Below are 70797 nucleotides of genomic sequence, written 5' to 3'. Positions count from 1 at the left end.
GCACTACATATTACAATTACAGAATCAGTAAATTACCCAAGAGTATCAAATCTCTTAAATTAATTAAGAGGTTTCCAAATTTGAAAATTGATACAAATTAATTCAAACTACTAAAAAAATGTAACTACATATAAAATAGTAATTTTGCCTAATGCTTGAAACATAGGTTTTTTTTTTTGAATGGATGGGATTTCTTTTTCTGTATCGGTATTATTTGTCCGCTAGAGTACTTCCTAACTCTTAAAGCAATATTACTTTCACACGAAGCAAATCCCAGCATAGTTTTGCAGAAGACTGTACCTTCATTTAAAGTGCAGGTGAAATTCTGAGAATCCCAGTGGTACAGTTCATCACAATTGCATCTTTTCTGCCCATCTTCTGTTGCATTGCAGGATGAATGTGCCCAATCGGTGCAGTTACCAGATGTATCACAGACTGGTGGTAATGGTGGTGGATTCCATTGTATTTTAACTTCACTTGGCCTACCATCAGGAAACCAAATGTCCAAAGTAAGCTTGCTTTGCTCACTACTGCATCCACTGCTCACTTGGTACACCGATGACTGGTTGAGCTGCAGCAGAATTCCCATTTCATCTGTATTTGTGCAGTTTATAATGTGGATTGAAAATATTCTTTCTTCAGTATTGATATTTGTGACTCGGAAATTTCTACCATGTGCCCCGAAGTTAACCTGGCCGGTTCTTCTGTCACAGGTGAAATTAGCGTACATGGGATCCCCACAATCAGGTCTAGTACTTAGTGGATAGGGGATTCTGTTGGTACCACAAGTGCCACAGTCCCTTTTCATTGGTTCTGCAATATCAAAAGCTCATTGTAAAGATAAGCAAACTCATCTCTAGTCCTACAAAACGATGACCATTTTTAGTCTATCTGATGAGATTGTTCTATGGTTGGGAAATGCATTAAAGGTCCATAAGCATACTCATGAAATGTCAAATAAACAGCCTGCAAGGTTTAATCTAACCAACCCAGTATGCATTTCACAGTCATGCCTGGCCAGTTGCAAATTATTGATTAATAAGCATTTAGCTAGCTCTACTTTGAACAACCAAGTTCTTTTGCAATTTGACCATGACCATTTTTAGTCTTCCACTTGTTTCATATGAAAACATACCTAAATTTATTCATGAAACTTTCAGATAATTCAATATGAGCAGTTTTACAAAGACAGAACAATATGGATGTTACCTATATCAGACAGTGCCACACGAACATTGATGCTATGGCCATCACTGCTAAACTCCTGAAGATTGTCTAGTCCATCTGACCAAATCAAGCATCTGGGTGCATACGAATAAGCGTTGCAATGACAATCGTTTAGGCACTTGGCTCTACAATCCTCCCCTTGTTCTAAATTAACATCTACACCACGTTTTCCCACCTTCATCATCGTCAGATTCAGAAAGGTGTCGTTATAACGGCAGAGCTCCGAGTTACTTTCACACCCAGCTGAAAAATCTCCAGAATTCCAACTTTCTGGAGACTTTGGTTTGAACCCAGGTAAACATTTGCAAAAAACAGCATTCTTACTATTGCAGCTGCTAAATTCGCCACAAGCTTTAAACACGCGGCAGGGGTCACTTGGTTCCGATTGTACCAGAACTAGCCCTTGGAAGAATTGTATCTGTCCATTGAAGTTCATCACCAACGTTGTATTGATGTAATCAGATGCTTTGGAGTATCTTATGTAATCAGATGCTTTGGAGTATGTTATCGACGAATCGAAGGGCTTAGAACTAGTGGCGTTAGTTCCATTAGTTCCCCTCGTGGTGTGCCTTTTGGAATTATCTGTTTGATGGTAAAATGGCCTGGTGAAATTTGACAGCATATAGGATGCTACAGGAGAAATATCATCAAAGCTAGAAAGACTCTGTGAGGACTGGCTTTTCCAATATTGCACGTACGATCCTTTCTCTATGATGTACTGGTTATCTCTGTCACGATCTAGCAGAAAGGTGAAGTTCCCTTCTGCTGGGTCATCTTTACTTTTCCAGGAAGTCAAGTTGATGCTTCCAGTCATCTTCATACCAGGAAGAAACGTATCAGTTGGATTATCAAAGCTTTGCCATAGAATTTTGCTCTCTGATTCTTTTCCTTGATGTTCTTCTTCACTGAAAACCAAGTTTCCAGAATCCATAAGAGTCAACTTCCTCTTCATAGCAGGTCTCCCACCAACGCTTGTTGACCAAAATATGGTATCGCTACTTTCATCTGTTAACCCAAGTTCTCCATCTTTTGTAATGGAAAAAACCCCATTGGTCTTTTCCAGTGGGTGACTGCGGTTCGCGATCCATACGACTGTTTGCGGTACAATTTTGTAGTACCAAATGCCCAAGTATCTCTTTTTGCTTCTTTCTGGGTTGCAAAACCCCAGTTGGAATCTCTCTCCTGCTGAAACCAGAGTTTCATTTTGGCTGTCTCTAATGGACTCGTTCAGTGTTATGCTATCTCTAAGGTAGCAGATTGAGAAGGAGAATAGTAACAAGAATATGTATAAAACATAGGTGGTAGTTAACAAGTGTCTTGAAGAGCAAGGAAGAACCATTTTTGGCCGGGAATTGCAGAGATTTTTGGTGAAAGTGAAACTGTGTTAGCTCCTTCAATAGTTATAATTTGGTGAAGAATTCTGTGCTGATAATGTCCACATTTTGCTTAAAACTCACTGCTTCATAATTAACCTGGTCAACGTGCATGGATTATGGCCTGTTTAAAGATAATATGCATCATTTCAGTCAACTAAACTTAATTAATGTATAATGTCGTAAATAATCGCGTATACTAATAATAATAATAATAATGAATATCTGAGAATGTCTAAATAGTATTTTTAAACCGACAAAACTAATTAATCCTAATTAAAATGACAAATGTTTACCTACACAGTAGTCAGGAAGAAAGGAAACCGTACAAAGGCCTAAGCTGAGCTGAAATCACATTTGGATACCTTTATTTGTTTATTTTTTAAATACTTAAGTAAGAACAGTTGAATTGGAAACTTCACACACACACAAACAGAAAGACTAATAAGAAACTGGTCACTCTTCACCTGATGCAGAATAAGAAATTTAAGACCCAGGCCCCGTTCACTTCACAATTCGAAGAGTATGATACTTTTCACAATAATATTTTCTCACTCTTTTCATATCAAATTCTCAATTCGACCCACGAAACAGACTGGCCCTAAAAGAAAAGGAAGTCGTTGAGTTGGTGTTCATAGGAACCACAAGGGAAAGGAAACCAATCGTGGCCATAAATGGACCAAGAACAAGTCAAGGTCTTCGAAGTCTGCCCGGTTACTTTTCATTATGGACTAATATACAAACGTAACTTCTGGTCCTCACTATGTGAGAAAGAATATGGTTAATGACACGTATTAATCACGCGGCTTTTCCAAAATGCAATATTCTGTCTCTTTCTATTTCATCTGCAATGGACTTTTATGATGGGCATTGACAAATAGTGCAGTGAATAATGGCCATAGAATGGCAATTGTATATCATGTTCCAAATATCAAGCCTTGTAGGGAAGACTAGTTAGTAGAACAGTCAATAAACTTCGTTTTTCTTTTCTTTTCTTTTTTTTTTTTTTTTCTTTTGTTTTCCTCCTTATTTTGTTCGTTCTTCCTTTATCATAACTCACAACTTCACCAAGTCTTCCTTCACTGAACTTGTAGGCTCTGAGACCAGAGAAATCTCAAGTTGAGGTGAAGTTCACCTCTTAAAAAGTTAATATATTTTAAAGAAGTTGCCTGGTACGAAATGTCGATATGTCCGAGTGGTTAAGGAGACAGACTTGAAATCTGTTGGGCTTCGCCCGCGCAGGTTCGAACCCTGCTGTCGACGTTTTCTAATTTTTCAATCTACTTTTGCATCGGTTTGTTAAATCTTTTCTCATTATTTTTTGCATAAAAAAAAATCAGTTCTTTTTATTTTGTCTATTTACTTATTTTTAATCCAAAAATATATGAGAAAATTAAAAAAAAACAAAACGATAAACAATTTCTTTAGTGATATGTCAGTCTTCTTTTTTAGTTGGTGTGTAAATTTGAGAAGCTGAGGCTATGAAATTACAAGATTGAAAATTTTGAAATATAATACAATCTTACTAGTAATGCTCAAATATAGCAACTACAAAATAAAAAAATAAAAAAAATTCACTGTAAGAATTACTATATAATTGTATAGCATAAAACCTGATAATCAGTGTAATAACTACTACATAATTATGTTTTTTTAACATATTTAAGAAAATTGTTAACAATTTCATAAATCAATATGTACAACGGGGAATTTACCAAGTGGGTCGTGGCCCATAATAAAACAGTACGTAATCAATTTCAGCCCAATAGGAATACAATTGGGTTGAGATTATCCTTCCATTGAAATGGGCTCTGTACGCATCTAACAAAATTTAAATAGTAGAGTTTAAATATAGCAAAATTGTTAAAATATTATAAAGATAACAAATTTTTGATATCATGATTATATCATTATAAAATACAAAATGTGGCATTATTATGATAATGGTTATATATAGTACAAAATGTGGCATCATCATGATAATGATTATCTCATTTTTGTTACATTTATAATATTCTAAACATTCTAAATTTTAAATCAACATATGAAATTTTGTCGTAATTATCACTTTTAATATAATTCTTTGGCTAAAAAGTATTGATCAAGTGTGAGTTAATAAAAATTTAAGATTCATGCATTATAAAGGGGATTTGTCTTGATGAAACTATTTTTGTTTTTTTGAAAAATCCATTCATTTTAAAAGATATTTGTCTCTTTTTTTTTCCTTTTTTTTTCTAAATCTCAAACCATTTTGGTTCTGACTGAACTCCCTAGCTACTAGAGTGACAAATCTGCAAGCACGTCTTAGGAAAAGCTTTACGCAATGAAAGAGGTGGTATACCATAAACCACCTGTTGAGGCTGTTACTACTTAACTAACACCAGCTTACGACTCTTTTCATTCATGACAATTCAGAGTTTGGCAATCTAACTACAAATGTACTATTATACACATATTAAAAACATACACCCACATGTCACATAAATAGCAATGCGTTTTAGCACTACTGGCACCACTTAAAAACAACATTTTCTGTGGGCCAGCAAGTGAGCTCCACACGTTTGTTTCTTTTAGTGCCAGACACCCTTGTTTAACAATTTTTTTTTTTTCCTTCCCCTTTCAAGAGAGATAATAGAAATAACAAGAAGGTTTCTTTGAATCATTTAACTGTATTGGAATTGGATAGCATAAGAAAACGTGTTTTTTTTTTATCACCAAAAAAAAAAAAAAAACAAACAATGATATAGACTATAGAACACCGATATTATAAAACTGTCTTATATTAGAGATGATGTTTAAAATTAATGGTACCCTCCAACATTTTTTTTTTCTTTAAAGAAAAAAAGAGAAGGAAAGAAATGTTGAATCAAGCTAATATTGATGTTAAAAATCATAAGAGCGTGACCACAAGAATTAATCGATGCAATCAAGCAGACAGAGCTCTAAACAAAAATAAATCAACAATCGGGTTTAATTATGCTGGAGCACGTGGAGTTGAAAAATCTCTCTTATTTATTTATTTTTTTTTTCTCTCTCTCGGAGGAGACGTTTGGTTTGTGGATTAGAATCATGAGATTAAGAGATTGTTTGGTTGAGGGATTCGTCCCCTGATTCGAATCATGGTTCGTAGTTCGTTACAGTATTTTCTCTAACAAAAAATATACGTAAATCGAAAATAGTTCTAATCACATGGTTCTAATTCATGAACCAAACGTCTCTTAAAATCATTTTCGATTTACGTGTATTTTTTATGAGAAAAAATATTATAACAAACTATGAATCATAATTTTAATCAGGATACGAATCTCCTTATCAAATACAACCAGTCTCGCAACGACAAGACATTTATTTGGGAGTTGAAAATGCAGGGGGCGAAAGTGGAAGGGAAAATAGCAACTAACACGTCACCAGTACAAAACCGGGTGCGAGACCACGTGAGCAAAGTTGGGTATCCCAGAATGGAATGATGCCACGTAAGCGATTCGGAATCTCCGCAAAAACTGCCTCTGCCACAAAAGGAAACACGTCAGCATCGGCAGCAGAAATATCCTGTTAACTGTACTAACCGAGGCGACCCAAAAACCGGAGAGATGGGTTTGGGGCTCCGTGGGCCCTGGGCCCTCCAGAGCGATTGATGTATAGACCACAGAAGCTTTTGTTCCCTCCCGAGCAACCACCTGGCAGAACCAGCAACCATTAGCTCAAGGGTCTGGAGCGGTCATTTTTTATCTTGAAATGACCCATATACCCTTTCATTCATGGCTTTTATAGTTTTATTAGAGGAGAAAAATGAGAAAAAACAAAACAGTAGTATTTCCCCCCTGAAGAAAGAGAAAATAAATAATTGAGAGAGATTTTTATATTACAGTATAAAATATACTTACTGTTCTAGGTCTATATTCAGCCATCAAATAAGTTTTTTTTTTTTATTTTGCACATTTTTTTACATAATTTAGTCAATTTTAATATCTAACAATATCAAAAACGTTAGCGTGACTCTCTTTATCACTTTCTTTTTCACTTTATGTATTTATTATTTTCAAACAATAAAATTTACTATTAAACCGAAAAAAATAACAAAAAGTCTTAATAGAGCAACAATATACACTACAACCACTATAAAAAGCTCTTAATAAAATAACAATATTAATTATTTCCTTTCGTACGGCATGTTTCACGAAAGTCAAAACACACTATAATATAAAAAAAAATTTAAAAATTATAAATTTTAGAAAATGCACGCTAAGAATAAAAAAAATTCTAACTCCATCAGTGTATATCGTTAAGATATTTTTTATTTTGCAATTGTTTAAATCTCAAGTAATTTATCACCAATTATTGTGATATACTTTTTTCTTTAATTATGTTGTCATTTGTTTTAACCTAATTATCAATAAAATGAGAGAATAATTTTTTTTTAAAAAAGTAATTATTTTACAAGTCTACAAGAGCGAAATAAGTGGGGTGGTAGAAGTTGAGGAGTTGATATGGCTCCCCCAAAAAAAAAAAAAAAAAAAGGGAGTTGATATGGCATGAACCCATAAATGGTATTTTCGTAATTAGAAGGTATATGAGGGACGTTTCTGTAAACGTATCCAATTGCCCCACTCCTTCCTCTTCTTCCTTACCCGTCTCTGTACCTGCTAAGACTGCATAAGAAAGATGGAGATAGATAGATTAGAGAGAGAAAACAATAAGAAAATAGGTTAGAGAGAGAGAGAGAGAAAACATAAAGACCAGAGCGGACCCTTGAGGTCTACAAGAGAGGAAAACAAAAGGGAGGAGGAGAAGAAGAAGAAGAAGAAGAAGAGATGAAGTTCTGCGAGCTTTGCAAGGGTCTGGCTCGGACCTACTGCGAATCGGACCAGGCCAGCTTGTGCTGGAACTGCGACGTCAAAGTCCACGGAGCCAACTTCCTGGTGGCTCGCCACTCCAGGACCGTTCTCTGCCACGCCTGCCAATCCCCGACGCCGTGGAAGGCCTCCGGCGCCGAGCTCGGCATCACGGTCTCCGTCTGCGAGAGCTGCGTCGTCGGCGGGAGAAATACGGCCCAACGGGACGACGAGGAGAGCCAGGGAGGTAATGATGACGAGATTGGCACCGACGACGACGACGATCTCGATGACGACGACGAGGATGAGAACGATCACGGTGGTGAAGATCATGATTATGATGATGATGATGATGACGAGGAGGAGGAGGAAGAAGAGGTAGGTGGTGATGACGATGAAAACGTCGATAACCAGGTGGTGCCGTGGACGGCGATCTCGTCGGAGACGGCGGCGACTCCTCCGCCGGCGGCGAACTCTTCCAGTAGCTCGATGACGACGACGAGGATGAGAACGATCACGGTGGTGAAGATCATGATTATGATGATGATGATGATGACGAGGAGGAGGAGGAAGAAGAGGTAGGTGGTGATGACGATGAAAACGTCGATAACCAGGTGGTGCCGTGGACGGCGATCTCGTCGGAGACGGCGGCGACTCCTCCGCCGGCGGCGAACTCTTCCAGTAGCGAAGAGTCCGTGAGCAGGTTCGCCAATGGCGGTGGAGAAGTTTCTGGAGCCTTGTCGCTGACTTCCGATCCGACCTCTCAGGTAATCTCTCCTTCTCCATTCCATTTTTTTTTTCCTTTCTCTTTCGTGAGTTAAACTATTTTTGTTTTTCTGTTCAAGCCTGAATAATATGTAACCGTTGGTATCAAAATCTCACAGGATCATCTCGATCATTCTTGTAAACGGAGAAATTCGTCGGCGGCGACTTCACCGGCGGGTTGGTCCGGTATCGACGGTGGAGACGCTTCTGTAGAATCAATGCCATTGAAAGGCTTCAAATCAGGATCAGGTTTTCCGGGTCAGGCCCAACCCAAATCGTTTATTGAATCGCTTAGGGAATTTCGCCGGCGAGATACGCGAAATCTCAGTGGATGATCTGGAACCGTTGAACTTGATCTTGCAGAGGTCGTTCGATCTAAAAGGTAGTCTGTGATAGTCTCCAAGTGAACTTTACTCTGACCACAAAGAGAAAAAAGGAAAAAAGAAAAAAAAAATTTAACTCTTAACTGATCCTCTGATTAGGCGAGTCAGTTTGTACTAAATCAGAAAGTTTAGATATTAATATTCGATGTTTTTTCTTTTAAATTATTTAATATTTTATGTTGTTCCGGCATTGTAATTCTAATTTTTCATTAATATATTTCGATGAAATATATAAGATATGTACGCTAGAAACAAATTTTACCTGCTTCGTCTTTTGTCTTTGTTCTAGGATAATTTTCATAATTATTTTCTTTTCAAATTCATTGAAATTTTAATCATTATAAAAACGAAAAAGGTGGTTTCGCACCAATGTTTTGATGAAAAGTAAGGCCGAACATCACAATGCTTAAATGGTACCGCAGTGTTATAATAGTTTGTCAGTGACATGTTGCATCCAATGTTGAAGACTATCAAAATGTTAGGTTAGTTAGATCTTTTGAAAATTAGGGGTTTGAGTATCTAGTCAAGTGAGAAAAATTTTACGATATAGTGCAAGAAAAATAATAACGATAAATTATGAACTATCATGGAATCCCCAAAGAACTTTCACCGGTAGATCACTTGCTTTTAGTTATTGGATTATTTACAGAGAGAACAGTTTTATATGACATATTGTAAACGGATTTATACAGATATAATTGTTGAAAATTTAATTTAACAGTTTAAACTGAGTGTTGAGGGATTCCACGATATAATTTGCCTTTTAATTTTATGTGATTCAATGTGATCGTTTATAATTGTTTTCCATATCTCCTTCAAGCTAACCGTTGATTGATCTCTTTACAACATGCTTTTTCGTTTTTCAACCCAAGTGCATTTAAATTTTAACTTGGTGTTTTCTTTTGAGAATAATGTACAACTTCTAGTGTACATATAATTAGCAGTTTTCATTTCTAAACCACAAGATCACAAAATATATGAGAATTTAAAACCATAAGCAAATTTAATCTTGATGAATGGTCATTATGGTCTAGAACTACACCAGCTAAAGGATATTTATTATAGAATTCTCTTTTTTGTTAAAGAAAGTTATATAAAATTTTTGATAGAAAAAGAAAATTATATAACCTTATTACTACTTATAACCTACTCTTCTTAGAAGACGTGTATGTGGATCCAAGTTTTTTAAAAAACAAAAATAACAAAAATGTTAAGAGTGTATCAAAGTTTGACACATATATAGGACTAGGAGTGTCTTTATCTTGTTTTTGGTACATACAAAATTCAACTTGGTTAGTGTCCTCTTGATCTCTTGAGCGGGAGAATATGCCATTGCCATTGAATGATTAAACCTTGTAAAGCCAGTGAGTGAGTGAATTGAGATTTGAGAGTGGAAAAATCCCTGCACTCAAAGGAACGGAGCTTGTTGACAGTCCTAGAAATGGCGAGTGTCAGAGGAGTTAGTGGCCAATGTTAGGGCACGCAAGTATATTGTAGGACCTTTGTGAGGGGGTCCTCAAAAAATGTGTCACTCCTTGGGAACACTTGCTATTTGTGACCCTTTCTTCTAGCCAAGAACAAGTAAAACTTCATTTCATGCCTTATTTACACGGCACACACAATAATTCTTCTCCGGATCATCAAACTTTATCCAAAATAAAAAATAATATAAATAATAAAAAAAAAAAAACAGAGAATTATTTGGTGCTTCTTGGTGGGTAATGGGTATACTATGCATGTCTTTTGTGCCTTGCTAGTGGATTACTTTTACCATCACCGGTTAATCATAGGCTCTAACCAAATCATGCCTGTCGCTTTTATCTTAATTTGAACGTCTTGAAGAATGGAGATTGTTGATAGGCTTTGGCATAATAATAATCAAGTAAATTATTATAAATTTTCTTTTTTTTTTCTTGTTGTATAATTTGGTCTATAGTTTTTTGTGTTATGTGATCATTCACGTTGATTCAAGAGATATTTGTGGGGGCACTTTCTTTATTGCTTTCTTGGCAAATATCTTGGAGCTCATGACCTTTCAGCAGCGTTAAATAATAGAAGCAAAATTGTTTTTTGAATTTTTTTTTAATCATTTGGTTAGAAATCAACGTACAGCTTATGGCCGGCCATCACATCAAGTGGGGAACCGGGGGAAGCTTTTCAACGTAGGAATTCAACTTTTGCTAAGATGTAGGAATTCAACTTAAATTGTTATTTAAGCTCTTAATCATGGGTTATTATTATGTTAACCAATTGAAAAATCAGCTATCTCAACCTCAGAAAAGATTGTGGCTGAGGAAGGTTCTTAGTAACCACATGCTTATCGACCAATAATAATCCATCTAATCAAAATTTTTTTTTTTGTTATTAATAATTTGATTTTTTTTTTCATTAGTGTTGTTCCTAAGGAACCTTGGCATAAAATAATAATCGCTCACGAAAAATGAAAAGTATCAAGTGGGGGCCGTTGCTTCTTGTGGTGGAGAATTGTTGAGTGTTTCAAGGGATGGTTGTGTGGTGGTGCTTGTGTACTTCGGAAATTTCTTAACCACCAGATTCTGTTGTCTTTCATTTCATGATATGTGACAGTGACGAAAGAATTTATACTTTTTTATGTACCGTTTATGAGGCTTTACCTGGGTTTGTTGTCATTCACAACGCTGCATATGCTACAGAGTATCGGGCCCTTCTTAACACCATTCATTAATACAATATAAATTTTATTAGTAGTGGTAATCTATAAATATTTGTGTAGGATATATAATTAGAAATTCATTAGTATTTTTTTCTTTTTTTAAGAATGAAATTTTTTTTTATATTAGATTAATTTTTCAACAGTATAATAATGAGAGCATCATAGATCAGACTGATTTAAAATAATCTAATAATTAAAATAACAGTTCTTGTGTAATGATATGGTTCAAGAGTTTTTTTTTTTTTTTTTTTTTTTTGGCTAATCAATGATATGGTTCAAGAGTTGCTAAAATAAACATGCTTTCTTCTTTTCTAGTTTCATTGATGTCGTTCAATAATTTTTTACTGCGTCAAAAATCTCAGTTAAATGCCACAGAACATGGCTTCGTTCCACATTGAATGATGGAGGTTTTATCCAGATTCTCACGTTTTAATTCTGGCCGCCCAAGGCACGAGGCCTATAGCATAATGCAACGTGTTTTCAAATAAGAGGACTTACCACTTTCGGCTCATTCCACATCTAGTGGATTATTACAAATGCCTTTGCATTTTTCTTGTCGTTTCCTCGCTGAGGCTTAGAGGGAAACAAATGAGTATCAAGTAAAACGTGAATATTCGGAAAAATATATTGGCCAAATATTCCAAATTTCAGAGGGTTAACCAATTTCAATTCCCAAATGGAAATCATTATTGTATGAGACTGGACAAGAATAATCTCAATTCCTAAAAGCCTAAACGTCAACCCTTCATTTTTTATTCCCAAAAAATCTTCACCAAGTAATCCTAGCAGGCGCTCATTATTTTGGTGACATGGACAAAGAGATATGAATCGAAAACTACATCATACACTTGTTTTTTTTTTTTTTTTTTTTTTTTTTTAAAGATTGAGGTTTGAGCTTATATGGTCAATTTGAAGTCCCTTTAATTTAGATCCACGTTTTTTTTTTTTTTTTCTAAGCCTTTGGAGGGGTTCGAAGAGCCACATAAGAAATTTAAAAAATTTTCATGCCTATAAACGAACAAGATAGCGGTACATCTTTTTTTTTTTTTTCCTTTTTCAGCTATTGAATTAGGTTTAAAAATAATCTCATTAATTAAAATTTTTATCAGGTGGCAGCTGATATTATTTCATTATTTTTTAATCATTCAATGACTGAAAAAATGAGAAATTTGTACGATTCTTTCACTAAGAAAAGGATGATAATAAAGTCTAAGCGCACTAACCTAAACTTAAGAGGTTCCTAATCCTAAATCCTACTTCATCTCTTCTTTTGCAGCTTGAAAAGGACTTCTTCTTCTTTAATTGCAGCTACTCCACTATTCCATATCACATGGGAGGGCCAACCAAGGTGCTTGTCACGTTGATGCCTTTTGCAATGTACTTTATTCTTGCAAGCAATCGAAGTTACAACGTTGCCGGTCCAAATCTAGCAAGAGACGTCATTGGGTGAAAAACAAGGGCCATATTTGGAGTTAGTTTTGGGCGCGTTTGGAATTCGTTCTAAAATAATTTTATTTTTTGTATAAAAATGAAAATGAAAATGTTTTTAATCTCAGACAGAAATCATTTTTAAAAATGTGTTTGGTAGTTTTGTCAAGAGATTATTTTCAGTATAAAAAATCCATTAATGTCTCTTTTTCTCTCTCTGCTCGAGAGAGGAGAAAACGAAAATAAAAAATGAAATACGACTAAAAGTCGTTTTTCATTTCTCTCTCATTTTACACTAAACCAAAAAAAATTTTTTATTTCTGTTTTTGTCTTTATTGCGCCAAACGCCGTTTTGAAAACGTTTCTATTTTTTTCTTGAAAAACGTGAAAATAAAAACGGAATCAATTCTAAACACGGCATTTGTTTTTGTTTTTCACATTTTTCGATAAAGAAAAAATGAAAACGGAAGAGAAATGATGTTCGACACAATTAAAGATAAAAAAAGGGAAATGAAAACGATTTTTTGGTTTAATGTAAAATATGAGAGAAATGAAAAATGACTTTAAAACGACTTTTAGTCGTTTTTCATTTTTTATTTCTGTTTTCTAATCTCTCGAGCATAGAGAGAGATAGAGACATTAATGAATTTTTTTATACTAAAAATAATCTCTTAATAAAACTACTAAACACATTTTTAAAAATAATTTCTATATGAGATTAAAAATATTTTCATTTTTATTTTTATACAAAAAATAAATTTATTTTAAAATAAATTTCAAACGCACCAAGAACTCCCATTAGTATTTTTTTTTTTTTCATTTCCATTACTTACCTAATGAATTGAAGAGCCATGAAACGACAAGAAGGATTCAATTTCCTCTCCTTTCGTTCTAAATTGGTGAAAAATCCCTGTCAAGTTGAAAGCTGAAAGCCCGCACTTGGCAGTTGGTAGGACCCCATGAGACAAACAGTCACATCTAATTTTTTTATTACAGTAAAAAACTCTCATATAAAGTCACATTTTAACTCGAATCAGCGAACTAAACAGGCCCTGAATGTTTTTCGAACTTGCGAGAGTTTTTAATTCTAATTTTATTATAATTAAAAAATTTTATAAAAAAAAAATTACATTTAATTTTTTATACTATAATTAAAAATCTTTATTTAAAATCATATCTCAATTCAAATTAAAAACTTGAGTCAACAAACTAAACGATGCCTTATTCGCCCATTATTCGACATTACATTTTATCTCTGTTCTTTGTGATTTGTTTACATTGTCTTTTGGTTTAGTCTACTTGTTCATGGATAGAAAATGGCAAAGGGGAATAATATTCCTTTTTTTTTTTGCCATCCGCCGGTAAGTAACTACGAGGGAACACAGAAAATGCTAACTGTAAAACAAAACAACAAACTGAACTAGTTTCCGCAAAACTTTTATTGACCATCAAACCTACCTACAAACATCCACACCCTTGAATATTGCAATAATCACAAGAACGAAATTCCAAGTATATAATGGAGAAGCAAACACCGTTTCTCTTACTCTACTGAGGGGAAAACTCCGTTTAAAATTGATATATTTTCAGCGAGTAATTATGTAACCAGACACGCCTTTGCAAAAGGTCACGAAAGGTTCAGGGGTTCGCCACACAGTTGCTTCATTTCTCTCTCCAAAAGTTTCAATAAATTTGCTTTATTCCGCCTATAAATCCAAGCTTGAGCACTGGGATCCCAATCGAATCGGTAAGGGCCACTGCATGAAAAAAACGCAGTACTTTAGTAATAGATGCATGAGATGTAATAGGAATTTGCATTGATCCACCATCAGAATACCTCAACAACATAATAACCAGGAGGAGTATGGGGAGCAAAGAAAAATAATGTGTTATGTTTGCAATGTTAAAGTGCTTCAAGGCCATATCCGATTATAAAGAATCCCTTTGAGAAGATAGACTAGTCATGTTGAGCAAACATTTAAACTACTCATGTTGCCATGTTGCCATTTAAACATTTAAAACATTGTAGACTAGTCATGTTGCCATAATCCCTTTGAGTTTTGAAAGTTCAGTTACGAGGTTGAACAAACATTTAAGCTACATTAAACACGTCCATAACATATGGTGTACAAAGAAGATGAACATCTTCTCCTTTGCTGAGCGGAAAAAAAAAAAAAAACAAAAGAATTAAAATAAAAAAAAAGTCCTCTCCTTGCAGAGAAAAATGAAGACCTTCTTGAAGGACTCTCTGAAACTGACAAGATACGAAAACCGTGGTTGGCCACATGGCCAATGGAATCACGTCACAACAAAACCTTCAAGCTACTCCTATGCATCCATACCTTCGACCTAAAGTTTTATTCATGAAAGAATTTCCCTGGATAACATCTTTCTACTCCTCTACGAGAGCATAACAAATCTAAAAAATACGAAAGTATGCACTATCCTAGTTGAATGGAATAAACCAACATGCGGCTAAAAGTTTAACAAGCAGAAAGAAGATATGGATTTCCTAAAGAAGATGCATAAGATATGAAGACAAACTATGCGAAACATCAATTGAGAAAAGGTTTTTGTTTATTCTAAAAGATAGAAAACATATAATAGTCCAACCAAGAAACATTACAAAACATCACCTTACTGGGGAAGACAGCCAAATTTGTCTATTCGGAGTTTGTTTGTTCAAAACATATGTTCCCAGTTCCCCAAGCTTCAGGGTTAACACCTCATTCTGCCAAATTAGACCCATTTGCATTAGAACTAGTAAATATCTTCCATAAGACTTAACATAGAACATACAAAGTCATTATTTTTTATTTTTCAAAAAGGAAGAGAAGAAATTAATCTCACCCCATAGTCTATGTCAAAACCATCAACTTGAACAAGATCTCCATATTCCTATCGGACACCCACAAGAGAAAACATGCCAGTAAATCATATAGCGAGTCTAGCAATGAGTCTAGGACTGCAACAAGGCTAACATGAACCAAGGGCTTGCAAGTTGGTCCTTTTATTTTTATTTTTTTTAAGTCGTGGGTGAGGAAGGCCTTCCTTGGTAACACTTTTTAAGAATACCTTCAATGCAATGCCAGGTTTTTTGGCACAAAAAAAGTATAAAAATAATTTTACTTCATATTTTCTTCCATAATACTATTTCAAATGCTTGTTTTATTATTTGTCATAAATTAAAATCTTTGGAACTTAAAAGAAAAATTGTTTACATGCAAAAGAATAGAAAATGACAATGGTGTAAATATTAAGTGAAAAGGTCAAGGAAGATCAAGTGGGGTGGGAAGGCATTCCTTGGTAACACTTTTTATAACAAACATCAAAATAATATGCCACACAGCCACATAAATAAAGTCAAAAGACGAACAGAATAACACAATGGCCAAGCATTATAAGAAACAACAACATGCTCAGTCACTTTGTGCATTTGGAAAAATTAACCTCAATAGAATCATGTTAATAAGCACAAAAATGATTTAATTAATTTATTTTTTTGTTTAAGTCGGAGGCTAAAAGGATGTAAATTTACCGAAAATTCTCGATAATTTACAAGAGAAACGAATAATTTTCAAACTTGCGACACATAATTTCAGAAAAAATAAAATAATTGAATGACAAAATTACCTCGAATTTCTCTTGAAGGTCATGTATTGTGGAATCAGCTAGCCTGTGAAATTCACCCTCCTGCAGAAGAGAACTGTATTCACATTAATCATTAGCATATTCATAATCAGTCCCTTCTTATTATTCAAAAATCATTTTTTTTTCTCATTTCATTATGTATGAATTCTAAGCAGAAGAAAAACGAACGAATTTTTGTATTTCCTAATCTTTCTCAGCAAGCAATCAAAATCTGAAAGTTTCTCTTATTGGAAAGACGTACCGGTAGTCTATGGCGGCGGGGCCTTGAGAACTTTCGTCGAGGTTCAGAGGTCGAGAGCAGAAGCTTCTAGAAGCGACGGAGTAACAAGGTCTCTGAGCGGCGACGTCGGAGATACAGAGATCTCTAGAAGCATCTAGAACTAGAAGGGAGGAATATGAGCCGTAGCTTGAAGAAGAAAAAGAAGATGGCGGTGGGAGTTTGGAAAGCCTCCATAGCCTTCTCAGGGGAAGCAACTTCGACGCCATTAGCGTTTCCAATCAGTTTGTCTGCTCCGAGCTTGACGCGGACCATTTTGGTGGGGAGATGAAATTATGGGCCTTGGGAGATTGATTACAGGCCCAGAAGAATACTGAATGGGCCCTCTTATTGCCATCGCGCGAAGTGCTATTGGTTATAAGCCCGTTTCGAAATAGACAATAAATTGCACTGACTTTTTTTTTTAGTTAATTACACATGTCTATTTTACGACGGATGAAAAATATTGTGCACAAGTTGTTATATTCATATATAAATCTGTTAAATAAACTGTAATAACATTTCTATCTTTAGTTAACTATTTTTTAAAATCAGTTATACAAATTTATAACTACCCAAATAAAAAAAAAAGGTATATTTAGAATTATATCATATCAATAACTATAAAATAGACAGATTAATAATATTGTTGAATTAAAAACTATATCCTAAATATGAAGAGTAAAAATAATCACTTCGTGTAAATGCTTTTTATTAGGGTAATTTTTAGTTCCCGAACTATAATTAATCTCATTTTAGTTTATAACTTTTAAAACAATCTAAAACGAGTCATCATTGTATGAACTTAGATGGAAAAATTTGGATATTACTTATATGAGTGGAAAACTAATATTTGAATGTTATTATGTTGGGTTAAATGACAAACTTAAAAATCATATGCAACATTTTGCATGTTTATCAAATATTGCTTGTGTGGTAGCATTTTTGCTTGTCAGGAGTCTCAGGACCTTATCCGTAAAGGCGCTTGTTATAGGGTTGGCCATGGTGATTCTGTTCGGGTCTGGATTGACCCTTGGCCATCCTTTCGACCTTCTCGTAGGGAAGGAGTGGAGGTAGATAATTTTTTAACGGTGGATCGTCTAAAAGATCCTCATTCTGGTGGTTGGAACGTTGAGCTTCTGTGCAATCTGTTTAATGAGGAGTCTGCCAATTGGATCTGATCTTTATTCTGTCCTGCCAATATTACATATGACCGTTTATTTTGGGTAAAGGACTGTAAAGGATCTTTTAGCACCAAATCTTCTCATTGGACTTTAAATGAACATAGTTTCGAGTTGGCTGCCTCGAGTCGCAATCTTGCTTGGGTGAAACTTTGAAAGGCCAAGATTTTAGAGAGGCATAAGCTCATGTTTTGGCGTCACGGATTCTTGATCCTGAATTTAAAAAGTCCTCTGTGTAATTTTTAAGACTATGCGGTCCACCGTAAGAGAATAGAATTTCACTCCTTTATAAACTCATTATAATTCTCATTTATTGTCAATATGGGACTTTATTCGCGCCCTTAATTAACAGTAATCTTGCATAATAGGATGAAGTTCATTTATTTGTTTCATGTCCGTTTGCTAAAGCTTGTTGGTTTGGTGGTTGGTGGTGTTTGAGAAGGGAGGAGGATCTTGTTGTTGGCCATGCTTCTGACTTAAGTCAATCTCGTTCTAGACCCGCCCGCCTCAAAGGCTACGCCACCGTCACTCTCAAGAGGTAAACTTCTCAGCTCTTTGTGCTTTTGTTATTGATGGGATTTGGACAGCTAGGAATAATAACTTGCTTTTCCGAGGGTCAATACCAGACCCTAATCTTTTGATTCAAAAGGTGGATAGACTTTTTAACGAGTTTTATGGTACCTCGTATCCTCTAGAAGATGTACCAAGTGTTCCTCCTATGTCTTCTGCCCCTTGTAGACTATATGATTGGTGCCCTCATCCTCGTGGATATGTCAAATTGAATTGTGATGTGGCTGTGAGTGAAAATGTTGGTTTTTTTTAGCTGTGCTTACCTGGGATGCAAATGGTTGTCTTTCTTTTGCTTCAGTGAAAAAATTGGCTATTACCTCTCCTTCCATGGGAGAAGCTTTTTGGCAAATTCGTTTTGCGGTGGATTTGGCTGTGCTTAAGGGATGGGACAAGATTGTTTGCGAAGGGGATTGCTTACCTGTGATTAATGCTTTTAATGGCTCTTCTGCTCACCATTGGGACGTGAGTACAATTGTGGAAGATTCTATTCCGGTTGCTAACTCGCTTTCTGTTTGCAATTTCTCTTGGGTTCCGCGAGAATTAAACCTTTTAGCTCACAACATTACCAAATAGGTTTCGGCAAATCAGTTACGTCAGATAAGTGGGTTGAAATTCTTAAAAATGTATTTTTTAGCTTCGTTCATTTCACCAATTTAAATTTACAGTTGTAAGTTTTTATGATTAAAAGTTCTCAAAAAATGTTACATCTAACTTTTTCTATTATAATTAAAAACTCTTAAAAAATATCACATCTAAACTCAAATTGAAAATTTAAATCCGCGAAGCGAATGAAGTCTTTATTTTTGCCTCTTTGCAGTTCTTTTTTTTTTTTTTTGTACTCCTGCTTATCAAAAAAAAGAAAAAGAAATACCAATTTGCTAAAAGAACTAAATAAATAAAAGAAATTTGATGTAAGTTAGTTATACCGACTGACTGTTGAATTAGATTAAAATTATATTAAATTAAAAAAATATATATATATAATAAATAATTTATAGTTAAGGTTGAAAATAATAGTTCATTTTTTTATAGTTTTACAAGAGAAGTTTCTACGAGTAAAAAGAAAATAATACTCGGGGAAATTTCAATGAGTAAATCAAACGACAAACGTAATCAAAAGAATAAAGAAGAAGGCCAACTATCGTATTCATTGCTTTTGAGTTCACAACATGTTTTTATAATATTGGATACGCTAACCATCCAAAAAGAGAGAGTATCAAATCTCAAATGCAAAAGAAAAGTATCCAGTTGTCACGCCAGAAGTGGACGTAAATGCTTAACTTTCAGCATAGGCATAGCAACAATGAAACGAAAGAAATCACCCTGTATAGTGTTTTTTTTTTCTTTTTTATATAATTCTTTTATTGTGTGTATATATATATATATTCAATTGCTTTTAGAGGGTTTTTTTAGGAGTAATTCTTTATTTTTTAACCGTTATCAGATATTATTTATTTTAGATATTTTGTAATGTGATATAATTTTAATGGGATTTAGTAGTTAAAATCGGATACTACCAATAAAAAAAGCCTCCTATAAAAAGTTTTATATCAAATCGTTTCTCTTTTGGTCCCTAAAATGCCAAGTTCCTCCACTTTTAGAATTTGACACTGTTAATAAATAAGTAATAGTTGGCCATCCTTGATTGAGAACAAAACAAGAACATTGCATCCATCACCCAAAGTACAAGCATAACACATCTAAAAAAAAATGTGATATATTCCGTCTTTGAATAAGAAAATTGCTGGCACCAACCGTAATTAAAGACACGGACAAGTCACCCGTACCACCACAAACGCACACATCGTAAGTATTTGTGGACTTTACTTTTTAGTTTCTCTTCGCCTAGTGTTGTAATGTCACCTGTTAGTTAAATAATAATAATAAAATAGATATTTCAGAAAAAAAAGAAGAAAAATTGAAGATCTTATTCAATTCATCAATTTAAAATTTTAATTTTAATTATATTATAATTAAAAATTCTCATAAAAAATTAAATTTAAATTTTTTATTATAATAAAATTTTTTTACATAAAATAATATTTTAATTTAAATTTACGAACGGAACGAGATTTAAGTTATAAAAATGTAAATAAAACCGCTCAACAAAGAGAGGCCTCACCGCTCCTTCTATTTGTGGACTCAAATATTCCCTTTAAGTTTGTCTGAGGGAAAGGATTTTTGAAAAAATATATATATTTCTTTTCTTTTAACTTTATCTTGTTCTTTTAGCCTTTTAGGTCTTTCCAGTTCCTTCTTTTTTTTTTTTCCCCCGAAAATCCAGTTTCCTCTTTAAAATAAAAAAAAAATCCTAAATTTCCTTTCATTGAGATAAATGTTTTATCTTTTTTCCCAACCCAACCCCTACGAACATAGCATCGAAGAAAAAACAATATTGGTAAAAAAAATAAAATAAAATAAAGTAAAGAAAAAGTCTGGCCGTTGTTTAGGTTTATAAAGCACGGACAGGCAAACAGCTTGGAGTACAAGGCTGAGCCATCTTCGCCTGACACCGTTTGTTCTAAACCATATATATCAGAGTTTGTATATATCTCTTTATATTGCAGCTGAAGAAGAAGGAAAAAATAGTTCTCAAAGTTATTTTTCTTTTCATTGAAGGCGTCCTCTTTTACAATCTGGCTAGGCAGAGGTCAGATGATTCAGATCCCTATTTCGTTATTTAATCTTCGCTGTTCTGTAATTTGGGTTTCTGTTTTCTGGAAACAAAAACTTGTTTTTTCCTTTCTATTTTTGTTATGCTCTATTCTTGGTTTGTATTTATGTTTGTTTGCACAAGTTAGGACTTATTATTATTGTTTTTATTGAAATTTGTTATTTTGTCAATCATTTTTCTCTGTTGGAGATTGTTTTTGCGTACTACTGGAATGAATTTTTCTTTTCTTTTTCTCTCTTTTTTTTTTTTTTTTTGTCTCGTTCTGATTTGTGGCACTCCATTGATTCTTACATAATGGTAAGAGAAGTTTGAGAGAAAAAGGAAAAAAAAAAGAGTAAAGGTTTTGAATTTTATGTGTGGAATGAAAGATAGCTATCAAATTTATAGTTTGGAGTCATGCCAAAGGATTATCTATATGCTTTCTCAAGGGTTAGAGGAAGAGAAATTATGGGATCTTACAAGAGTTTAATTGGGGTTTTGAATACTACCTCAGATTGCTGTTGGCGTTACCGTAATAAGAGATTCAAGATTTTATTGCATGGATTTTGTTTTCTCAGAATTCTGCGTTTAGTTTAGTGGAATTAAAACTTTTGTGTTGATTTTCATTAAAAGAAGAAGAGAATGAGATGATAGTGAAAAACTCAATAAATGAACCTTATTGATCTATTTCTGCGTGTATGAAAAGTAATGGAAGATAACAAATAACTAGGAGTTAGCCTCTGGGGAATTATGATATATTCTCTCATTTCTGGGTGTTAGAAGTTGTTTTTGTCGTATTGCTTGAATTTCGAATATTAGTTCAATAATTCTTACATATTTCATTAGCCTGCTTAAGAATTTTATGTACGTATGAAGTGTTGTTTTCTTGCTCCAAAGTCTAGACATACATTCAGGTTACTGATGATTTTTCTCTCTATTTTATTTTTTTCCTTTTTTTTTCCCATTCTGTTAATCAGGCCAGCATCTCTTATGCATGATTTGATTTGGGTTCGCCATTTGGCAAGGATTTTCTTTCACTCTGGCCGCTGCAAAAAAGTCAAAATCTTCTCGCACCTTTAAAGGGGTGTGGGGTGACAATGAAAGATTGATTGTGCTTTATGTTGGAACATCAAGGTCATCAACTGTTTGGAGATTGTGCCGTGTTTTGGAGGGGTTATCTTTGGATTATGGCTAAGGCCATCTATGGCTGAGTTTTCGGAAGCTTGACTAGTAAAGCCAGGTCTTCATTTCAGGCTTCTGGAGTTTAATGACCAGTGTAGTTTGATCATTGTTTGTTTTCCAAAACAAAAAAAAAAAAAAAACAAAAAAAAAAAAAGAAGGTATTGCTATGTGGATGTAGCTCTTGTATTGCAACAATGGTGAGATTTTCGTGTTTTAATGCTCACATCCATACCCACAAACCTAAGGTAAGCAAAACACTCAATTTAGTAGAACAGTCAACTTTTATAGAACTACTATAATTTATTGTGGCTCATGATAACTCGTTATGTTTCATTTTCAAACAGAAAACTCTTCATCCTTCAGTTGAGTCCTTGCATAAGTCCTTGCAAGATTGCTCTCGTGGTAGTTTTTCAGATGATTTATCTAACAAGACAAGCCCCTTATTGTTGAGTTCACAAGTAGTGGGAGATGCTCAAGTTAATAATGGTGCTAAGCATGTTTCTTCTGTTGGCCGTGGTTGGAAGTCAGAGGACATGAAGAACAAGTTTGTCATTGATAGTGATTTACTGATTCCTCATAGAGGGAATCTCAAGAAAAGTCAGTCTCTGGGAAGTGGATTATACCGGGAGGGGAGGGTTTCTGCCGACAATGACTTTGAAGAAGAGACAGATCAAGGACTTTCTTGTGATGGTTCCCAGGACCGAAATGGGTTTGGTGCAAGAGATGGAAGCAAAGACAGTGACGTAAGCCCACATGATCAGTATCAAAAAGCGCCAACCTTAGACACTTTTCACGTAAGTAGTGACATTGTCAATAATGAATCAATTTTCTTAAATGGGGACCAACCACATTCTGAAAAGGAACCCCAGGACCATTCTAAAACTCCATTATCTGGTGAGTTGGCTGGTGAGTGTAGTGACCAGACATTACATACACTGCGTCGGGTTGTAAAATCACGCTCTTTACCCGACCTTGGTGCTTGTACGCCTACTTCTAGACGTCGTACACGTTTTGGTCCATGTTCAAGGTCCTCTGAAAATCTGCATGTTCCGGACATGAGCTGGAAAGATATTACAGTTCACGAGGTTGAAAAACATTCAGTGGGAGGAGAAGTAGGAGATGACAATATCTGTAAAGCGGAGAAAGGTACTTTTGATAATTATGAGTCTTGCGATTATTCTGGTTTAGCAAAGGACTGGATCATGCCGGTTGTGGACAAGGTCGACACTGGGAAAAACGTCCAGGAAGAGTCCTTGCTTCACCAGTGGGACGAATTGCCAAACAAGGATTTTAAGATTAAGCGCATTGAGGAGTGGGTTAATGATCTACAGCATTGCAGCCCGTTGGAAGAAGCCAATGAGTCATTAGATTGTAAAGATAACATGAAGAGAGATTCCGGTTCGTTAAATGGATTGGCTGCTGCAAAGATGGAAGATAAAGTCACTCCTGGCATGGATGCTGCAAAAAGATATATATCTTCCTTAGGCGCATCTGCTACCACAGCACAGCTGGCTAATCATGGATTGGTTGTGATCCCATTTCTCATTGCATTTGCAAGTCTGAGGGTGCTCAATCTATCAGGAAATGCAATAGGTCTGAATCTCTAGCAGCTCGCTCTGCAAATCAGTTTCAGTTCTCTGATTCTCCCTACCTCCCTCCCTCTCTCTCGCTAATTTTATTTATTGTTGTTCTGTTTGCTCACTCGTTTCAGTGAGAATAACAGCTGGTGCTCTTCCACGGGGACTTCATACGTTGAATCTGTCAAAAAACAGTATTTCAACTATTGAGGGGTTGCGTGAACTCACAAGACTCCGTGTGCTAGACCTGAGTTACAACCGAATTCTCAGAATTGGACATGGTATGTCAGAGTTCGGATATAACCTTGAGAGTTGCTAGCTTTCTTTTTCATTTGTTTCCTTATGTTGTATATTTCATTTATTGGAATTGTTAAAATTAATGGAGTTTGAAAATTGTGCTTAATAATTGTTGACACTGATCGTTATCCACTATACCTGAACGTTTGAAGGCCTAGCATCTTGTTCCTCTCTGAAGGAGTTGTACTTGGCTGGAAACAAGATCAGTGAGGTTGAGGGTCTTCACCGCCTATTGAAACTGACCGTGCTGGATTTACGTTACAACAAAATCTCGACAGCCAAATGTCTTGGCCAGCTTGCAGCTAACTACAATTCCCTGCAAGCCATCAGCTTGGAAGGTAACCCAGCACAAAAGAATGTTGGTGATGACCAGCTGAAGAAATATCTTCAGGACCTTCTTCCCCATTTGGCTTACTTCAACCGGCTACCAATTAAAGCCAGTACTTTGAAGGATTCTGCAGATAGATCAGTTCGGCTAGGCATCAATTCACACCAGTTTGATCGCAGCCTGAGACCAGATCACAAGGCTACTAGGAAAGGCAGCCACATTCTAACTTCTCAGAGGCCACCGTCTTCAGCAGCTCACGGTCGTGGAAGTCAAGCAGCAGTGTCTCCAAAACACTTGAAGGGAAGGCATGGCCGCCTGCCTCCAAATGGGACTAAAGCACCATCTCATAATCGGCATCATTATTTTGACTTTGGCAGCAAAATTATGAACTTCAAACCAGATCTCTCGATGCGCAGGAGTAGAAGTGAGGAGACTTTGGGAGCTATTTGAGATTGTTTTTCTCATGCTTTAGAGTATGGTTTCTTATTTTCTGTTTCGCTTGTGGGTATGTTTGTTTGAATTACGTTTCGCCTATTTACCAAAGCAGACTTGAACTTGATTTGCAACTGTCCAGATTCTATTCTTGGGGGCCTTCAGTCAAATAACAATATATGCTATCAATAATAATTATCCTGTGTTTCCCTAAAAAGAAAAATAGTTATCTCGTAGTTCAAAAATAAAAAATAGTTATCTCGTAGTTCAAAAATAAAAAAATAGTTATCTTGTATTTGCTTTTGTCATGTTATTTGCATCGACTGTTTTTAGCCGAGAGTCCTTCAAAGAAAAGAGGGTTAACAACCTGCATCTGGTCTGGTATTTTTGCACAGGAGCCGTTGGTAGTGTTATGCTGAACTATGTAAAGACAGATTGTAAGACGCTGGGTGACCTGATTGATATACATCTCGGAATCTACGAGCAAAATGTAGTAGATGTAAATGAATACTCGAAGCAGTTAAAATAACTGGTTTTAGTATAATCAAAGCAATCTAGTTTTATACACATACATCAACACGTCATGTCTGAGAAAGACACTTGAGAGGTAAAAAAAAAAAAAAAAATACAGTAATTGGTCCCACTTCATTCAATTTTCTCATTTTTACATGGCATAAATACAAGTGTTAACAAGAAATTACACACATCTTAAAACACTTTGCAACCCTGTAAGCGACAACATTGAGACTTCTTCCTGGTTGCGTTGGGTCAGTTTCTGCGGTCAAAATACAAAGGCATTCAAGTGTTGATTTTTCCAGATAAATCCAATATAGCCAACGTTAAAACAAGGACGGAACAACGTTATGCACTAGTAATTAGTAAACTACATTATTAAAAACCACGTGAAATTGAAAAGGACATTTTTGCTCGAAACAACCGCTTAAAAACAACGGGTGCGTTCCGCTGCTTAAAAAACTCAATAAAAGGTAACTCGAGTTTCAACTTTATTCAAGTTCATGTTTTTTTAAGTTTGAATTCGAGTTTGGGATTAAAATTCAAGTTCAAGTGTCCCCTTCAACTCGAGTTCAGAAAATCGAACTCAAATTAATGAACAATATTTTTTCTATTCTTAAAAATGCTACAACTTTTTCGTTTTAATCCTGATTGAGATGATTTTTTTTCTATACGTTGACAACGAAAAGACAAATAAAACCCCACCCATATACTCTATTAAAATTTTTCATCACCATTGAGTTTTTATTAAAATACTATCTAAATGTAAATTTAAGTTTTGACTCACTCAAATACAAACTCAAAAAAAGATTTTTATTTCAAACCATAACTCAAATGTACACAATCAAACATAAACTCAAGTTATAATTTCAACTCAAGTTATAATTCAAATTCAACTAAAAAACTACACTCTAAAAGAACAGGCCCAACATCTTTCGGCCAAGATTTGTGTTGTCAAAGACGCGGGTAATCTAAATGGATGAAATTTTATGGACTTCAGGAAACCTTAGATATGTCAGTAGTCTACCCAAGATTCGTCCTCACCGCTCCACCAAAAGTAAAATTAATAAATTAATAAAGAGAAAATAATATCGGCCAAGTCATTGATTTTTTTTTTTTTTTTTTTTTTTTTTTTTTACCTGAAATGATGAGAAATCTTGCAATTCCAATCAAACAATCGTTATACATCTGCAGGCACAGAAGAGATATGCAAGTTAGTATGGTCATGGAATATAAACACCTTTTCGCTATCAGAGTTTTACAACTAGCCCGTTTTAAACACTTTCTCATCCTTTTGTTCTGCACTCTAGAAGATGAGAAAACCATAGTCAAAAGAAAAATTGGTATACCATATTTTTCACTCATAAGGAGGGGGATAAATAGGGTGAATTTCACTAGTGCCCCCAAACATGTAACCACCAATCTATTGAACCATACCAGAAAACGAATATCTGAAATATGTAGCCAATTTGTCTAAAAACCCATATTTCCCTTCCAAAAGGGACGAAATTTTGAAGTTTCAATCTTCAATGTCAAAGCCAATTCAACTAAAATTGTATGCATTACGAGCGGGAAAACAAAGAACTTCTTTTCCAATCTCGTCGACAAATTTTGTTCTTTTTTTTTTCCCCTCATCCTTTGAATGAATTCCTCCGCCTTATTTCACTGAAAGCAATTCATCACTATCACGCAACACAAAAACGACAAAATCCAATCACAAACAAACAGAGCAAGTATGTATTACTATTATTAGTTTTACCTTTGGGCTCATCGGAAGCATCGTGGTACTCCTGGTCTTCCTCCGGCACAGGATGAAGCTCAACATGCTGACCCGCCGCCGCACAACCAGCGACGCCGCCGTCAACATCGCCGCCACAAGCCTCGTCCTTCTCATTGGGAAACCTGACCACCACGACCGGACAAACGCAGTGGTGGACGCAGTAATCGCTGACGCTCCCGAGCCTCCCCTTGGCCGTCCGCTTGGAAGCCCCAAACCCACGGCTCCCCATGATGACGGCGCTGAGCCCTAGCCTCTCCACCTCCAGGCAAAGCCTCTCCTTCATGTCGTGGTCCTTGACGATGTGGATTCTGAACGGGATTTGGGCCTCCACCAGGGGCTGGGCCAGGTCCTGGGCCTTGGTCGTCGTGAAGGCGTCGAAATCGTCCTCCAGCTTCTTCCTCTGCGACTCCTCCGACGAAACGACGTCGTCGTTGCCACCGCCGAGGTTGAGGTCGATGGAGCCCCAGTCGGCGCCGTAGAGGACGCTCGTGGGACGCACGTAGAGGAGGATCACGGCGTCGCCGGGACGGAGGTAGTTCTGGACCGCCCATCGGACGGCGTAGGCGCTCTCGTTGCTCAAATCGACGGCGATCGCGATCCTCCGCTGGGAAGAGGTCGAAGAAGACGGTTGGATGTGGATTGTCGGAAGCGGACGGTTCGGTTCGGGATGAGACGACAGCGGTTGCGGCGGGTTCATCTTCGATGTCGGAGATCGGCGAAATTACGGAAATAGACCTCCGAATTTGTTGGGCTTTTGATGAGAGAGAGAGAGAGATGATGAGCGTCAAAACTCAAGAAGTCTGTGAGAGTGAGAAAAGGGAAAAAGTAAGGAGTTGGGTGGAGATTAGAGGTGGTGTCTGACCGGAGAAATGAATAAATAATAGAATATGTTAGAAAGAAAATGTGAAAAGAGAGAGAAAGTTGTTGGTTTGATAGTTAAAACTGAGCAGTTTTTTATTATCTCATGCCTTTGCTTCCGTTTCTGTAAACTTTCAGTTATTACAGGTGATTTAACTGTACTGTAATAAAAGCTCTATAAGAAAGAAAAATAATAATAATAATAAAAATAAAGTATTATCACTAGTGTCCATTTTAAGGTCAGCTTGTCAATTAAACTTTAAAATTTCTTATTTTATTTTTTAAATTTTAAAAATTTAGATATTTTATTCAATAATAATTTTTAAAGTTAAGAGAACAAACGAAAAATGAGCATAAAATTTAGAGTGCTCTAACAATAATAATCTAAAAAAAAAAAAAAAAAGTGAAATAGATTGTTAATTTTGTCCGCTAAAAAATAGTGGCTCAGTGCTATTGAATCTAAAGAAATTCCCCATATTAAGTAATTGCATTGATGCATTTGAAGCATTAGTTTTAGTAAATTGCACTTCGAACTTCTAATTTTGGTGTGTGTTGCAAGTGAAGTCTAGTCATAGTGGATGTTAACGGATAGTTGGTTGAGGTCACGTGATTTGCACATGAGGGGGTTTATAAGGACAGTGATTGTCATTTTTAAAAGAAAAAAAATTGAAGCTTGACACGTGAAACACAAAAGGCAGACATTTTAGCACCTAAGATAAAATAGGAATTTACTCAGTCTCCTTACATACTCTGCAGCTATGGTTCTGTTTATTTCACTGATTCGAGTTTAAAATTTGAGTTTAGTTACAGTAAAAATCTCTCAGAATCAGTCACATCTAACTTTTTTATTACAGTAAAAGGCCCTCACATAAAGTCATATCTTAATTCGAATTAAAAATTCGAATCAGCGAACTGAATGGGCCTGAATTTCTCCTGTGAACAGCGTTTGTATGTTGGAAGAAATCAGGCGAGTGAAGAAGTAGATGATTGTTCTTCGTGAGCCTTGTGCAAAGGCCACAAAATACTGCAAGTGCGACACCGTTTTATTGATTTTTTGTATGGGTTTTGAGTGATTTAGGAGAGAATATATGTTGGTTTGAGATAAAAATGGAAGATGCTTTTTTTTTTTTTTTTTTTTCTATTTTCTATTCTCTATTCATTTGTTGGAGAAAAATGTTAGGGATTTTTCTTCTACATTCAATATTTTTTCATTCTAAATGAAGAGTGCTTACTTGGTTGAAGATATTTGGGTTTACTTTGATTTCTTTTTTATTTTTCGTTCTTATTCTTCATTTACGTTGGGTGTATTCATATTTGATTTATTTTTGTTCTTATTCTTTGACGAGTTATTCCCAATTCCACCTTTAAAACAATCTCACATGTGAATCACCTGACCAAGACCGTCCATATATTAATGTCTATTACAAATTAGACTTTAATTGCAAAATATCTTCAAATTCAGATTGCAATTCGCCAAAAGTAAAAATTTTGGGACGCAATTTGTCAAAAACAAATAATTAGTGGTGCATCGGTACAATTTACTTTAATTTTAAATTAGATTATATACCATTTTTATCTATAGTTTTTCACTTGTACTATTTCGATATTAAAATTAGATTATATACCAGAAGTCTAGTTTTTCACTTGTACTATTTGAATATTAAAATTAGATTTTAATTTTCTAAACGTAATACATTTTAATTCTACATTTTTAAAAGTGATGTTTCTCGAGAAAACCTTTTAGAAAATTGGTATTTTTAATTTAGGGAATGGATTCAAACTTTACATCTTATGGTGGGATTAAGTATGAAATTATCGTTAAATTATGTTTACAACCATAAAAAAATTAATATTCGATTGAAGCTTAATTTACATATAAAAGTGTTTTAAATGAATAACTAGACGTTAAAGTGACAATCTCCTTAATTTACACTAATTAAAAGGGCATAAGAATTTAAGTTGTGTCTTGCATCAACATAAAAGAAAGCATAAATTTTTTAATTAAGAAATAAAGTTTAAAAAATAAGTTAAGAAGAGTAGTTGACATCAAAATCAAGATAATTGACATATTTTTTACAACAATTTTGTTAATTTTATAATTAGGCTACTCCTTCACATAAGAAAACCAGGCCAAGGGCACAGCAGCTTGTTAATTAACAAAAAGAACAACGATCTAAAGTGCTAATTGCACGTATCACTTGTCTTAACTCAATGCCTCTATTATTTCACGTAAAGCACATAAATTAGTCAACATCGAACTTTCAAAGCTTCGCTACCAACGAAAAGTCAACATCAATTGGGGTTTCACCGTTCATTCAGGAGAAAAAACAACAAAATAATACATTGCAAGGAAATATGATTGCATTAATGGACTGTAACTTTTCTTTTACCTCTTTACTCTTTATAGGGCAGGACCTGATATCAGTAATGTGCGTTTTGGTCGCTGAATTTAATGGAAATCACGTCAAAATTATAAAGTATACAGAATAAACAGTTTCTGATATAAATTATATGGTTAAAAAATAAATACTTATTAAGGATTCTTTTACTTTATGTGTTTAAATTAATGTTTTTAATTCTGTTACAATTTTTTTCTCTCCGTCAAAATTAAGAATCACTGCGTTTAAATTAATGTTTTTAATTTTGTTATAATTTTTTTTTCTCTGTCAAAATTAAGAATTATTGTTGTAAATGCACCAATCAAACGGGCCCTAATAGTTTATTTTTTAGTCCTTATTATAAAACTCTTCTTGTTTATACTTGTGTTCATTTACCACTATAAAAGCTGCTTGTCGTCAGTGGTGCCCCTATTACTAAGACATAAGAAATATTTTTGTTTATGTCGTAGGAATTAAACTTAAAGAAGAAAAAACCAAAACGAACAGCTTGTAGGAATGGATTGCTACGTCCTAAATGTGATGTCCACATCTACAAAAGTTTCCAACTCAAAAGAGAAAACGTGGATTGCCAGTTGTTAATAAGTAAAAGGAAAGCGAGTGGTAGCTAGAATAGACCAAACTAGGAATAATGAACGGCTGAGAAGGTAAACAGGGTTGAGCGTGATTGTAAATATGCCGACACGGTGAGGTCTTGAAACAAGACAATAATAGCTTTTGTTGGAATGCCAAGTATAATGGTGATAATGGTGATAATGGTGATGTCTTCATAGTTCATCTTCCTTCAATAATCAACTTTACAGTTACTTAAAAGGTAAAAAATAAAATAAAAAATAAAAAATAAACTTGTGCAGTTATTTTTCCTATAAAAATAGATGCACAATTATTTTTCTATATAAGAAAAAACATATCATATGATTTGTTCATAACAAAAGAGCACGAGTTCTCAGATCTTAGTAAAACTCTTGTGGCATGCATGGTCACATTTGCTAGCACCTCCTAAGTTATCATTCACCAGTAGAAACACGGTTGCGACTTGCGAGCTTACTTTTCATGCTAATCATGAGGTAATTATTTGTAAAGATTAAAAACAAATTTGGATCCCACATCCTTTAAATTCAAAAATAAACGCGTACTAATTCATAAAGACATTGATCTATCTCACTTAACATGTTAATCTTTTAAAATGAGAGTTTAGACTCTTAAAAGATCTAAATTCTACCACTATTTAGTCACTTTATTTAACCGAATTGAATAGTTCCTTCCCTCCCTTATTTCGTTCGGTGTAAACATAAAAGTTATAACTCAGTTTGAAGTTGCTTTACATGTGTTATTTCTATTTGACTGCAAATTTCCAAAATGAATAATCGCACAGAATGATATCTACTATTTTGTATTTCGATTTTATATAAATATATATGTAGTTAATTTTGGAACACTAAAACTTTCCAACTTCCAATATATGTTAAGTTTGATGTGAATTTAATATACTAGAATTACAATCTTAAGCATACAAAATAGTCTTTTGATAATTCCACATGCTAGGTATACCTACATACAAGGTATAATCTAATACATTCAGAAAAAAAGGCATAATATAATAAATAACTCTTACACAAATTGTAGTAAATAAAATAGTTATTAAATTAAATTAAATAAATAACATATTTTACAAATATTTAAAGTAAATAGCAGTTTATTGTGTAAATTTTTCATTTACGAGTGTAAAAAATAATTTGCATGATAAAAAAAATTTTATTTACGTGAAAAAAATCTTTTACCAATCAGTAAAAAAAAATTTACGTTGAAAAGAATCTTTTTACTAATCATAAAAATCACATTTACACTATAAACTACTATTTATTTAAAATAATTTTAAAATCTGTTATTAACTCAATTAAAAATCTTTTACCAATTAGTAAAAAGAAAAAAATGTAGAAAAAAGTATCTGTTTACTAATCGTAAAAAAATATTTACACAATAAATTACTATTTATTTTAAATAATTTTAAAATCTGCTATCTATTTCAATTATTTATTATAAATATGCTATTAACTTCCTTTTACCCAACTCTTATAACTGTTTCAAAATGTATTTTTTGTGTTTATTAAAAATGCACGAATGACCGTCCGTATGTTTTTTAGAAACGATAAAAATACTCCTTAATAAACACGATCCTAAAGCAACCGGCCTCAAGTCGAGCTCCCTTTGTTCACTTCAAACCGGGCTTATAGGCTTTATTTTTTCCAAAAAAGTTCATTTAATACCCTACATTTTTTTCGTAATTATCAGAGAGGTGTCATACTATCATATGTTTTTAATTATATTAAGAGACTTTTTTCAATAGATTTCTCTATTAGTAGTATTAATTTTTTATTATTGTATTTAGTTAAAATCACGTTAAATTAAAAAAAATATGTAGAACAGATAATTTTTTATACGAATCTAATAATTGAAAAAGTAAAAAATTATTAGAAGTTTATTTTTTAATCCTAACAGAAAAACTCTCTTATATACTAGTACCTTGATGTTCTAAAGATAGCATTTTGATACTTTAAAGTCATTTTTTCATATATAAAATGTCTTTTTTACCTTTAATTAATTAATTAGAAAAACAATTTTAAAAATGTATAAAATAATATGCTCGAAACACTTATTTTATATATATATATATATATTTTGTGAAGAAAGATATCACATATCTTTTTTGTTCGCCCAGAAAACAACTTTCATTTTTTGAACCTATTTTTAAAGAACTCAAAAAAAGACTTATAAAATTAAAAAAGAAATGTTTTAGAATTCTAATAATTTTAAAAGAAAGAACAAAATTATTTCTAAATGTCTCAAAAGAAAGAAAAAAATGGGTTATTAAAAATATTGTATTTCTAAAAAAAATAATAAAAGAACTTTCAAAAATGAACCCAATTCTATTAGTTGGATTAAGAGAAATAGAACTATATGAATTGAGTGAAAGCAAAAAAGAAAAAAATTTGATAATCGATAACGAGCTAATTCATGAACCGTCCATTAACATTCAATCTACAAATTGGACAACTTTTTCATTAACAAAAAAAAAAATACAAGATCTAACTAATAGAACAAACACAACCATAAATCAAATACAAAAAATTTCAAAAGACAACAAAAAAGGATTTATAAGTCCACATATAAATATTAGTTCTAACAAAATGAGTTATAATGATAAAAGATTGGAATCACCAAAAAATATTTTGCAGCTATTAAAAAGAAGAAATGTTCGACTAATCCGTAAATCAAATTATTTTATAAAATTTTTCATTGAAAGAATATATAGAAATATCTTTTTATTTATCATTAATATTCCTAGAATAAATGCACAACTTTTTTTTTATTTTTTTGAATCATTAAAAAAAATTGTTAATAAAACCAGTTCCTATAATAACTATATTTACAATAATGAAAGAAATCAAGAAAAAATTGATAAAACAAATCAAAAGATAACGCAGTTTATTTCGACTATAAAAGAGTCACTTTCTAATATTAATAATAAGAACTTGGAAACTTTTTGTAATTTATCTTATTTGTCACAAGCATATGTCTTTTACAAATTATCACAAAGCCGGGGTTTTAACTTTTTTAATTTATATAAGTTAAGATTAAGATCTGTCTTTCAATATAATGGAGCTTTTCTTTTTCTTAAGAATGAAATAAAGGATTATTTTCTTGGAACACAAAAAATATTTCATTCCGAATTAAGACATAAGAACATCCCCAATTATGAAATAAATCAATGGAAAAATTGCTTAAGGGGTTATTATCAAAATAATTTATCTCAGTCTAGATTAGTACCACAAAAAGGTATAAATATAGTAAATCAACACTCTATAGCTCAAAATAACCATTTAAACAAATATGATTCATATGAAAAAAAGCCATTAATTAACTCCGAAAAAAAAAATGTTAAAAAAAAATATAGATATGATCTTTTATCATATAATTTTATTAATTATGAAGATAAGAAAAACTCATCTATTTATGGATTACCATTACAAGTAAATAATAACCAAGAGATTTTTTATAATTATACCGAACATAAACGAAAATTATTTAATATGCTGGTAGGTATCCCTATCAATAATTATCTAGTAGAAGATAATATTATAGATATAAAGAACAATCCGGATAGAAAAAATTTCGATTGGATAATTCTCAATTTTTGTCTTAGAAAGAAAATGGATATTAGGGCCTGGATCAATATGGATACTGACGCCAACAGTAATAAATATACTAAACCTAGGGCTAATAATTATCAAATAATTGAGAAAATCGACAAGAAAGATCTTTTTTATCCCACGATTCATCAAAATCAAGAAATGAATCCATCAAAAAAAAAACTTTTTGATTGGATGAGAATGAATGAAGAAATACTAAGTTGTCCCATATCGAATCTCGAACTTTGGTTTTTCCCAGAATTTTTGATACTTTATACTTCGTATAAGATTAAACCATGGTACATACCAATCAAATTTCTCCTTTTAAATCTTAATGTAAATGAAAATGCCAGTGGAAATAAAAATAAAAAAACGACTGGAAAGAAAAAAAGAGATATCTTTATATCAATATTTTCAAATGAAAAAAAATATCTTGAATTAGAAAAACAAAATCAAGTAGAAAAAGAATGCGGAATCAAAACAGATTTTGAATCAACTCTCTCAAATCAAGAAAAAGATATTGAAGAAAATTATGCGGTATCAAAGATGAAAAAAAATAAAAAACAATCCAGGACCAACATGGAAGCGGAGTTTGATTTCTTACTAAAAAGGTATTTGCTTTTTCAATTGAGATGGGACGATTCTTTAAATAAAAAAATGATCGATAACATCAAAGTATATTGTTCCCTGCTTAGACCGATAAACCTAAGAGAAATTACTATAGCCTCTATTCAAAGGGGAGAAATAAATCTGGATCTTCTAATGATTCAGAAAAATTTCATTCTTACAGAATTGATTAAAAAGGGAATATTACTTATTGAACCAGTTCGTCTGTCTAGAAAAAATGAAGGACAATTTATTATGTATCAAACTATAGGTATTTCGTTGGTTCATAAAAGTAAACACACAATTAATCAAAGGTATCGAGAAAAGGGCCATGTTGATACGAAGAATTTTGATGAATTCATTTCAAAACATCAAAAGATGACTGAAAATCGAGACAAAAATCATTATGATTTGTTTGTTCCTGAAACTATTTTATCCCCTAGACATCGTAGAGAATTGAGAATTCTAATTTGTTTCAATTCTAGGAATAGAAATGGTATACCTAGCAATGCATTTTTTTGTAATGAAAATAAGGTAAAGAGTCCGGTTTTGAATAAAAGCAAAATAAATCAAAATAATATAATTAGATTAAAGTTCTTTCTTTGGCCTAATTATCGATTAGAAGATTTCGCTTGTATGAATCGCTATTGGTTTGATACCAATAATGGCAGTCGTTTCAGTATGGTAAGGATACATATGTATCCGCAATTTAAAAATGAACTTAAGCGTGTACTGAAAAAAAGTGAAATACGGATTGATTTTATTTCCCGTACTATATTGCATATATGAAGACAAATAGATGCACACCTATATTGTTTTCTATTCCATTATGATACACGATACTAATTTAATGACATATCAATATCTAGAAATAATGCAAAAATCTTCTTAGTTTATTTTTAAATTTTAGATATAATTTTTTATCTTTTGTGAGTGCAGACAACTATCTTTTTGTTTACCTATTCGAATACAATTTTCAAATTGGAAATTATTCACAAAATTAAGATTATTCACAAAATTAAGATTATTGTATTGTGTATGCCAAATAAAAAAAAAAAAATGAATAACATTATTATTATTGATCAATAAAAAAATCTAGCAAAGCAATAAGGGCCGGTGGGGGGGAAGATTTCATTTTATGATAAAAAAGTCATTCATCTCGGTTATTTCACACGAAGAAAAAGAAAAAAACAGGGGGTCTGTTACATTTCAAATACTAAGCCTCACTAATAGGATACGAAAACTTTCTTCACATTTGGAATTGCACAGAAAAGACTATTTATCTCAGAGAGGCCTCCGTAAAATTTTGGGAAAACGCCAAAGGATGCTGTCTTATTTGTCAAAGAACAATAGAATACGTTATAAAGAATTAATTAATCAGTTAGATATTCGGGAATCAAAAATGCGTTAATTTGAATTTGAGGAAGCGTTTTGAATTATTGAATTATTTGATTTATTAGATCTTGATTTTTTTTTATTTTAATGAACTTATTTTCGCTTTTCAGTAATTCATGAAAGAATCAATCGAGGAAAAAGAAAAACCTATGAATATACCAGCTCCAAGAAAAGACCTCATGATAGTAAATATGGGTCCCCACCACCCATCAATGCATGGTGTTCTTCGACTCATCGTTACTCTCGATGGTGAAGATGTTATTGACTGTGAACCAATATTAGGCTATTTACACCGAGGAATGGAAAAAATTGCGGAAAACCGAACAATTATACAATATCTGCCTTATGTAACGCGTTGGGATTATTTAGCTACTATGTTCACAGAAGCAATAACCATAAATGGACCGGAGTTGTTGGGAAATATCCAAGTGCCTAAAAGAGCCAGCTATATCAGAGCAATTATGTTGGAGTTGAGCCGTATAGCTTCTCATCTCGGCCTCTAAAGGCCCCGTTTGGCTGAAAGCCGTAGCTGTTGTTTTTCTTGAAACTGTTTTAGTCAAAAACTGTGCCGTTTCGGGAATCTGTGTTTTAGTACCTCTTAGGGTCGGATTTTGAAAATCTTTTCTTCATCAAATTTCTTCATCTCGTCGAAATATAAAATTGTCACTTTTGTGAAAAATCGAGATTCAGCTTCTAAGGGTCCCGTTTGGCTGAACCAGTGGCTGCCAGTTTTTTTTTCGAAACTGTGTTGGACAGCTTGTCCGTTTTTGCCAAATGGCTTCAAACTTGGTTTTAGAGTTAAAATTAGGTTTTGTCATAGTAACCGAAAATGTTCAAAACATCCAGGGCTATAAGTTCAAGCTTTAAAACATTAAAAACTCTCGCTCTATGGTCCTCATTTTCGCGGTCAAAGTCACCGGAAAATTTTTCCTCTAATCCGAAAATAAGCAACTTAGATTAAGCATAAACATACCACATCAAACTAAGCTCAAAACTCACAAAACCAACATAAAACTCACACACTCTTATTACAATCTTATCTCTTCAAGAACCACAAATTTACATCCATAAATCCAAGCTTAAAGTTGGCTAGAAATTAATGGAGGGGAGTTTAAGAACTTACCCTTGAAGAATTCTCTCTTTCTCTTGAAAAACCCTTGAACTCCTCTAGGATTGTTAATGGCTTGAAACTATAAGAGTATAAGGAAATTTGAGAAGAATATTTCTCTATTTCAAACTTTCCCAAAACATGAAAAAGAGAGGATTTAGAGTTTCTTTACCCTTAGAGGAATGCTTGACTAGTCTCCTCCTAGAATCCCTTAATCTCCTTCTTCTTCTTCTATGGTGTGCTAGGGGCTCAAGTTTTGGAGAGTGGGAGAAAATATTTGAGAGGAAATGGAGAGTGTGTGGCCGGATTTTTGAGTGGGGAAAAAGCTAGGAGAAAAAAAATGAAGCTTATCCTATGTTGGTTCCTTTTATAGGCACTTGGAAATTATTTTTTTTAACACCAATTCCACTCCATCATTCAACCAAATTTTTGGTTCAAATCCCCCTTTCTTGGCCGGTTTTGGAAGGAGAAAAGAAGAAGCAACTTTGCCATTAATTCCCCTTCAACCACTAACATCACATCACCTTAACATAAAGTCCTCTAGCACACTCCACTAGCCAAAGGTTTGGCTCTATTTTTTCATGCATGGCCGGCCAAGTGGAGGAAGGGAGAGAAAAAAATCTCACCTACCCCATTGTACTCTTGTCCACTTTCTTAAGTTTCCCTTAGAAACTGATAAAAATTATACTGACTATAAGAGAGTAACTTAGCTAACAGGAATTCGTTTCCATTTCTGACGGTTCCTTTTTCTACTGCTTATTTACAGTTAAATGTTAAATCCTTGACTGCTTTGGATATCACATTAAATTCTTATTCGCGTAATATCTTGAACTGTTTACAGTCTTGAAATTAATTCTAGACTTAACAAATTCTAAATTTAACTATCCTGCGTTAATTTTCAGAAATGACGTTGTTTCTGACGGTGTCAACTCCCGAGTTTACATTATACCCTTCTACTATGGGTATTTATCTTCTGACTTTGACCTAGCTGTCTGGCAATTAAGGATTTTCTCTTTTTTTAAAAATGTCAGTGCGTTTTTTTTTACGCTGCTAACATCATGCTGTGTTTGGAGATTCTTGAAATTAAGATTCTCAAACTATACTTGTACTGAAAATTATTCCGCCTTAAAGTACGGCAAGAATTTATCGATCGAATTTACTTGATCGAAAACATGAACTTAACATGAAATCTGCTACAGAATTTAGGAATACATATATTGATTCCATAAATCCTTCAGTCACATAATATTTTCTAGGAAAATCCTTAGCTTAAATAAATAAATTGTATTATTTAAAGTCTGGAATTTTCTTAGTCATTACAAAAACTAACCCCAGATCCACCAAGAGCAGAACACCATCCACATGCAAAACAAGGTAGGAAAAAAAATCAAAAGAAAAACAAAAAAACCACACAGGATCGGGAGGGTAGAGCTTGTCAAAAGACGGCTCAGCCAACTTCGGTCTCCACAAAGTGTAAACTTATCGGTAGCTTCTTGAGAGGAGAAACCCTAACTACTCAAGAAAAAAGAGAAAAATATATGAGCTTTAATTTGTGTGATACCTATTATTCCCGAAAATAGTATTTCCCAATACAAGAGTATCATTTTAATTTTATAAAAGATACATAAATATATATATATATACATATTTATTTTATTTTATACTTTTCCCCTTGAGAATGCCAGTACACGCCGTTATTCTCAAAGCATTCAAACTTCATAAACTGAACACCAGCACCGCCGCGGCCTATAAATAAATCAGCATTTAATTTGATTTAAATTATCACAGCAAAGCAACATTCCCGCGCCAAAATAACATAATCTCTCTCTCTCTCTCTCTCTCTCTCTCTTCAAATCCCTGAGAATTTCAAATTTCTCCCTCCACCTCCATGCCATGGAGAAGGGTCTGATATCGGTGGACCGGTGGTCCGGAGAGAGCCAGGCCTACTTCCTGACTCACCTCCACTCCGACCACACCAAAGGCCTCTCATCTTCCTGGTCCAAGGGCCCCATCTTCTGCTCCCGCCTCACCGCCAAGCTCTTCCCCTTCAAATTCCCCGATTTCAGACTCTCCTTGCTCCGCATCGTCGCCGTCGGCTCTTGGCACTCCCTCTCTCTCCTCTCTTCTTCCACCGGTTCCAAGACCGTCCTCCAGTTCATGGCCATCGACGCTCACCATTGTCCTGGTACGTTTCCTCGTCTCATATCGCTCACCACCTGTTTGCTTTAAGTCCTCGAAGAACAATTTGGATGTCGTTTGGTGAAGGATAAGGATCAGATCTGATATAATTTCTGCGATGGTATCTGTAAATTGCGAGATGAATGTTAATATATTATAATTACGACGATTAAGCTGTATAATTGGATTTGTTCATCAACTGGTTGATTTAAGCATCAAAAAGAAATTTGAATGTCATTGATGAATAGTAAGGATTAGATATGATGTAAGTACTACGATTAAACCTATAAATTGTAGGTGTTTGTCATATTGGATTGCTCGCCAGCTGTTTACTTCAAGTTCGCAGAAGATAATTTGAATTTCAATGCTGAAAAGAATTGAGGACTATAAATTATGTAATTACTAGATATGATCTACGAAGTATATGAGACAATTATGGTCTTTATGGATAATTCGAGTGAAAATTAAGGTCTAGCTGATATAATTACTAGAATAATAAGTTCTACAAGTTTTATGAGGCGATTGTGTTCTGTCTATAAGCAGGTGCCATTATGTTCTTGTTTCGCGGAGACTTTGGCTGTTTGCTATACACTGGTGATTTCCGGTGGGAAGTTACTAGTGATAGGGCAAATCTTGCAAGGAACACGCTCCTCAATGCTCTTAATGGTAGTTCAGTTGACATCCTTTACTTGGATAATACATACTGCAACCCCTCGCATGATTTTCCGCCTCGAGAATTTACTGCGCAGCAGGTGCACCTTTCTGTTTCTCAAAGAGGTTCTGTAGTTATGAAAGGATAATATTTGGCATGAACTAACCATAATTCACTAAGCATTGTCAAATTCTTAAAACTCTTGAAAGTCAAGGTTCAACGTGTTCTTATGCTTGCAGCTTCTCAACTTGGTTCCACATTTGCAATTTTTAGTTCATTCCGACCTATATGGTTTTGCTCTCTAGGATGCTGGTATAGTCGTGTTGCATTTGTATAATCACACTTATTTTGTCATTGGGACTCTGTATTTAATGAAATGCATTGGTGGATGAGACTGAATGAACACTAATTTGATGAAAAACTTTATGGATTTATACTGCATCTAAGCATGTCATACCAAAAAATGGCAAGATTAAAGTTTCGCTTTATAACCTAGATTTAAACCCCAAAAAAAAAAAAAAAATAAATAAAAGGGGAAAAAGAAAAGACACCGTGCTTTGCATAAAAATAGAAGGGTCAACGCACTATGAAGTTTAGGTCACTCTTACCAGTTATTTTGATGGGCGCTTGCAGATCGTTGATATAATTGCCTCTCATCCTGACCATGATATCATCATTGGGATTGATTCTCTGGGAAAAGAAGATCTTTTGCTGCACATTTCGCGGGTCCTTAAAATAAAGGTTTGTTATATGACCTGTAATAGAAGTTTTACGCTTCTCAGCCATAACTGTCTGGTTATAATTAGGAAGAGCATAACCTATTCTTAGCGCAAGGTTTTGGAGCTTGACTCGTTGTCACTGTTTCCTCTGCTAGGAATCCTGTCCAAATGTTGGTTATTTGAATATGCATACTGTTGCGTTTTATTTTTGACCAACGAATTACTTTTGGTGTGCTAAAATCATGTTTTTGTCTGTTAGTTGTCTAAGATTTGTCCTGTGTAGGGGCTTACACTAATTTATGGTTTCTTCTTCAAAGATTTGGGTGTGGCCAGAACGCTTGCAAACCATGCACCTTCTTGGATTCGATGAGATGTTCACAACTAAGACTTCTCTTACTAGAGTGCGAGCTGTTCCTCGTTATAGCTTTAGTGTTGAAACCTTAGAAGGGCTGAATACAATGCGTCCAACCATTGGGATCATGCCATCTGGTCTTCCTTGGGTGGTAAAACCCTCTGAAGGAAGTGACAATCTTTTTGGTTCTCTTTTAACTTCTCGCTACAACATAAGTAAATGTACTGAAAATGGTGGGGCCCGGACTTATAAGTCAAATGGGAGTTTAGGATCTACTGAAAGGTTTCACAAGTACATTTATTCTGTTAGCTACTCTGATCACTCGTCCTATTCTGAGATAGAGAACTTTATAAAGCTTGTTCAGCCAGCCAACATGAAAGGCATTGTGTCATCATCAACTTGCTATGTTGATCCTATGTACTACTTTGGCCGCCTTTGTGGAGTAAACCAACCAGCACAGAGGCTACGCCAAAAGCATAAAAGGAAAGAGAGTGATGAAATAACTTTGGTTACCAAATCTATATTTGGCCGGAATATTTCTGAGGAACTAGTGAAGAAATTGGCAAGGAACATGAAGGTTAAATACGTACGTGCACAAGCAAGCAGAGTAAGTTCACGCAGGCGAGTAAGGTGTGGCGCAAAGATTCTGGAAGATGACTGTCGTGACTGAATATTGCTCTGTTAAAACTCTTTTAACAGAGTGGTTTTTTCTTTGGCGTAGGAACTAAATGTTGTGGACTTACGCTTATGAATTGGCTTCTAAAGCTCTTAATATCGGGATTCGGTAGTGCAGATGTGTCATCTCTCTCTCACTCTGTGCCTTGGCCCAGAGAAATTATTGCTGTATAGAGTTGAAAAGCAATACCTTGTCATGTGAATCTTTTCTATAATGCAATTATATGTTATACTGTTTTGGTTTCTTTTCTAGAGTTGGCGAGTGAAATTGGTAATCATGATTGATTCAAGTGGTATAGATGGTCAATATCTTGCTATTATATGATAAAGAAACCGTGCCGGTGTTTGCGGTAAAAAAAAAAGAATCACAAATGGGCTTTTAAAAAAAAATGAGAAAATAAAATAAAACTTTGTGCTGACCTTAAAAAAAAATAGTAAAATCAAAAAAGAAAAAAGGAGATTAAAAAAATACACGTTTTAAAATGTGGAGAGAGAGTATAGAACGTAGGTAATGTTTGGTAGATGGATTAATTCTTTGATTCGAATCATGATTCGTAGTTCGCTACAGTATTTTCTCTCATAAAAAATACACATAAATTAAAAATAATTTTAATCACATGATTCTAATTTATGAATTAAACGGATTCGTAGTGTGTGCAAAATGTGAAGTAGTGATTAGAAAAAAGGAAATGGTGCAGAAGGTGGTGTGTGTAAAACGTGGGGTAGTGATAAAAACTGTTATGGAATTCTTTTATATAAAGAAAAAAAACTATCCGGAGGACTGATCATCTGAGAAGACGTGCGTGTGTGCAGAAAAAAGTGAGAGAAAACAAAAAAAAGGCTTCTCAAGAGACTCGGTGCGTGTGTGCAGAAAAGTGAGAAAGTAAAAAAAAGTGCGTGTGTGCAGAAAAGTTAGAAAGTAAAAAAAAAAAAAAAAAAAAAAGAGCAAAAAAACGTGTGGGCAGGGAAGAGGGGAGAGAAACAAAAATTTTTTTTGTGTAAATACTTTAAATCAAATCTTATATATATATTTTAAAGTGTGATTATGATTTACTTTTTAATACTTTTTATGAAAATAAATCTCATATGCACTTTATAGTGTGAGATTTTTTATTTACAGCTCTTAATAAATTCTTAATGTACTCATAGTGTGTAGTTTCTCGTTCTTGTTACAATCCTACGATTATCACTAAGACTTAGATTTTTTTTTAGAGATCTATATAAGTGTAATTCGAGTAGAAAACTCATATGAATTACACTTTAAGGATCGGCATATGAAAAATTATGTGCATATGATCTATATTAAAATATTCATATGAATCACATTATACCCGCTAAAAAATAATTAAAGAAAGAAGATTAAAAAAAAATTGATTGATGTCTCCGTTTCTTGTATTTTTTTTAGTCAAAAAGACTAAGAGCCCGTTTGATTAGAGGATTCGTTCTCTGATTTAAATCATAATTCATAATTTGTTATAATATTTTCTCTCAAAAAAATATACGTAAATCGAATATAATTTTAATCTCATAATTTTAATCAGACTCTAAAACAAAAAAAAAAACTGACCGATGGGATGACTCTGTATGACCAGAAAAACTTCAAAATTGTCAATCTGTTAAAGCAAAAAATGCATATATATGTGTGAGAGAAGAATGGAAAGACACTGATACACGTTTTCAAACCTCTGTAATAGACTACCAAGAAGAAAAGAGGAGAGCAAATACTCGGGCTAATAGCTCTACACGTCAATCGAGATGTGATTGATCTTCCTCTTTATTCACTCACGTACACACATATATATCAAAAGTGATGGTTCATATATATATATATATAAATATAAATGAAAGACACGTTAGACCGGATGAAGATGTAGGAAATCAACGGCTTGTTTTTTTTTTTAGTGAAAAATTTAAAAAAATGTAACTTGAGTTACAACTTTATTCGAGTTTATGTTCTTTTAAGTTTAAACTCGAGTGTAAATTCGAGTTCAAACTCGAGTTTAGGACTAAAATTCGAATTCAAGTTTCCACTTCAACTCGAGTTCAGAAATTCGAACTTAAATTAATGAACAATATTTTTTCTATTCTTAAAAATGCTATAACTTTTTCGTTTTAATTCTGATTGAGATGATTTTTTTTCTATGCGTTGACAACGAAAAGACGAATAAAACCATACCTATATACTCTATTAAAATTTTTCATCAGCATTGAGTTTTTATTAAAATACTATCTAAATACAAATTTAAGTTTTGACTCAATCAAACATAAACTCAAAAAGATTCTTATCTCAAAACACCCCGTTCATTTCGCCGATTCGAGTTTAGAATTCGAGTTTTGCTACAGTAAAAAGCTCTCAGAAATAGTCACATCTAACTTTTTTGCTACAGTAAAAAGCTCTCACATAAAATCACATCTCAACTCAAATTATAAACTCGAATTAGCGAAGTGAACGGATGTACACAACCAAACACAAACTCAAGTTACAAGTTCAACTCAAGTTATAACTCAAATTATACTCAAGTTAAACTCCAAAAGAACAAGCCCCAAGTTTCTTTTGAAATCAATTTGTTAGCAAAACAGAAGGGATATACATCATACAATCGGATAAATTGATTTAGATATGATAAAATTTAAAATTAAAAAAAAAAGATAAGGGATAAAGGATAAATTTCAAAATAAATTCAAAATATTAAATACCCAAAAATTTGAACGGAAATAGTAGAAAATAGGCCAATATGAAAAGTTTAAGAAAGTATATAGGTCAATTTTTAGTTATAGAAATTAATAGGCCATAACTTATCAAGTTATGGTTCATAACCAGATAAGTTATGGATAAACTTGTCAAGTTATGGTTCATAGCCAGACAAGTTATGGATAAAAATTGTGAATAACTTGTCAAGCTATGGTTCATAACTAGACAAGTTATGGATGAAAACAATAATTTGGCCTATTTATTAACTTATGTAAACTATTGGCCTATTAATTTTAATTCATCTCAAGTCTTGACCTATTTATCTCTTTCTCTCAAATTTAAAATGCACAAATTGGGCTCTTTTATGGCCCCTAAGCCCAAAAAGATGAGCTCATTGTCTCATAAAACCATATGGTAATTAAATACAATTTTCAAATCCAAAATTCAAATAAAAAAAATCTCAATACCAAATTCAAAAAGGATCCTTTTAATTCCTCATAAGGTCATATACCGGGGAATTATCCAAATACAACTTTCAAATCTAAATTCTAAAGTAAAATTCCAAATTAAATTTTAAAACACTTTTTAATTCCTCATAATGTCATATACCGGGAAATTATCCAAATATAACTTTCAAATCCAAATTCTAAGGCAAAATTCCAAATCGAATTTCAAAAATATCTTTGAATTCCTCTTATGGTCATATATATCGGGGAATTCTCTAAAATCCAACACACAAGGTTTTACCTAATCTGCTGATTTCCGTCTATTTTCCCCGAGTTTTAGTTACGTCTACTTCTTGTTAACAGCGTTTTGTTCTGGCTGAAATACTTGTTAATTTTCAACTAATCTGTCGTAAACTTTCTGTTTTTCCAATGGAGCTACATTTCAAGAATTCGAGTAGCGGATTTGACGGGTTCGCATTGTGGTTTCTTGTTGGCATGATTGATGGCTATTTTGTTGGTTATTTGCTATGTCTATTCTTAGGATACTTTTACCAGAAAGTCTTTCATTTCATGTTCACATTTGATTATTCTATTGCCAAAGGCAATAATATTCTCAAATAGCTACACTAAAAAAGAGAAAAAAAATGTAATCTAGATACCTGGTTACGAAGCTGGTGGGTCTTCGTCAATCGGACAATGATTGTTCACTTTTTTAGGGCGCGTTGATGAGTCCATCCAAGTCTAAAGGTGAACCTTCTTACACAGAGTGATGAGCTTGTTATCAAAAACACAAAATTATGAGCAAAAAGTTTGGACAACGTGTAACTGAAGTACTAGAAGGTGGTTTATGTATATTTATTATTGACAGCAAATCTACTGTTTAGGTTGTTTTCGTGTGGACCCTTGGTGTATGGTCAGCTCCAAAAGCAGAAATATCTTCAATTTCTTGAAAGGGATTTTCCCCACAGGAAATCATAACATATGATGTGTGAACAGGTGATTTTTGTGGGTTCAGAAGCTGGCTCGTGTATTGACATTTCTTCGCCCTTTAATTCTGTTCAAAGTTATTTGTTGCGGAAGAAAGAACAAAGTAAGGAAAGAAGGAAAAAAAAAAGGAATTAGGGGCCCACAAAGTGAGTTTCCTATGGGATATAATATTTTGTTGAATAATTTTATAAGACGCCGGTGTTATTAAGCACCATCTATTAATATATAAGGTGAATTTTGAGCATGAACGCTACAGTTAAACTCATCTTTTTAGTGAGGGTGCTTAAAATTAACAGTGCTCTCAAATATTTTTCTATTTTGTTAGTACGAATAATTTGCGATTGATGGGCAACAAATTTGATCAAAAGTGCTGTGATGCCAAGCTGATATATGCTAAATACGTAAGCAAGGCACGCTTGTTGTATACCTGAAAGAACCATTCCACACACGTTTGATAATAATGGAAGAGGATGTTGACCTTGTCATTGCCCATAGCCGCACCAAGGAGATTTTACATTTATCTCACACACGCAAAAAAAAAAAAAAAAAATAAAAATAAAAATAAAGGAGAGGAGAAAATTTCCACATCACGTGGTCCATGATAGAACAAGCCTTTTCTCCACCAGCTGTTGGAATAGAAAAACAATAAAATATAGTCAATTATGGGATTTGGAAACAGAAAAACAAAGAGAAGACGAGAAAAAAAATGTGGTGGTGGTAATATAGGTTCATGCTTTGACTTTAATGTTGCGCAACACAACAAATAGTTTAGATTTACAAAAATGCCCACCAAAAAAATCCATTATGATAAGGTTGCATAAAGATATATAGCTGAAAAAGTGTACTGATAGCTAATGAATAAGAACACCAAACCAGCACCCAGGGGTGTTGTTGTCAGTTAAAAAAGTTTCATGGGACACAACACATAGGCTCTTTGCATTTAATTTGGAGTGACCTAGACAACTAGTTGTCAATCAAGACTTCTTCTTCTTCTCCTTGTACTCTCTTCTCCTCCTCCTCCTTCTTCCTCCTTTCTAGTCCATTTCATTGTAATAAATTCACACTTCTAGCACCTTTAATTTATCCTGCTTGTCTGCATAATTATTTGCAGCCATGGATATCGTGACCAAACCAACATTAATGCTTCTTCTCTTCCTGTTCTTTTCTCTCAAGACCAATCTCTCTCTTGGAGCTGATACCATCTCCGCAAATGAATCTCTCTCTGGAGACAAAACCGTTGAATCCGGAGGTGGGGTTTTTGTGCTGGGATTCTTCAAACCAGGTAATGCTTCAAAGTACTATATAGGCATGTGGTACAAACAAGTCACTCCCCAGACAGTTGTTTGGGTGGCAAATAGAGAGAAGCCAGTTTCAGATAGATTTTCTTCAGAGCTGAAAATCTCTGATGGGAATTTAGTTCTTTTCAATGAGTCCAAAATCCCGATTTGGTCCACTGGTGTGAACTACACCGGCTCTGCTTCTGTGCAAGCAGTTCTTCATGACAATGGAAACCTCATCTTAAATGATGGATCCAATTCGTCAATATCTTTATGGCAAAGTTTTGATAATCCTGCTGACACATGGTTGCCTGGTGGTAAAATTTCTTACAACAAAATCACCAAAAAACACCAGCGTCTCACTTCATGGAAGAATTCCGAGGACCCTGCCCCGGGCCTCTTCTCTCTTGAGCTTGACATAAGTGACAATTCATATATCATTCTCTGGAACATGTCAAACGAATACTGGACAAGTGGATCTTGGAATGGGGATATTTTCAGCGGGGTGCCTGAGATGAGGCGCAGTTATATCTATGATTTTGAGTTTGTTACGAATGATAATGAAAGCTATTTCACCTATTCGGTCTATAACACCTCTGCTATCAAAATATCCCGGTTTGTGATGGCTGTTTCGGGGCAGGTTAAGCAGCTGAATTGGCTGTCTAGCAACGGATGGAACTTGTTTTGGTCTCAACCGAGACAACAATGCGAGGTTTATGCCTTTTGCGGGGCATATGGAAGCTGCAATGAGGACTCATTGCCGTTCTGTCAGTGTTTGACGGGGTTTAAGCCAAAGGTGCAGAGTAATTGGGATTTGGAGGATTATTCTGATGGGTGCTCGAGGAATATAGAACTTCAATGCGGAAACAATAGCGTTGCTAATGGTGAGACAGATAAATTTCTTTCAATATCTAGCACGTCATTACCGGAAAATCAACAGTCCGTACATGTAGGGAGTTTAGGAGAATGTGAATCGCATTGCCTAAGTAACTGTTCTTGCACCGCTTATGCCTATGATAGCAGTGGCTGTTCCATTTTCACAGGAGAGCTCCTAAATGTGAAGCCGCTTTCAGCAGATGACGGCAATGGAAAGACTCTTTATCTTCGATTAGCAGCCTCTGAGATTCAGAGTAGTGGTAAAGATAATAAGGGAACCGTTATTGGTGTTGTAGTGGGATCAGTTGCAGGGGTAGCAGTTTTCCTTGCTGTTACTGTGTTTTTGATTTTGAGGAGAAGAAAGAAAACGATTGGAACAGGAAAAATGGAGGGTTCATTGGTGGCATTTGAGTACAAAGATTTGCAGAATGCAACCAAGAACTTCTCAGAGAAATTGGGTGGAGGTGGCTTTGGTTCAGTGTTCAAGGGGACATTAGCCGACTCAACTGTAGTAGCTGTGAAGAAGCTTGAAAGCGTTAGCCAAGGAGAGAAGCAGTTCCGATCAGAAGTCAGCACAATTGGAACAATCCAACATGTACATCTTATCCGACTTCGTGGGTTCTGCTCCGAGGGTAATAAAAAGTTGTTGGTATATGACTACATGTCGAACGGCTCTCTAGATTCTCACCTTTTCCATGGAAACAATTCGAATGTCTTGGATTGGAAAACAAGGTACCAAATTGCTCTGGGGACAGCAAGAGGGTTGGTTTATCTTCATGAGAAATGCAGAGATTGCATCATACACTGTGATATCAAGCCAGAAAACATCCTTTTAGATGCTGAGTTTTGTCCAAAAGTTGCAGATTTCGGGTTAGCCAAACTCATTGGAAGGGATTTCAGCCGGGTCCTGACAACCATGAGAGGAACAAGGGGTTATCTTGCTCCGGAATGGATTGCAGGCGTGGCAATAACATCCAAAGCTGATGTTTACAGCTATGGAATGATGCTTTTTGAATTTGTATCAGGAAGGAGAAACTCGGAGCAATTTGAAGATGGGAAAGTGAGGTTTTACCCATCTTTAGCTGCAAGCGTGGTTGTTGAAGGGGGAGATGTGTTGAGCCTATTAGATTCAAGGTTGGAGAGAAATGCAGATGCGGAGGAGCTTGAAAGAGTTTGTAGAGTTGCTTTGTGGTGCATCCAAGATGACGAAGCTCGAAGGCCATCAATGAGTCAAGTAGTTCAAATCCTCGAAGGAATCACGGACGTGAATCTGCCACCAATTCCACGGTCACTCCAAGTTTTTGGTAACAACCATGACAACGTCATTTTCTTTACTGAGTCATCGTCAAGCCAGAGTTCTCAGCCACGGAGTAACGCTTCAACTGCTTCCTCTCATACCAAGAGTACTACCTCTTCGATGAGCTCCAAGACCTAGACAGAAACAGATAGGAGCATCTTTGCCCTTGTTAGTTTCAGTCTCTGCTCTCAGTCTTTTGTTGTTCTCCCTTCTTTTGTGGGTTATCTTTGAGTCAATTGAATAATACAATATGTGTATGATATTAGAAGCTCTATCTGTAGAATTGAAGAAACGGATCCAACAAAAAGATGGAAAGGCCAGCTCATGTTTTCATAATCCAATTAGCTCCTCAATCTGAGCAGAATACTATCAGAACACCTTCAAGCCGATAATATAGTTTTCAATCATGGCCTCTTAGTTTATCTACGATGGTGTCTGTAATTTTTTTGGGGGTCTTTCTTCCCGAGTCTCTGGTACTGTAATAAAGCATATGTTGTTTTCATTAGAGCCTTGGGCTTTTGTATTTTTCCGCACAAGAAGAAGAAAAAAAGAATACAATATAGAAAGGAACAAAAATTAGCACCAGAGTATCTAGAGTACAATATAGAAAACAATACAGAAGAGACCATAATCTATAATAATACCATAAAAGAACTCATCTTTAAATTTATATCTTGCAGCTCGTATTCCAGTAGATTTTTTTTTCTTTCTTTACTAATTACTACCTTGTACCAACTTTTCTCTTTCTGGTATTTGTTGTAAAAACTTTCTACATGAGAAGTGGAATCCTTTTCTTTAGTACGAGGTCTAAAGATTCTGATATCCCTTCTTTAGAATCAAGCTTTACTGTCATATTTTACTGTCATAGACTCGAGAGAAGTAGAAGTCCAAATTCCCAATTACAGGCTCTTATCTGTTGGAGCAGACATAATTACTTAGGGAGAATATTTAGCGAGAATATTTCCAGTAAAATTTCCTTTTAACTTCTCATTTTGGAGTGTCATGGCTCTTCCAAAGAGAAAAGCAACTATAATTCCTAAATGCACATGACACTAAGAAAGTAAGTGCTTTTCTAATATTGCTTTCAAACACCACTACTGATGACTTGAAAAAGATGTTCCTGTGCACCATTTCTTCTCGCTCTTGCTCATTATGTTTTTCTCATTTGTTCTGTTTTTTGTTGCCCCATTTAGTGAATTAAAAAGAACTTGCTCAATTTAGAATAGTCTTAAGAGTGCTAGTTTCTGCTACACTATCTTCTTGAAAACTTGTTCCCCAAATTAATTTAATCCTCTGCATAAGGTATGTGCGTCTCCTTCCAAGTTCCCTTTCTTGTTATGCAAACGTACCATCTTTACAAATTTCCTTGGAAAAAAAGATGGAACGGGTGTAAGACCACTAATATCAGCTGCAAAGAAAGCTTTTTTCCCCTATTGTAGATAGAATTAGAAGATCCAGCCGAGTTTATGACATTCTAAGCAGCATGTTGTTATACAAGAAACATGTTCTTGTATACCATTTATCTTCCCTCTCTTGCTCACGTTGCATAAGGGTGTTAAAAAAAAATCTGGCGAACCGCCCAATCCAAATCAAACTAAATCAAATAGTTAATTACTTTGGATTATTGTGGTTTTGACAGATTTTCAGTCTAATTTTAACAGACGGTTTAGTTAGTGGTTTGGACTCCCTAAACCGCCAAAACTATCCAAAACACCTAACAATGCATCCAAAAATACACTTAATTTTTAATTTTAATTATATTTTTTATATAGATTAATTTTTACCAACCATAATAGAGATTCTACACGGGTTAAATACACCCTACTATATTTTTATTTTTTTGTATTAAAATTGGTGAGCGTTTCTATATTTGTTATTTTTAAATTATATTATAAACTTAAATCTAGTCTTTAGTATTATGGATTAACGATTTTATAATTTTTGTGATATATTAAAAACTTTTTTAGTCTTAAGCTTAAATTACCAAACTGAATCTTCCATAAATTTTTTTTTTTTTTTTTTGGTTTGGTAGTGGTTTGTACAGAAGAACCACTTAGCTCGATACTGATCAGAACCAAAAGTGGACGTTTCTGCTGAGCTATCTTTGAAATGTGTATCTTGCAATCTTGTTACTCTTAATTTAGTCATCCGCAACAGGTATGCATCTTTTCTTTACTCAGCTTCCCAGTATTTTGCAAATTAGGTCATCTACCAATTTCCATGTCTTGTTTCTACCTCAATTTTTTTCTTTCCAAGAGGTACTCAAGAGTAATGTGTTAGATTAGGCTTAGGCCCAAAGGTTTAAAATTAACAAAGCTCAAAGCTCATGATTCAAGTCTATAAAATTGAGTGGATTAGATTTAGCCAAGTGGCTAAATAGTGGCAAAGTAAAATGAATGACCACAAAGCCAATTCTTAACACAAGTTTTTCGTAGCCATAGTTCGTTCTTGGAGCTTATCCTATTCTCACCCTTCAAAAAGAATTCTTATAGTGCGAGAGAAATTTAATTTCTCTAGTTTTTCTTCTTTTGTGAGGTGCTTTTTCAATTTACATGAGAGAGTCGTTCTTATTGTTATCTCTGTGTAATTTAGAGAGAAAGTTGTAATCTCTATTTTTCATAGTGAAATCCTTCTACGCTTGTCCCATGGTTTTTATACCGTCACCTTTGGGGGGTTTTCACGTAAAATACTCTGTGTCCATATTATCTTTATTTTTACTCATTTCTTATTTTACCGTCAGATTTGCCAACAATTGGTATCAAAGCCATCTAGGCTTAGAGTGTTCAAGTGAAATTATTGTTCATGACGGAGTTACTGTTCAAGTATACGGTACTATTCACGTACATGGTACTGTTCATGGTGCGGATAAGTATGGCATAAGTAGGTTCTGCCTAGGAGGCTGGAACTTAAGTGGTCCGCTTGAGACCCTCCACGCCTTTCCTGGGAACTTGCTTAGCAGGGTGGTTCAGTTTAAGAGACTGTCCAGATCTATCCTTTGTTGATAGAATTGGTGTATGCATTTACAATCTTTCTTGAGAATTGCCTAGTCAGTACAGTTACTACTCGGGTACTATTCACAACTATAGTGAAACGATGTGAGTTAAACAAATCATGAAATGGCTTGAAAATTCAAAATAGAGAAGTTCAACGTAAGGAATTTCCTAGTCAGTACAGTTACTACTCTGATACTATTCACAACTATAGTGAAACGATGAGAGTTAAGCAAATCACGAAATGGCTTGAAAATTTAAAATAGAGAAGTTCAACGTAAGCAATTTCATGTTGTGGAAAACGAAGATGCAGGTAATTGTACGGAAGGATAATTGTCTGGTGGCTATCAGAGAAAGACCGTAGGAAATCACGGATGATGGCAAGTGGAACTAAATGGATGGTAATGCTATTGCCAATTTACACATGGCATTAGCAGACAGGGTTCTATCAAGCATGGTAGAGAAGAAAACAGCGAAAGAAATTTGGGATACTCTAACGAAGTTGTACGAGGCCAAGTCACTCCACAACAAGTTCTTCTTAAAGAGAAGATTGTACACTCTTCGGATGGTGGAATCTACATCGGTGACCGACCATATCAACACTCTAAATACTCTATTTTCTCAGCTAATGTCGTTGGATCAAAAAATAGAGGTAGGTGAACGTGCAGAGATTCTACTTCAAAGTCTACATGATTCGTATGATCAACTTATCATCAACTTAACCAACAATATCCTCACAGATCATCTACTCTTTGATGATGTTGTAGCCGCCGTTCTAGAAGAAAAAAGTCAGCGCAAGAACAAAAAAGGTTGGCAAGCTCACAGCAGGCAGAAGCTTTGACAACTGTGGCCCCAGTAGGAGTCAAAGTCATGCATGGTAGATCAAAATCTAGAAGTAAGAAGAAAAACATGAGATGTCACAACCGTGGCAAGAAAGGGCATTTCAAGAGAGAGTTTAGGGCTAAGAAGAGTGAGGAGAAGAATTCTCAAAGAAATGTGGCAAGTACCTCAAATGATCGTGATGTCTTATACAGTGAGGTAACAACAACTGCTGAAGGCAAATAGAAGCTCACTGATGCGTGGATACTGGATTCGGGAGCATCATGGCACATGACCACTAGGAGAGAATGGTTTCATCAATATGAACCAATCTCAGGAGGATCAATGTACATGGAAAATGATCAAGCCTTGAAGATCACTGGTATCGACACTATCAAGCTGAAGATGTACGATGGTACTGTTCGTACTATATAGAAGGTACACCTTGGGAAGGGGATGAAGAAAAATCTATTGTCTCTAGGACAATTAGATAATGGGGGTGCGAGACTCACATTGAGTGCTTGTGGTGATGAAGGCGAAAAAAGTTGCTGCAAATCTGTACATGCTTTTGGGAGAAACACATCAAGAGGGAGAGTTATCTGTTGCATTAACGAGTTTGGGAGAAGACTCAACGATGATGTGGCATTAGAAGCTCGGTCATATGTCGGAACGAGGTTTGACAATTCTCTCTAAACAGAAACTACTCCCTGGGCTAAGCTCGGTAAAATTACCATTTTGTGAGCGTTGTGTTACAAGTAACCAACATAGGTTAAGGTTCAACACATCAAAAGCTAAGAGCAAAGGCATCTTAGAATTGATCCACTCTAATGTTGGCAAGTACCGGTATCATCCCTCGGAGGGGCGAGATACTTTGTATCATTGATTGATGATTGCTCCAGGTAATGTTAGGTGTATCCAATCAAAAGGAAAGCATATGTTTTTAAAGTGTTTAAAGTTTTCAAAGCGCGGGTGAAACTTGACTCTTAAAAGAAGATCAAGTGTCTAAAGACTGACAATAGAGTAGAATATACAAGAGATGAGTTTGATGCATTCTGTCAAAAGAAGGCATCAAGAGGCAGTTCACGGTGGCGTACACTCCTCAGTAAAATGGAGTGATAGAGCTGATGAACATAACATTATTGGATAAAACAAGAGCAATGTTGAGGACTGCAGGTCTAGCCAAGTCGTCTTGGGTAGAAGCAGTTAAAACCGCCTATTACGTGATTAATTGGTCTCCACCAACTGTGATTGATCTAAAAACGCCAATGGAGATGTGGACTGCTAAGCCACCCGATTATTCTCAGTTACATATATTTGGAAGTCTTGTGTATGTCATGTACAATGACCAAGAAAGATCGAAGTTGGATCCGAAATCTAGAAAGTGTATCTTCTTGGGGTATGCTGTTGGTGTTAAGGGGTCTCGCTTGTGGGATCCCACTGCCCACAAGATTGTCATAAGTAGAGATGTCATATTTGTAGAGGATAAATTGCAAGAGAATGGAGACGATAGCACTTTAAAGGAGAAGTCAGAGACTACTACGGTTCATGTGGATGATAAGCAAGATGAATATCTAGTTTATTCTAAAGCAGTACCAGAGCACAAAGATCAAGAACTAGTCATGTCTGAGGCTTTCGAAGTTCGTCAGTCAACTCGTGAAAGAAGACCACTAGTTTGGCACTCAAATTATGTTATTGAGAGCAATGTTGCATATTGTCTTTTAACAGAGGCTATAGAGCCATCAACTTTTCAGGAGACAATCAAAAGCTCAGATGTATCTCTGTGGATGGCAGCAATGCAAGAAATTGAAGCCTTACACAAGAACATGATGTGGGATCTTGTTTCGCTACCACGGGGAAGGAAGGCCATTGGAAACAAATGGGTCTACAAGATCAAGCGCGATGGTAATAACCAAGTGGAGCGGTTTCGTGCAAGGTGAAAGGATATGCTCAAAAAGAAGGTATTGACTTCAACAAAACATTTTCACCTGTGGTTCGACTCACTATAGTTCGAGTAGTCTTGGCAATGTGTGCTATGTTTGACCTACATCTAGGGCAACTAGATGTGAAAACTAATTTTTTTCATGGAGATCTTGAAGAAGAGATTTATATGCTCCAACCAGAAGGCTTTATGAAAGTAGAAAAAAGAGAACTTGGTTTGCAGGTTGAACAAATCTCTATACGGTCTCAAACAGGCGCCGGTGTGTTGGTACAAGCGATTTAATTCCTATATCATAAGCCTTGGGTACAACAGACTCAGTGCAGACCCTTATACGTATTTTAAGAGGTTTGCTCATAAAGATTTCATCATTTTGTTGTTGTACATGGACGACATGTTGGTTGCAAGCCCTAACAAAGATCGAGTGCAAGGATTAAAGGCACAGTTGGCTAAGGAATTTGATATGAAGGACTTGAGACTAACGAACAAGATTCTAGGGATGCAAATTCACTGAGATAGAAATAATAAGAAGATTTGGCTTGTGCAAAAGAATTAATTGAGGAAGGTCTTGCAGCGCTTCAACATGCAAGATTGTAAGCCAATCTTTACCCCCTTCCTGTTAATTTCAAGTTATCTTCCTAGATGTGTCCTAGCAATAAAGCAGAGAGGAAGGAAATGTCTCGCATGGTATATGCATCAGCAGTGGGTAGCCTAATGTTCGCTATGATCTATACAAGACCAGACATTACACAAGTAGTAGGAGCGGTTAGTAGGTACATGGCGAATCCTGATAAAGAGCATTAGAGTACTATCAATAGGATCCTGAGATACATTAAGGGTACCTCAGATGTTGCATTATGTTATGGACGATCGGAGTTTATTGTCAGGGGTTCTATGGATTCAGATTTTGCAGGTGATTCAGATAAAAAAAAATCCACTACAGGCTATGTGTTCACACTTGCCGGAGGAGCTGTAAGATGGATTTCAAAATTGCAGTCAGTTGTAGCATTATCTACATGAAAAACAGAATACGTGGCGGCTACACAAGCTTGTAAGGAAGCAATTTGGATTAAAAGGTTATTAGAGGAGCTCGGGCACAAAGAAGGGAAAATTCTTTTGTTTTGTGATAGCTAGAGCGCCTTGCACATTGTAAGGAATCCAGCCTTTTATTCCAGGACGAAGCACATATGAGTTCAATTTCACTTTGTTCGTGAAGTAGTGGAAGAAGGAAGTGTGGATATGCAGATGATTCACACCAAGGAAAACTTAGCAGATGCATTGATCAAGCTGGTAAATATTGACAAGTTCAAGTGGTGTAGATTCTCGTGTGGCCTAGCAGAAACATAAGCAGCATGACAGTGTCAAGGTAGAAAGGATGGTGTGGAGACATGATTGATTCTCAATCAAATCTCGAAGTGGGAGAAATGTTAGATTAGGCTTATGCCCAAACGCTCAAAATTAGCAAAGTCCAAGGCTCATGATTCAAGTATACAAAATTATGTGGACTAGATTTAGCCAAGTGGCTAAATGATGACTAAGTAAAATGAATGGTCACAAATTGACCAATTCTTAACCACAAGTTTTTCGTGGCCACGGTTTGTTCTTGAAACTTTTATAAGGGGGCTTGGAGGAAGGGCTTAAGCATCTCAGTCTCACCCTTCAAAGAGAATTCCTATAGTTTGAGAGAAATTTAATTTCTCCAGTTTTTTATTCTTTTGTAAGGTGTTTCTCCTATTTATATGAGAGAGTGGTTCTTATTGTTCTCTCCGTGTAATTTAGAGAGAATGTTGTAATCCCTATTTTTCATAGTGAAATCCTTCTATACTTATCTGTGATTTTTACCCTCTCTTTTAAGGGTTTTTTTACATAAAATACTTTATGTCTAATTATCTTTATTTTTATTTATTTCTTATTTTACCACCAGATTTGTCAACATAATGCACGGTCTTTATTTATTAATTTCAAGTAGGAAATTATAGGTGTAGTCAATTTCTCTGTTCAAAAGACAATGGTATCTCTCTCTCGACATCTCTCTGTTTTTTTTTTTTTTTCCTTCAGTTCACACTCATGAGTGTCACGTGTTTGGAAAGTCCAAGCAAAACATTCACATATAGACTAATTCGTACGATGGTTAATTATAAGAAAGAACAAAATGAATGTTTCTTGGTACACTATTCTTAATAATAAGTAATTTTGCTTCAAATATCTTGATGAATTCCGCGGAACACGTTATCGTTCTAAGAGTAGTCTGAATTCCAAAGTATAAAACTAAGTGACCATTGATCTTGTGGAGCACTAAGATTTCTATCTTTCCAAGTTTGCTCTGTCTATGTTCTAAGAGTCAAAGCAAGTGAGGTTGATGTTATGTGGGTTTTGAATTAGATCTCTATTCCTATTCGCTGGATGGTCAATGTTGGTAATAAGTTTGTGTCTTATTTCTTCATTTTTTGGTCAGTTTTCCATTTCTAGAATACTATTCCTAAGTCCAGCCCACCATGATGATGATTGGTTTATAATTTAAACCATTAAAGGGGATTGAAGGGTCAAAGAAGACCTTTTCAAATCACATTCCAGAAGTCAAACCACAAAAAGAAAAGAGAGATCCTATCATGCTTGAAAAAAGGCAATGCATTGGTATGATATTACTAGCATCAATTTCCTAAATATTTCGACGAGCTAGTATTTATGAAGTTCACATTTCAATCCTTTTTTCTTTTGTGGAATTTTTATTCTTCAATCTCGACTGCGGAAAAACTTTGAAGATGGAAATAATCCATGACACATAATAAGCTTGGGTAGAGAGATATCATCTTATGTTTGATAGAGATTATGAGCTTATGTTACAGCGTATAACTTGAAGAGACATGACTTAGCTTAAGTCCTAGTAAGGATCATAATTCGATGTTTTAGAATTCCAATTTTAGCCTTCGACGTTGTTGTGGGGTTAGAACTACGTTTTCTATTGAATCTTCTTCGCTATTGGTCTTCTTCGCTATTGGAGGTGGCTAGGATGACAATGGACTTAGTCACTTGATCAGTATTATCATCTCACTTTGACCAAATCAAATTCTTATTAAACAATGGAGTTGAAACTTTCTTGCTATATAATAACTTAACCGCTTCATATCTTGGCAAACGACCTTAAACATCTGTCTAAAAACTGGAACTTGTTTTCTACCCTGTCTCCACATTGACACAAAAGGCCTACCTTCATTCGAAAAATTTACGCAGCCATGGATGTGAACACCAACCCGATATCCATGCTTGTTCTTCTCATCTTATGCCTATTTCTCAGAAGCCATATCTCGCTTGGAGCTGATACCATCTCTGGAAACCAATCACTCTCTGGTAACCAGACCATTGTCTCTGAAGATGGCGTCTTTGAACTGGGATTCTTCAAACCCAGTAATGCTTCAAAATACTACATAGGCATGTGGTACAAACAAATCACTGAGAAGACAGTAGTTTGGGTGGCGAATAGAGAGAAACCAGTCTCTGACACATATTCTTCAGAGCTACAAATCTCAGATGGTAATTTAGTTCTCTTCAATGAGTCCAAAGTCCCAATTTGGTCCACAAATGTGAACTCCACCAGATCTCCTGAAGTGAAAGCAATTCTTTTGAATGATGGAAACCTTGTGTTAGAAGATGGATCGAATTCGTCAAAACGACTATGGGAAAGTTTTCTTAATCCAGCTCATACATGGCTCCCTGGTAGTAGAATTGGGTATAACAAGAAGACCAATACAAAGCAACTCCTCACTTCATGGAAGAGTTCAGAGGATCCGGCACCCGGCCTCTACTCCCTTGAGATAGTTCCCAATGGCAAATCTTATATAATACGGTGGAATAGGTCTCGACAGTATTGGACGAGTGGAGATTGGAATGGAGCTATTTTTAGCAAGATCCCAGAGATGAGGCTCAATTATATCTACAATTTCAGCTTTGTCCCAAATGATGAGGAGACCTATTTCACCTATTCTGTTTACCCCTCTTCTCGTACAATATCTAGATTTGTGATGGATGTTTCAGGGCAAATCAAGCAACTATCACTTTTGTCTGACAACAAATGGAATTTGTTTTGGGCTCAACCAAGACAACAATGCGAAGTTTATGTTTTTTGTGGGGCATATGGCAGCTGCAGTGAGAAGTCCTTGCCCTTTTGTCATTGTTTGACCGGGTTTGAGCCAAAGATGAAGAGTGATTGGGATTTGCAGGACTATTCTGGTGGGTGCACCAGGAAAACCAAACTTCAGTGTGGAAACGACAATCCAACAAATGGCGAGAGAGATGGATTCCGCAAAACTCCCAACGTTTTGTTGTCTGAAATTGAACAACCTGTCCAAGTAGGGAATACTACGGCATGTGAATCAACCTGCTTAAATAACTGCTCTTGCACGGCTTACGCTTATGACAACAGTGGTTGTATGATTTGGATGGGAGATCTCTTGAATGTTCAACAGCTTGAAGAAGATGACAACCGTGGAAGAATGCTCTACATTCGGGTAGCAGCTTCAGAGTTGAAGAGTTCTACAAACGAGTTTAAGAGTACTAAAAGTAGAAAGGGACTAATTGTTGGTGTTGTAGCGGGGTCAATATTTCTCCTAGGCCTTATTTTGTTTTTTATTTTGAGACGAAGAAACAAGGTTTTCGGAACAGGCAAAGTGAAGGGTGCATTGGTGGCATTTGGTTATAGAGATTTGCAGAATGCAACGAAGAACTTTTCGGAGAAATTGGGCGGAGGAGGCTTTGGTTCAGTGTTCAAGGGTACTTTGCCTGACTCTACTATGATAGCAGTGAAGAAGCTTGAAAGCGTTGGCCAAGGGGAGAAGCAATTCCGAACAGAAGTCAGCACAATCGGGTCAATACAACACGTTAATCTTGTTCGACTTCATGGTTTCTGCTCTCAAGGTACTAAAAGGTTGTTGGTCTATGGTTACATGTCTAATGGATCTTTAGACGCTCACCTTTTCCACGAGAAAAATTCAAATGTTTTGGTCTGGGAAACAAGGTACCGAATTGCTCTAGGGATAGCGCGAGGGTTGGTTTATCTACATGAGAAATGTAGAAACTGCATCATACATTGTGACATTAAGCCTGAAAACATCCTTTTGGATGACGAATTTTGTCCAAAAGTGGCAGACTTCGGGTTAGCAAAACTCATGGGAAGGGACTTCAGCAGGGTCCTTACAACCATGAGAGGGACAAGAGGATATCTCGCACCAGAGTGGATTGCAGGAGTGGCAATAACATCGAAAGCCGATGTCTACAGCTACGGGATGATGTTGTTTGAACTGGTGTCAGGAAGGCGAAACGCTGAGCAATCTAAAGACGGGAAAGTCAACTTCTTCCCAACATTGGCTACAAGCATATTAGTGGAAGGAGGCAACGTCCTTAGCCTATTAGACCCGAGGTTGGACGGTAACGCGGACATAGAAGAGCTTGAAAGAGTGTCTAAAGTTGCTTGTTGGTGCATCCAAGATGAAGAATCTCATAGGCCATCAATGGGTCAAGTAGTTCAAATCCTTGAAGGAATTATGGAGGTGAATTTGCCCCCAGTTCCGGGATCTCTCAAACTTTATGTGGACAACAAGGAGAGCATAATTTTCTTCACGGAGTCCGAGTCAAACGAGAGTTCCTCATCAACTTCATCCCAGGCCAAGGGCACAAACTCTTCTATCTGTGCCAGCTCTTGAGGCGAGATCAAAACATAACAACAAATTCTATTATGTCTCTTTTTCAGTTTCCTTTCCATGCTCTGCCTTTCCCCTGTTTTTTAAGGCAATGAATAGTTTTGTAATGACTTGTATTAAGGTTGTAAAATTAATGTGTTCCCATAGTATAATTGTCCATTAGAGCTTCGTTGCTATCTAACAGTTTCTCATCGCCAAATTATATGGCGACTTTTAGAAACTTTTTATTTATTATTTATTTATTTTATTGCCTTTAAGGTTTTTACTTCCCTTTTTTGTTTCCAATACAACCTGATGAGTTCTGTTAACAATAAGGATCATATAAGCTTTGGGTGTTCGGGAGCTTGATTGTCTTACTATTAACTTACTGGAAGCATGCCAATCAAGCTCTATAGTATCAAGTTGTCCTTGCTGTGATATTCAAAATGAGTTTGTACTACCTTTTACATAATATATATATATATATTTACGACGAGAATGAGCAACTAACAAAAGAAAGAACTAGACATCTCAAGGTAAGCACCCTTTAGATCCTCCATCCTGGACCAAGCTCCTCACTCAAATTTTATTAAAAATAAAAATAAAAAAATTTCTTGATAACCCTATAAAATAGAGTTATTTCTTCTCTTATTTACTTCTAAATTGACTTTGTTCATAATATATTTTATGACTGAAGAATTTATGAAATTAATATAAGTATTCTTGAATTCTGTAGTAAATTTTATGTTAAGTTCATGTTTTATGAGTAAGTAAATTCGGTCGATAAATTTTCGCCGTTATTTAAGGCATAAGATTTTTTAGTCCGTATACAATTTAAGAATCTTAATTTCAAAAATCTCCAAGTACAGTACGGTATTAGCAGCGTACCGAGGAACGCTTTGACATTAAAGAGAAATTCTTAATTGCCGAACAGATAAGTTGAAGTCTAACAGTCGGAATATTACGTGATTAAGAGTTTAGTTCGATATTGAACTATTCGGAGAATTGGTATCGGATTATAAATAAACAGTAGAAAAGGAACCGTTAGATACTAAAACTTCATGTTAGCTAAGTTAATCTCCTACAGTCGGTATAAACTTTGATTGCTTGAAATGGAATCTTAAGGGATAAGATCAAAGTACAAGATAAGATGTGAATTTATGGAGATTAGACATGAGTTGATAGTGATTTGATGGAGTAATTATGAGATTCTTTTCTCTCTTTTTTTCTCCGCTTATGGCCGGCCATGCATAGGGGAATAAACCAAATTTTTTTTGTTAATTAAGCTAGCTTAATAGGTTTAATTAAGAGCTAAGAGGAGATTAAGCAAAAGTCTATAAATGTCAAGTCATTAGTGCAAGCATCAATTTGGTCTATTTTGCACATATTCTCTCCTTTCCTACACACAAAAACCGGCCCCTCTTTCTCTCCATTTCTTCTCAAATTTTTCTCAAACTCTCCTAATCCTAAGCCATTAGCAAACATTAGAAGAAGAAGAAGAAGATCAAAGTGTCCTAGGAGGAGTCTAGCCAAGGATCTTTTTTCAAGGAGGAAGACCAAGGTGATCAAAGTGTTCTAGGAAGAGTCTAACCAAGGATTTTCTTCAAGGGTATAAACTCTAAACCTTTCTCCTCTATTTTTCTACCAAAGTTTAAGTTGTAAATTATAGATGTAATTTGTGGTTCTTAAGGAAATAAGTTTGTAATAAAGGTTTGTGAATTTTATGATAGTTTTGGTGTGTTTTGAGGTTAGTTTGATTAGTGGTATTTTATGATTGGTTTAAGTTTTGTTTATTTTGATTAGAGGAAAAATTTTTCTAGTTACTTTGAACGCGGAAATGAGGATCTTACAGCGAGATTTTTTAGTAACTATAAGTTTAAACTTATAGTTCTCGATGTTTTGAACGTTTTTCCGTAACTGTGAAAAAACTCAGTTTTAATTCTAAGCGCAAGTTTTAAGCTGCTTTTCAAAATACTGCAAAGCTGTCCAAAAAACTTTTTCAAAACTGGCAGCCACTATTTGCAGCCAAACGAGCCATTTAGAGGCTGAATCTCAGTTTTCTCAGAACACGAAAGTTTTAGATCTCGACGAGACAAAGAATTTTTGTGAAGAACAAATTTTTAGAATCCGACTCTAAGATGCTGTAAATTATAGATTTCTAAAACTGCATAGTTTTAACTGAAAAAAAAACTAACACAGTTTTAGTTCCTAACAAGAAGAGTTCATCAAAGAACCCGAGATGTGATTTCAGTAAAATTCTATAGTTTTAGACCTTGCTTTAACAAAAAAATTCATGAAGAAAGTTTTCGAGAAAACCGTTTCTAAGATATAGTTTCACGGTGGTTTATAAACTAATTATAAAATGACTTATGAAATAGTTTCAAAAGTCGGTATTGGACAGAAAATTTATTTAGGACTGATAATGAGACTTTAGTACTTGTAACCAAATAAATGTGCAATCGTTTGTTTTATGAAAATCGAACAATAGTTTCTTTTAAAACCTTAATAGCTTTCGAGCAAAAACATTCAAACGAGAACTTACGAGCCCAATATGTTAGCCCCGTAGAATTTTCCAGTTAGAATCAGGTCCAACGCCTGTATTAGTTTAAAAACTCTCACTCAAGTCTAAATTTTAACGGTCTAGAGTTAGAACGTCTTTATTAAGTCTCTAGGCTAAATTGGGCCTTAATAATAAAACAAGCCTAATAAGGTAATTTATGGGGATTAGTTGCTAGATTGGATAATTAATTAATCAGAAATTAATTTTTAACCTAGGCATATGTATGTTAAGGGTAATTAAGAAAAATATGATTATAAGAATTTAATAAATTTGATCCTTATACTAAATACGAGATTTTACAATGCTTTAATAAAGAAAAGGAAAACATGCCTTAAATAAAGGATTAAATTCCTTTATAAGCTTGCTAAATTAGAACAGCAAACAACACTTAATCTGACACTTTCAATGGGTGTTCATTTTCAGAAATAAGAAGAAAAATAATAGATTATTTTGGCGAATAGTGAATTCTAGCTCTGTGAAACAGGTAAATAGGGATCTCGCATACAATATGAATATATTTTAAATAAAATGTTACACATGATATATATGCATGTTTATGCTTTATGTCATAGTATGCAATGCCATGCTATGCCATGCTGCATACTCCTTAATATGTCAAGTGAAACTTATAAGAATAATTTCAGTTGAGTGTCGTATCAGCCTCTAAGAGAGAGGTAACTAAGACTCCGTGAGGGAGATAGAAAAAAAAGAATATAGTAAATTAAATCATGGTGTCGTTGGGGACCTTGCAAACCCTCACGTCCCGATGATTGTGCGCAAATGGTATGAGCACTCGGGCCCATCAGTAAGCAAGATAAGATCATATAATTAAGTCTTTAATAAGTCATGATTATAATTAAGCATAATTGACTCATGCATATTTGTTCATGTGAACTTACAGTTATTTTATGAGAGATAGTTCCTACTTACTGAGCGAAAGCTCATTATAGAATATTTATACTGGGCGTAAGCAACCTGCATCTAATGCCTAATGGACTGATGGTGAGGCAACGGATGAACGATTTGGAGATTGGGGAATTGATACAACTTGTAATTATTTCCGCAAAAAGTTTTATGTAATAAATACTTTTGCTAATTAGAACTCTGAAACTATAATTTAAATGATGTAAGTAAACAAGACTTGAAGATCAAGTATATACATATATATTAAAAGATGAATATGTTGAGATATAAATATTTTGTCATAATTAAGAAAGAAATTCAAAATTTATGTTTACTATAATAGTTTTAAAAAAATGTTCTGTAAATTTTAAGAAATTCTAGCAAGTATATATGTTAAGGTTAGTATAGTGATGGCTACTTAGAAAGATTGTCACAGTTTGAGATTTTTATTTGTTTTATTTGATTTTTAGTTTAGTTTTCTTTCATTTTATTTTGCTTCATTTTATTTCATTATTAGTTTATTTTAGCTAGGTTTTCCCTCTAATTATTCAATTATCTCATTTGTGTAGGTTAATTAGGTGAAATGGCTTTGGAATCGTATATGGGATTAAAAATTCAAAAAGAAAGTCGGGTTGAGGTTCCCACACGTGCACACAATCGGACGTCAAAGTCCCCATAAGCGTTCCTTTGCTCCAGCCAACCTTATTGCGCCACATGTCCTTGCTTGCGTCAGCCAGCCCTAATTGCCTTCCTCCTCTTGTGTTGCTGACGTGAATCAAAGGCTATTTATAGCCTATTTTCCAAGCCGCAAGGTGAGGGAGGAGATCCCTTTGCACGAATTTTTCCAACACATAACCAAGAGAATTAGAGCTCCCTTGGAGAGCTGATATAGAAAATATTTGGGGAAATTATTTTGGAGAATTTTGGGATCACTTCTTTAGGATTATTATTTTTAGGTTTAGGATTTTTAAAGCAGAAAATATTTTGAAGAATAAGAACTGAAGATTGAAAATTAGAGAGTAAAGTCTGGAGATCGGTGACACTTCTATATGAGTTTTTTTTTTTTTTAATTTTCTTTTCTTTATATTTTTGTGATTTGAAATATTGGAACCCTTAGTCTATTTTAATTTAATTATGTTTTAGTTTTATTTTGTTAGAGCTCTGATTTAGTCTGCTATGATATTTTAATTTCTTTTATTCGAGTTATTTATTTTTATTTTCTAAGATTGACTGTTCATCATTTTTTTAATGCTTCTAATTAATTGGCCACTAATTAGATGATTGGTTAATTATAATAGAACTGAAAGGGAAATTACGTGTCTAGTTCATTGTGTTGAATACCAAAAATTGCATGCAAGAGAGGAATATACTTGCATGGTTTGTGTGGTCGCTACATTAAAATCATAAAATTTAATGACTGCTTGATTGTTGTAATTCACATAGGAATATAGTGGGTTAGCAATTGAGAGGATTTTTGGTGTAACTTGGAAGAGAGCATTGAATAAATTAAGGATTTTCGACTGTCATCTTGGATAATAAATTTGAATAATGAAAATTAAGAAATTAAAGTGAGTTAATTATGGTGTAATTAGTTGCTCTAGTGTTTTAATTATTAGGTTTTAGGATTTTCGACTGTCATCTTGGATAATAAATTTGAATAATGAAAATTAAGGAATTAAAGTGAGTTAATTATGGTGTAATTAGTTGCTCTAGTGTTTTAATTATTAGGTTTTATTTTTTATTATTTTAGTTGCTTTTCTTTTTTTTTTTTATAATTATTCTCATTTATTCGGTTGTTCAAATAATTTTAGGGTTAAATAATTTTTATACTCAATTGAAATTAACACAATTCTCGCTTATTACTTTATTATTTTTCACAACATTTCTCAACAATGGAAATGGAAAGTAACAACAAACCAACATCACATTAGTGTATTACTTTAAAAAAAATGCTCGTCTCTCAAATTTTAAATTCTCGCGCCAAGTTCCTTATTCAAATTTATCAAAAATGCTTGATTGTCTTATTGTTAACCAAATGAAGATATATTACTTAGAACATGAAAATCGTGATTGCAAACAGAAACTAATAGCGAAGACTGTGCATTAGTGTAGAATAATCATTTGATTGCATTCTTTATTAATTTTAGATGCTTTACTGAAGGTCTAAACCGACCGTCACTTAAAGAGTATAAATAAGAAACGGCACGAATTAAAAACGACAAAAACAAGGAGAAAAAATATTCGCAAAAAATGGTCGTTTTTAAGCTATTTTAAAATAAATTGACCCCATTTTGTAAAATTACGAAAATGTGTGATTTTTGAAATTGCTAATCAATGATGTACTAGTTAACTTAGTGATTTGCCATTGATTAACCAGTTTTGACTAATAATTTACTGGTTTATTAGTGATAAACTATTGGTAAATCATTGATAAATGTTAAACACTGTAGTAAAAAAAGGGGAAAAAAAAGGGAAAGAAAATCCCATTTTCCTGAAAAAAAAAGTTAGGTAAATAGGTTGCCAAAATTGGCCATCCACTTAATTTTCCCAATATTTAACAGTAAAAAACGATGATCATTAAGAAATGATGACAAAGTGAAAGTTGTTAGAAAACGACACTCAAAACTGAACAACAATGAATGCAAAGACGACGCCGGGGAAAACGATGACCATGAAGAAACGATGACAAGGTGAAAAGTTGTTAGAAAAACGACACTCAAAACTGAACGACAATGAACATGAAAACGACGTCGGGGATATACAGACGACAAGCATGGAGAAAACAACAACGTGGAAACCACGATAAAAGGTTGTACATCTCGGATTTATTATTTTTGAACCTTGATTCATTGAAATCTTCAGGTTCAGAAACCCATCGAAATAAATGCCGTAGACATAAAGGAGAAGTTAACAGTTGACTCAGCCAAAGTTGAAATAGATTTGGACCGCAAGAAATATCTAGCATTGGTCTTCCACTTCAATCATACCAGGAGGATATTTCTTTGGATTAGTCCATCCTAACAATATTAGTTTAAAAATTCATAAAAATCAATTTAAACTTAGCTATCTTAGTCGACGAATTATGAGGATTGTGTCATATTGGTTCTTCAATTTTTAATTTCGATATATTATTTTATAAACTTTGATTTTTTTGATGGTCTTAGTTTCCCACACTAAAATTGGCTGATGACTTCTTAAATTTCCTTAAAATAATCCTGTCCTGATTGAAATTTTACTGAAATAGTAACTTTAAATACAAAATGTTATAACTTTAATTTTAACAACAATGAAGATACACTTTACATCTTTTTTAATTGGTTTAGTAAAATTTTTAGTTATTATGGGATTGAGGCGTTATTCTCTCTATGAAGTTTTAGAAATTCTTCGTTCAATTTAGTGTCAAAAATCAAAACAGTAAACGACAAAAAATTTAGAGATTAATTTGGAAAAATTAAAAGTTTAGAAGAACAAATTGTAATGATGAAGAAAATCTCAGAATTTAAATAATATAATTTATATATTTAAGTCAAGGATTTCTTTTCTAAAAACTATTATGCTATATTTTGTGATGGAAGGATTTATAGAACTAATATCAATATTCTTAAATTCTGTAGCAGATTTTATGCTAAGTTCATGTTTTACGATTAAATAAATTCGATTGATAAATTCTCACCGTAATTTAAAGCAGAAGAATTTTCAGTACATATACAGTTTGTAAATCTTAATTCTAAGAATCTCCAAGCATAATACGATGTTAACAACGAACAAAAAAAAAAGCCTTAATTGCCAAACAGTTAGGTTGAAGTCACGAGAAAAGTTCTTATAGTAGAAAGGTAAAATGTGAGCTCGGGAGTTGACACCCTCAGAAACAATGTCATTCCCAAAATATGATGCAGAAAATTTAAGTTTAGAATTAGGTTGAAGTCACGAGAAAAGTTCTTATAGTAGAAAGGTAAAATGTGAGCTCGGGAGTTGACACCCTCAGAAATAATGTCATTCCCAAAATATAATGCAGAAAATTTAAGTTTAGAATTTGTTTAGTCTAGAATAAATTTCAAGACTTGAAACAATTCGAAATATTACGCGAGTAAGAATTTAATGTGACATCGAAGTAGTCGGGGATTAATATTGAACTGTAAATAAGCAGTAGAAAAGGAACCGTAAGAAACTGAAACTTCCTGTCAGCTAAGTTAGTTCCTTACAGTCAGTATAATTTTTATCTGTTTCAAGGGAACTTAAGAGATGATACAAATGTACTATAGTAGGTTAAGATTTGGTTGGATGAGATATTATTTAATGGGGTAGGTGAAGAGTAATCATGATAATTTTTTTCTCTCATTTCCTTCACTTGGCCGGCCATAGTTAAAGGAATTTTAACTAAAATTTAGTTAATTAAGTAAGTTGAGTAAGGGGTTAAACATAATTACCCAATTGTCTATAAATAGAACTATCTTAATCAAGGCCTCACTTTAGCTCTATTCTCCCCTCTTTCTCTATACCACAACGGGCCACACCTCTCTCTTGTACCCTCTCAAAATTTTTCACTCATCCTTCTAAACACAAAGCACTAGTCTAGGATCTCAAGAAGAAGAAAGGGACTAAGGTGTTCTAGAAGGTATCTAGCTAAGGATTTTCTTTAAGAGTATGTTTGGTAGGAAAGAAAAGTAGAAGGAAGGAAGAAGGTGGAGGGATTTTGGGAGGGAAAATGAAAATGTAGGTTGTTTGGTAGGAGAAAAAAGAGAAAGGAAGAGAAAATAGAGTGGAAAATAATACATGTGGGCCCCACCATTTTTTTTCTTTCCACAAGTGGGCAGAAAATGAGATGGAAAATGGGGACAACTCATTAAAGTGAGCAAAGTTACTAAACTACCCTTTTCTCCATCAACATCCAAGCAAAAAATTTAAGGGTATAAAAGTAATTTACGAGTAAGATTTTTTCTTTCCTCCCAATTTAACTTCCAATACCAAAGAAGTGAAGGTAATCTCATTTTCTTTCCATCTTCTCATACCAAACAACATAAAAGAAAATTAATTCCCTTTCCATCATTGCTATTTTCCATCACTTCCATATTTCCTTTCTATCATATTTTCTTTCCTTCCTACCAAACATAGCATAAGGGTAAAACTCTAAACCTTCTCTTTCTTGTTTCTAGCAAAATTTGAGATTTAGAAATGCTCTTCTCAAATTTTTCCACTCTTCTAATTCCAAGTCATTAACAAACCTTAGAGGAAGAAGAAGGTGATCAAAGTGTTTTAGGAGCAGCCTAACCAAGAATCTTCTTCAAGGATATAAACTCTAAACCCTTTCTCTAATTTTCTACCAAAGTTTAAGTTGTAAATCATGGATGTAATTTGTGGTTCTTAAGAAAAATAAGTTTGTAATAAGGGTGTGTGAGTTTTATGTTGGTTTTGTGTATTTTGAGGTTAGTTTGATTAGTATTATGTAGTATGCTTATACTTGGTTTAAGTTTGCTTATTTTGGGTTAAAGGTAAAATTTTCTGTTTACTTTGAACGCGAAAATGAGGATCCTAGAGCGTGATTTTTCAGTTATTCTAAGTTTAAACTTATAGTTCTTGATATTTTGAACGTTTTTCTATGACTGTTACAAAATCCAGTTTTAATTCTAAATGAAAGTTTTAAGCCATTTTCAAAAAGGCCTCAATGCTGTCCAAAACAGCTTCAAAAAAAAAAAAGAAAAAAAACTAGCAGCCAAACGGGTCCTTTAGAGGCTGAATATCAGCTTTCTCTGAAAATGATAATTTTAGATCCCTACGAGATGAAGAATTTACCGTAAAGAATAGATTTTCAAAATATGACTCTAAGATATAGTAAAATGTAGATTTTTGAAACTAGATAGTTTTAACCGAACAAAACTAAAACAATTTTGTTTTTTTTTTTAACAAAAGTTATCAAAGAACCCGAGATGTGATTTTAGCAAAATACTATAGTTTTAGACCTCATTTTAATGGAAAAATTCATGAAGAAAGTTTTCAAGAAGAATGATAGTTTCTTTTGAAACCTTAACAGTTTTTGAGCAAAAACATTTGAACGGAAACTTACAACCCAAATGGGTTAGATCCTTAGAATTATGA

The 70797-nt window shown here is 34.5% G+C and overlaps 8 protein-coding genes and 1 non-coding gene across 13 annotated transcripts in view; 6 read left to right on the top strand and 3 right to left on the bottom strand.

Moving 5' to 3' along the window:
- The window catches only part of LOC21405049 (G-type lectin S-receptor-like serine/threonine-protein kinase At4g03230), a 5600-nt gene extending 2312 nt beyond the window's left edge, over nt 1-3288 (bottom strand). Inside the window, exons 1-4 of one of the 4 annotated variants that reach the window (XM_024165211.1) lie at nt 3068-3288; nt 2897-2945; nt 1210-2724; nt 301-813 (exon numbers count right to left, since the gene is read on the bottom strand). In XM_024165211.1, coding sequence (XP_024020979.1) covers nt 301-813; nt 1210-2566 — 1870 coding nt within the window. In that variant the 5' untranslated portion in view covers nt 2567-2724; nt 2897-2945; nt 3068-3288. The other 3 variants (XM_024165213.1, XM_010097568.2, XM_024165212.1) reach the window with 3 other exon arrangements.
- Nucleotides 3289-3781: 493 nt separating this feature from the next.
- TRNAS-UGA lies at nt 3782-3863 on the top strand. Its single transcript has one exon. It is a non-coding gene; the product is annotated as a tRNA-Ser (tRNA).
- A 3308-nt stretch (nt 3864-7171) lies between these two features.
- On the top strand, nt 7172-8178 carry LOC21405047 (phosphopantothenoylcysteine decarboxylase subunit VHS3; the record flags this gene model as incomplete). The annotated part of the gene is made up of 2 exons (XM_024165240.1): nt 7172-7754; nt 7955-8178. Coding segments are annotated over exons 1-2 (567 nt in total), but the record flags the coding sequence as incomplete, so codon positions are not given.
- A 5927-nt stretch (nt 8179-14105) lies between these two features.
- LOC21405046 (frataxin, mitochondrial) lies at nt 14106-16877 on the bottom strand. Of its 2 annotated transcripts, XM_010097565.2 has the most exons (5): nt 16593-16877; nt 16334-16406; nt 15551-15598; nt 15337-15431; nt 14106-14457 (listed from the first exon to the last, which is right to left on the bottom strand). In XM_010097565.2, the coding sequence occupies exons 1-5, from the start codon at nt 16835-16837 to the stop codon at nt 14328-14330; spliced, it is 591 nt and encodes a 196-aa protein (XP_010095867.1). In that variant the 5' UTR covers nt 16838-16877; the 3' UTR covers nt 14106-14327. The 2 variants fall into 2 exon arrangements, with proteins under 2 accessions (XP_010095867.1, XP_024021022.1); XM_024165254.1 differs by lacking the exon at nt 15551-15598.
- A 3854-nt stretch (nt 16878-20731) lies between these two features.
- LOC21405045 lies at nt 20732-24961 on the top strand. The gene is made up of 5 exons (XM_010097564.2): nt 20732-21008; nt 21989-22438; nt 22538-23786; nt 23905-24051; nt 24220-24961. The coding sequence occupies exons 2-5, from the start codon at nt 22388-22390 to the stop codon at nt 24843-24845; spliced, it is 2073 nt and encodes a 690-aa protein (XP_010095866.1). The 5' UTR covers nt 20732-21008; nt 21989-22387; the 3' UTR covers nt 24846-24961.
- A 386-nt stretch (nt 24962-25347) lies between these two features.
- On the bottom strand, nt 25348-28053 carry LOC21405044 (universal stress protein PHOS32). Its single transcript, XM_024165256.1, has 3 exons — nt 27100-28053; nt 26480-26528; nt 25348-25602 (listed from the first exon to the last, which is right to left on the bottom strand). Exons 1-2 carry the CDS (start codon nt 27815-27817, stop codon nt 26521-26523), a joined length of 726 nt encoding a protein of 241 aa, XP_024021024.1. The 5' UTR covers nt 27818-28053; the 3' UTR covers nt 25348-25602; nt 26480-26520.
- Nucleotides 28054-39355: 11302 nt separating this feature from the next.
- Nucleotides 39356-42506, top strand: LOC21405043 (5' exonuclease Apollo). Its single transcript, XM_010097562.2, has 4 exons — nt 39356-39858; nt 40395-40603; nt 41137-41244; nt 41540-42506. The coding sequence occupies exons 1-4, from the start codon at nt 39567-39569 to the stop codon at nt 42242-42244; spliced, it is 1314 nt and encodes a 437-aa protein (XP_010095864.1). The 5' UTR covers nt 39356-39566; the 3' UTR covers nt 42245-42506.
- A 4774-nt stretch (nt 42507-47280) lies between these two features.
- LOC112091476 (G-type lectin S-receptor-like serine/threonine-protein kinase At2g19130) lies at nt 47281-50331 on the top strand. The gene has a single exon (XM_024165214.1). It carries the CDS (start codon nt 47488-47490, stop codon nt 49960-49962), a length of 2475 nt encoding a protein of 824 aa, XP_024020982.1. The 5' UTR covers nt 47281-47487; the 3' UTR covers nt 49963-50331.
- An 8390-nt stretch (nt 50332-58721) lies between these two features.
- LOC112091478 (G-type lectin S-receptor-like serine/threonine-protein kinase At2g19130) lies at nt 58722-61454 on the top strand. The gene has a single exon (XM_024165227.1). The coding sequence runs from the start codon at nt 58803-58805 to the stop codon at nt 61263-61265; it is 2463 nt and encodes an 820-aa protein (XP_024020995.1). The 5' UTR covers nt 58722-58802; the 3' UTR covers nt 61266-61454.
- The last annotated feature ends 9343 nt before the right edge of the window (nt 61455-70797 follow it).

The sequence above is a fragment of the Morus notabilis genome, unplaced genomic scaffold, assembly GCF_000414095.1.
Source record: "Morus notabilis unplaced genomic scaffold, ASM41409v2 Scaffold19, whole genome shotgun sequence".
NCBI lineage: Eukaryota > Viridiplantae > Streptophyta > Magnoliopsida > Rosales > Moraceae > Morus > Morus notabilis.
The sequence above is the reverse complement of the archived record's forward strand: the minus strand, read 5'-3'. Positions and strand labels throughout refer to the sequence as shown.

Coding starts and splice junctions, on each gene's coding strand:
- LOC21405046 (XM_010097565.2), bottom strand. CDS start 16,837: ATGGCGTCGAAGTTGCTTCCCCTGAGAAGGCTATGGAGGCTTTCCAAA. Junction 15,599..16,333: donor ACCTTCAAGAGAAATTCGAG/GTAATTTTGTCA, acceptor GGTGTCCGATAG/GAATATGGAGATCTTGTTCA. Junction 15,432..15,550: donor GTTTTGACATAGACTATGGG/GTGAGATTAATT, acceptor CTAATTTGGCAG/AATGAGGTGTTAACCCTGAA.
- LOC21405045 (XM_010097564.2), top strand. CDS start 22,388: ATGGTGAGATTTTCGTGTTTTAATGCTCACATCCATACCCACAAACCT. Junction 22,439..22,537: donor TCCATACCCACAAACCTAAG/GTAAGCAAAACA, acceptor ATTTTCAAACAG/AAAACTCTTCATCCTTCAGT. Junction 23,787..23,904: donor TCTATCAGGAAATGCAATAG/GTCTGAATCTCT, acceptor CACTCGTTTCAG/TGAGAATAACAGCTGGTGCT.
- LOC21405044 (XM_024165256.1), bottom strand. CDS start 27,817: ATGAACCCGCCGCAACCGCTGTCGTCTCATCCCGAACCGAACCGTCCG.
- LOC21405043 (XM_010097562.2), top strand. CDS start 39,567: ATGGAGAAGGGTCTGATATCGGTGGACCGGTGGTCCGGAGAGAGCCAG. Junction 39,859..40,394: donor CGACGCTCACCATTGTCCTG/GTACGTTTCCTC, acceptor GTCTATAAGCAG/GTGCCATTATGTTCTTGTTT. Junction 41,245..41,539: donor CGCGGGTCCTTAAAATAAAG/GTTTGTTATATG, acceptor TCTTCTTCAAAG/ATTTGGGTGTGGCCAGAACG.
- LOC112091476 (XM_024165214.1), top strand. CDS start 47,488: ATGGATATCGTGACCAAACCAACATTAATGCTTCTTCTCTTCCTGTTC.
- LOC112091478 (XM_024165227.1), top strand. CDS start 58,803: ATGGATGTGAACACCAACCCGATATCCATGCTTGTTCTTCTCATCTTA.